Raw genomic sequence first — 72,089 nt, forward strand, 5'->3', positions numbered from 1 at the left:
GCTGGCAGGTATTGTGTAGGCCGTCATCGTAAATAGGAATTTGTTCTTAACGGACTTGCCTAGTTAAATAAAGGTTAAATAAGTTGTATTTTACCAGCCCTACTCATCCTTTGACAGAGCATTCTGGCTGGTGACAGAACACATGCTTTGCACTTGGCTGAGTTCTCACACTCAGAGAGTTGTCTTGGGGGTGGCTTGTCGTTTCACACTCCCAACTCCTTCAGCCTCCCACCCATAGTCCTGTATGGCTCAGTTGGTAGAGCAGTGGAATTTGCAATGCCAGGATTATGGGTTTGATTCCCCTGGCCACCCATATGTAAAATGTATGCACGCATGACTAAGTTGCTCTGGATAAAAGCTTCTGCTAAATGGCATGTAGTTATATATTATCAAATTGTTTCAGCTACCAACTATTACATTCAGGTGAAGAACTAAACTCATTCTGATGACTTACTAATTGTATTTACCTTACAGCATTGAAGCATAATTCATGTTTTTGTCTGGTCTAGAATATACAAAACCAAGACTAAGGAGATGATTGTGGACTACAGGAAAAGGAGCACCGAGCACGTCCCCATTCTCATCGACGGGGCTGTAGTGGAGCAGGTTGAGAGCTTCAAATTCCTTGGTGTCCACATCAACAAAACTAGAATGGTCCAAACACACCAAGACAGCCATGAAGAGGGCACAACAAAGCCTATTCCCCCTCATAAAACTACAAATATTTGGCATGGGTCCTACGATGCAGATGTGCCAGTCTTCTGTTTTATCTGGTGCAATATTATGTCTAGCTGGCAGGTATTGTATTTTACCAGCCCTTCACTCACCCTTTGACAGAGCATTCTGGCTGGTGACAGAACATAGGCTTTCCGCTTGGCTGAGATCTCACACTCAGAGAGTTGTCTTGGGGATGCTTGTCGTTTCACACCCCTACCCACCTCAACCCCCCCACCCAGCTCTGGCTTGCCAGGGCACCGCAGCCTGCTCATGGACTAATGTGTCACTGTCAGTCCGCTGTCTTCAGATACTTATTTCAAATAAATACTCCCACAGTGAGAAACAAGAACGGAAAAAGAGAGACACTGATATGAATCATTTTTAGGTAACAGAAAACAAAGTATACATTTTTATTCTATATCAAATCAAAGTTTATTTGTCACCTTACAGTGAAATGCTTACTTACAGGCTCTAACCAATAGTGCGGAGAAAAAAAAAGTGTGTGTGTGTAGGTAAGTAAAAAAATAAAACAGTAGCCTTGCTACTCTTGAAAAAAAGACACCGGTTAGTCAGGCTTATTGAGGTAGTATGTACATGTGGGTATGGTTAAAGTGACTATACATATATATGATGAACAGAGAGTAGCAGTAGCGTAAAAAGAGGGGTTGGTGGGTGATGGGACACAATGCAGATAGCCCGGTTAGCCAATGTGCGGGAGCACTGGTTGGTTGGGCCAATTGAGGTAGTATGTAAACAAATGTATAGTTAAAGTGACTATACATAAGATAAACAGAGAGTAGCAGCAGCGTAAAAGAGGGGTTGGGGGGGTGGCACACAATGCAAATTGTTTGGGTAACCATCTGGTTACCTGTTTAGGAGTCTTATGGCTTGGGGGTAAAAACTGTTGAGGTGCCTTTTTGTCCTAGACTTGGCACTCCGGTACCCCTTGCCATGCGGTAGTAGAGAGAACAGTCTATGACTGGGGTGGCAGGTACCGAGTCAATGTGCGGGGGGTAAAGGTTAGTCGAGGTAATTTGTACATGTAGGTAGGAGTAAAGTGACTATGCATAGATAGTAAACTGCGAGTAGCAGCAGTGTAAAAACGAAGGGGGGGGGGGTCAAATCAATCAAGTCCTGGAGGCCATTTGATTAATTGTTCAGCAATTTTATGGCTTGGGGGTAGAAGCTGTTAAGGAGCCTTTTGACCAAGACTTGGAGCTCCGGTACTGCTTTGCTGTGCGGTAGCAGAGGGAACGGTCTATGACTTGAGTGACTGGAGTCTTTACAATATTTTGGGCCTTCCTCTGACACCACCTAGTATAAAGGTCCTGGATGGCAGGAAGCTTGGCATCAGTGATGTACTGGGCTGTAAGCACTACCCTCTGTAACGCATTATGGTCGGATGCCGAGCAGTTTCCATACCAGGCAGTGATGCAACCAGTGATGCAACCAGGATGCTCTCGATGGAGCAGCTGTAGAACTTATTGAGGATCTGGGGCACCCATGCCAAGTCTCCTGACTTGGACCATGATAGTTTGTTGGTGATCGATGTGAATGGGGGCATGTTCGGCCCTCCCTTTCCCTGTAGTCCATGATCATCTCCTTAGTCTTGCTCATGTTGAGGGAGAGGTTGTTGTCCTGGCACCACACTGCCAGGTTTCTGACCTCCTACCTATAGGCTGTGTCATCGTTGTCGGTGATCAGGCGTACTACTGAGGTGTCGTCAGCAAACGTAATGATGGTGTTGGAATCATGCTTGGCCACTTCTTGGCTACCGACGTGAGTGCTACGGGGCGGTAGTCATTTAGGCAGGTTACCTTCGCTTTCTTAGGCACAGGGACTGTGGTGGTCTGCTTGAAACATGTAGGTATTACAGACTATGTCAGGGAGAGGTTGAAAATGTCAATGAAGACACTTTCCAGTTGGTCTGCGCATGCTCTGAGTACACGTCCTGGTAATCTGTCTGGCCCCTCGGCTTTGTGAATGCTGACCTGTTTAAAGGTCTTGCTCACATCGGCTATGGAGCGCGTGATCACACAATCGTCCAGAATAGCTGGTGTTCTCATGCATGCTTCAGTGTTGCTTGCCTCGAAGCGAGCACAAAATACATTTATAGCCCATCTGGTAGGCTTGCATCACTGGGCAGCTCGCGGCTGCTTTTCCTTTTGTAGTCCGTAATAGTTTGCAAGCCCTGCCACATCTGATGAGTGTCAGAGCCAGTGTAGTAGGATTCAGTCTTAATTCTGTATGGACGCTTTGCCTGTTTGACTGTTCGTCGGAGGGCATAGCAGGATTTCTTATAAGTGTCTGGATTAGTGTCACTTCTTGAAAGTGTCAGATCTAGGCTTTTAACTCGGTGTGGATGTTGCCTGGAATCCATGGCTTCTGGTTGGGATATGTACGTACGATCACTGGGGGATGACGTTGTCGATGCACATATTGATGAAGCCTGAGGTGATATACTCCTCAATGCCATTGGATGAATCCCGAAACATTCCAGTCTGTGCTAGCAAAACAGTCCTGTAGCATTGTCTGACCATTTCAGTATTGAGTGAGTCACTGGTACTTCCTCCTTTAGTGATCATCGATTAAAGATTTTGTAATAGTAAAATGTTTTTTTTTTAAATTGAGTAGATAATCATATAAAAAGTAATGTGTATATTGTATTGTGAAAGGCAATTACTTTATATGAACATATGTTGCAATGTGAAACATGTATTTCTAGATGAAACACTGATTAGTGACTATGATTTTTTGTGTTGTACTTTTAGTCGATTGAAAATGAGCTTACAGTTTTGAAACAACTGCCTTTTTGATTATCTGTTTGGAAATTTGTACTAAGAGTTGTAAAAATGTACCACATACTTGTGAAAATTGCACCAATGTGATTTAATAAAAACTAAAGAATATAGTTTGATAACAGCTGATTGCTGAACACTGTAAATGCATATGTTCACCTCATAAATGTATAAATTTGACAAACATTTTAAAAAACAAATCACATATCGATGTGGCTATAAATATTAAATCATCATTCTCCATCAGTCAGGTGGCTTCAATAGGACAAAGTGAAATTAGTCACAATGTGCTAACATTTGGAATTATATTGTTCTGTTCAATGCACTGCAGAAGTACCTAGGTTGTATATACAGTAACAATATATTCCGCTCATCTGAATTTCATTGATACACTCTAAACTGATGAATTTCAAGCAGAGAGACAGGCGATACTGTATCAGATTACAAGTCACGGAGAAAATGTGATCTTGTATAATGTTGCATGGGGCAGAAGTGGCATACAACACGTAGCCAACTGCTTTACAATACCTTTATTTCTTATTTCTGATGATTTGGCTAACATACAGTTGAAGTCGGAATTTTACATACATTTAGGTTGAAAACTCATTTTTCAAGCACTCCACAAAATTCTTTTTAACAAACTAGTTTTGGGAAGTCGTTTAGGGAATCTACTTTGTGCATGACACACGCCATTTTTCCAACAATTGTTTACAGACAATTCCAGTGGGTCAGAAATGTACATACACTAAGTTGACTGTGCCTTTAAACAGCTTGGAAAATGCAGAAAATTATGCCATGGCTTTAGAAGCTTCTGATAGGCTAATTGACATCATTTGAGTCAATTGAAAGTGGACCTTTGAAGGTAGGCCTTGAAATACATCCAATCTCAGTGCCTCTTTGCGTGACATCATGGGAAAATTATAATAAATCAGCCAAGACCTCAGAAAAAAAATTGTAGACCTCCACAAGTCTGGTTCATCCTTGGGAGCAATTTACAAATGCCTGAAGGTACCACATTCATCTGAACAAACAGTAGTACGCAAGTATAAACATCATGGGACCACGCAGCCGTCATACTGGTCAGGAAGGAGACGCGTTCTGTCTCTTAGAGATGAACGTATTTTGGTGCGAAAAGTGCAAATCAATCCCAGAACAACAGCAAAGGACCTTGTGAAGATGCTAGAGGAAAGAGGTACAAAAGTATCTATATCCACAGTAAAACGAGTCCTATATCGACATAACCTGAAATGCCACTCAGCAAGGAAGAAGCCACTGCTCAAAAAACTCCATAAAAAAGCCAGACTACGGTTTGTAACTGCACATGGGGACAAAGATCTTACTTTTTGGAGAAATGTCCTCTGGTCTGAGGAAACAAAAATAGAACTGTTTGGCCATAATGACCATTGTTTGGAGGAAAAAGGGGGAGGCTTGCAAGCCGAAGAACACCATCCCAACCGTGAAGCACGGGGGTGGCAGCATCATGTTGTGGGGGTACTTTGCTGCAGGAGGGACTGGTGCACTTCACAAAATAGATGGCATCGTGAGGGAGAAAAATTATGTGGATATATTGAAGCAACATCTCAAGACATTAGTCACGAAGTTAAAGCTTGGTCACAAATGGGTCTTTCAAATGGACAATGACCCCAAGCATACTTCCAAAGTTGGCTTAAGGACAACAAAGTCAAGGTATTGGAGTGGCCATCACAAAGCACTGACCTCAATCCTATAGAACATTTGTGGGCAGAACTGAAAAAGTGTGTGCTAGCAAGGAGGCCTACAAACCTGACTGTTACTCCAGCACTGTCAGGAGGAATGGGCCAAAATTCACCCAATTTATTGTGGGAATCTTGTGGAAGGCTACCCTAAATGTTTGACCCAAGTTAAACAATTTAAAAGCAATGCTACCAAATACCAATTGAGTGTATGTAAACTTCTGACCCACTGGGAATGTGATGAAATAAATAAAAGCTTAAATAAATAATTATCTACTATTATTCTGACATTTCACATTCTTAAAAGAAGGTAGTGACCCTGACTGATCTAAGACAGGATTAAATGTCAGGAATTGAGTTTAAATGTATTTGGCTAAGGTGTATGTAAACTTCCGACTTCAACTGTATGTACTATATAAAGATACAACATGCTCACAACCTGCCATTGGATACATATTATAAAGAAATTGTGCATGTCAAGTAAATACTGTATAGAAAATAATATTTACCATCTATTTCTATTCATGACTTTAAAAATTACAGTTTTGAAATGTCTACCTTGAATTTTTAGCTATTAGATTGAGCCTATCATTCCTTATCTGATGAATTGGTGACAAATATTTCTCAGCAAAACTGATTTTGCATGAAAATACTTGGGTGAAAGATGTTTGAAACCCCAATAAATGCTCAAAGGTTCTGAACATAAGAGAAGAGGCATTACAAGTGTTATACATTTATAGAGTGTTGTACTTAGAGCTTTGAAAATATACCACTTACATCTGAAAAATGTACCAAAATGATTGAACAAAAAAAATGTTAAAAACATATTTGATAATGGCGCTATCTGGTGGTTGTCAAAAGAACATCTCAGAAAACATAGTCCTCTCTTCAGCACCAAGCCCATTCCAAGGAAATGGTACAGTTCCCTCATTTAGAAGTTGTGTACATTTGTTTAAGATTATTATCATAGTGTTGAAAACCATACAAAATAAAGTGTTTGTTTGTTCTCAGCTATTGGGTCAGGTTCTGAGTGCTTGTTTGTTTTTTTCTCTCAATTCCTTCAGGGAAACAGCACATTTGAGCAGGGGCCACAGAATATCCTAAAGCAGACAGAACTTTGTGTCATGATGGTAGTTAGTAATAATAGCGTAGGACTACTGGACCTATGTTCATTATTATTTTTTACTTATTTAACCAGGCGAGTCAGTTGAGAGCACATTCTTATTTACAATGACTATGTAGGCCTATACAGTAAATCTCCCACATCCAGCATGCTGCAAAATCTTTAGTAAAACAGTAGCCTAAATACAGTTTATTTGTCAGCTTGCAAACCTGCAAACTGAATTTGCACTGAACTATGCCCCAGAGAGCTATCATTAATGGAATGTGAGGTCAATAGTGAGAACACAATAAAGACTATAGTTCAAGTACTGTGCCAGATTTCATGTTCTTCCTGTACTTTATACTATTATCAATGGGATACATTTCAGTGTAGGCTATGATATGGTGATAACAATTGCTAAAACAAAAAGTCCATAATTTCCAAACAACCAGGTCAGGTCATGTCTGAAGACCCAAAATAAATATGAAGTTCTGTAGTAGGCTAATATTGTCTTAATGGCTTTGTTATTTCTGTGGATTGTGTGGGTGTACAGCTGAGCTGAACAATAGTCCTGGTCCATTTCGATTATACAGTATGTCTTTCCTTGTTCCACCCTTAATTGTTCAGAATCTAACAAACGGATAGTCCAAAAATATTGAAAGCTCGTGCCCAACTTTTAAAGGGACGTTCTGTTTGACGTAAATCCTGTTGTGAAAACGCACAACCCAGTGATACGACACACCAGCTGCCAAGCATCTATTTTCCCGCGCACAGTAAAGGTTGGTTGACTCGTGAGTTTGACCTAATTGGCACTCTGCCAACTCAGTGAGCGCTCATGGAGGCCAAAGATTTGGAACGTTTGTATAACAGGAATTCAGAGAGCGCGTGCGTAGCCACAAACCATTCTTAAAAAGATTCACATGAAACGAACATAGTAGCCAACATGTTGTTTACACCATCTAATATCAAAATAAGGATTGTGTTTGCTGTCATTGTTTTATGATAAGAATATATACAACTAAAAGCACATTTCTATAATGAACAAAAATATAAATGGAAAATGCAACAATTTCAAAGATTTTACTCAGATGATCCAGCAGGTGAAGAAGCTGGATGTGGAGTTCCTGGGCCTGGCGTGGGTACATGTGGTCTGCGGTTGTGAGGCTGGTTGGATATACAGCCAAATTATCGAAAATTACGTTGGAGGCGGTTTATAGTAGATAAATTGACATTAAATTCTCTGGCAACAGCTATATTGGACATTCCTGCCATCATCATGCCAATTGTATGCTCCATCAAAACTTGAGACTGTGGCATTGTGTTGTGTGACAAAACAGCACGTTTTAGAGTTGCCTTTTATTGTCCCCAGCACAAGGTGCACCGGTGTAATGATCATGCTGCTTAATCAGCTTCTTGATATACCACACCTGTCAGGTGGATGGATTATATTGGAAAATGAGAAATGCTCACTAACAGGCATGTAAACAAACAAACAAACAAACATTTTAGAGAAATAAGCTTTTTGTGTGTGTGTGTGGAACATTTCTGTAATCTTTTATTTCAGCTCATGAAACATGGGACCAACACTTTGCATGTTGTGTTTATATTTTTGTTCAGTATACATAGGCCTACATGAAGAAAACGTTTGTAGGGTAGGCTATTATGAGAAAAAGTGTTAAGTAGCAACAAATGATAGGCTATGCGCTGCGTTCATATGCTTGTCGTAGCTTCCTATTTCCTACCTGTGATGTCGGAAATACGACTTCGTTTTATTCATGTACTTTTTGGTCGGAACAATTCTTCAACCTATAATAAGACTTTAGCTATCTTGATAAGGTTGATAAGTTAATTATAAGCAACGTTAGCTAGCCTATCTAGCTTTCTTAACAATGACAATATCTGTAGTTGTTTAAAACGGATTTGTTATAATCTTTTATTCCCCACTTTAAACTTATTCAGACTTGAAGGGTCTTCCAAGTGAACTTACGAATAGGAACTAGGAACTTCCAATATCTCGGATAATACATAAACACAGCAATAAACCCGTTCTAGATACACAACAACTTTAATAAAATTAAAGGAAATATGAGGAAGATAAAAAAAAAATAGTACTTTACATTATTGCATGGAAGAAACAAAAATGTGTTTGGCTGTGTGATGGTAACCCTTTTAGTTTACAGATAATGAACCACTAATATAAACTATGAAACATAATAAATCATTGAATATATATGATTTATATAAAACATCTGGTTTTGTATTTAATATTCCTATAAAATACTAAATGAGCCATTTATCCATGTTGACTTTAAAGTTTATAATTCCGTATATATGCCTATACGCAGAACACTTTTTTAAGTGCCTCGAAAATGTATAGGCTACTTCTTTCCAAAAATATAATAATTCAACAACAAAACTATTATGGTTATGGTTGTTGTGCTAGGATAGATGCTTTGTGTTATTATCTAACCGAAACATAATTCACTCAAACGTTTTACAATATTTGCAAGATATGGATGAGTTTATTGTGCCAAATTGAATACTCAGTAAAATGCGCATGCGCGTCAGGAGACCGCGGTAGGCCCTGCTGTTTATCCAACTCCAGTTCAACCCAGCGCAGAAAAACAAGGAGCAGGAAAATCCCGATGAACAGAGAAGGTAAGAATTACATTTTTACCGACAAAATCTACAATAATTTGGAAACGCGCCTGTTTATAGTGCGGACGCAATCATATTGAAGAGGAGTCAACGGAGATGTTTTCTTGTTGTTGCTATGTTTGCTTGATTCAGAAGGCCTGGTGACCCACATTCATAATCCAGGCTACAAATACCGGGGAGTGAGCAGCAGAACGCCGCAGATGTTTTTGAGGTTTAAATATTCCCCGGGTTTCGTATGTTTACAATCTTCTGTAATATTGTTGCTATATCTATCGCATAATGTGTTAACTTTGTTTCTATATTTAACCTGGTTGCTCGCAGTGACCCCTGTTTTGGAGTGATGAAACGCGCAGTTGGTTTCGGGTGCGCGTTTGGAATGACAGAACAGTTGCGTCTGTTTCACAGTAATTTCTAGCGATGTTCATTTTGGGGTTGAACGCTGCGGTTGTGCAGCGAAGGTGCCATTAGCTGTGGATGCGATTGTTAGGTTTTTACTGTGCAATCGGATGCTTTCTCATGGATTTGGGCTCTCCCGTGTGAAACAAGTCCAAGTTATCCAGAACATTTTCACCTAGGTTCCGCGGACGCAACCTGTAAACGTAGCGAGCGGGTTGATTCAGTGAGAAATTCAAATCAATATTATGCAGAGGAAATCCGTTGGCTATAACGGGATGAACATTTAGCATGAGCTTGAATGGGTTTGTCAGTGATCAGATATACTGCCAATGGGCATAATGGACACTGTAATCAAGAATGAGCTACAGTTACAATTCGAACCTCGGATTTTGGCTCATAGAATGAGGGAGAGCATTGTGCGCCAGTAAACTAAATAGCTGCAGTTTGCAACATTTTGAGAAAAATACACAATGTAGGCTATGGGTAAAAAAATGCAGACCACTTATAGTTGTACGCAGATAGTGGCTCTTGTAAGCAACATTTTTAGCATATATACTGAACACAAATATAAATCCAACATGCAACAATTTCAAATATTTTACTGAGTTACACATCATATAATGAAATCAGTCATTTGAAATAAATTAACCAGGCCCTAATCTATGGATTTCACATGACTGGGCAGGGGTGCAGCCCACCCACTGGGGAGCCAGGCCCAGCAAATCAGAATGAGTTTCCCCCACAAAATGGCTTTATTACAGACAGAAATACTCCTCAGTGTATGGTAGAGAAATTAACTCTGAATTCTCTGGCAACAGCTCTGGTGGACATTCCTGTAGTCAAGCATGCCAATTGCACGCTGACCTCAACTTGTGTGACAAAACTGCACATTTTAGAGTTGCCTTTTATGGTCCCCAGCACAAGGTGCACTTGTGTAATGATCATGCTGGTTAATCAGCTTCTTGATATGCCACACCTGTCAGGTGGATGGATTATCTTGGCAAAGTAGCAATGCTCAAATTGGTGGAGATTTTGAGAGAAATTTGGAACATTTCTGGTATTAAAAAAAAAAAATTTCAGCTCATGAAACCAACACTATGTGTTGAGTTTATATTTTTGTTCAGTGTATATGGCTTTTGACTAGGCTACAATGTATTCCACTGGTAAAAGTCTAAATGGCTTTAGTTCTAGTAACCAAATCAGTTGAGTAACCTATCTGACCATCTTCATTCTGTTATTGTACTGCCTTGATGTAGGCTACAAATGTTGTTTATTTATGCACGGAATGCCTGACAAATGCAATTTGGGTTCACTGGCTCCTGTGATGCTCAGTAGTGTTGGACAGCCTTGAAAAAATATCGCTATGTTTCTTAATCAGCTGTAAAACAAGTAATTCCATGGTAGGTAACAGTAATACAAGATTTTTCACTTTAAAATGTATGTTAAACAAAAACCAATGATTGCAAAGTTAAACAAACCATACAACTCTCTACACAATTTTAGTAACAGAGTGATGCACTGTTTGTGCAGTCATTGTTACTAAACTTTGCACCTGCACTCTGTTACCGTGGAATTGCCCAGTATCACCTAACAATGGCCAATGTTTGCCTAGTCCAGGATGGATACGTCATCTGTTATTGATATGTTGCCCTCTGACTTATGCCGATCCAATATCTGCACTGACGGATGCAGCGTGTAACCAATGCTGAAACATCCATTTAACCATGCAAATGGAATAACAAGTTGTTCAGTGGCTCAATGGTTGAACAAGTTGAGGGCAGGCCATGGTTAGTAATTCCTATTCTGTAATGGAATAAAGATTCTGCACACTCAGGATCAATGCACAAATTTCATTTAAGTATGCTAAGCTTTCAGTCGCAAGACCTTCATCAGAGCATACACATTCTTATCATTCTTAATAGTTATCCACTCTGAGCTATCTGTTTTGTTGACAGTACTAGAGATACCTAGTTTGCCCTGCATATAGTGATATCTTTAGTGCTGCGTCTGTGTGACTTGTCTGAGTGACCTTAGTGTTGTTGTTTGTGTTTAGGAGTTTGTGGCGAAGTTGTCTTTGAGTACTGCACAGAGCATGGCCTTTATGGCCCTTGGCAGCTCTCTTCCCTCAAACCATCATTGGGTGCCACGTCACAGCTCTCACACAATATTGGGCAGGAAGCCATAACCTGCTGCACAGTAGCCTGTTGTCTGAATTCTAGAAACTGCACAGTGACTTTTGGTTTGACTGTGGCCAGGTTAGGTGTGTCGGTTTATTTCTTAGCCTAAACCTTGTATTCTTAGAAACTGCACAGTAAGGAAATATGTTTGAGGCGATGTGTATTTGACACCTAGACTCCGGCATACAATATTAGCTGCCCTCAGTTGGAGTGACGTATGGTGTTGTTCATTTGATGCTAAGATAAAATCAAATCAAAGTCTATTTGTCACGTGTGCCAAATATAGCAGGTGTAGTAGACCTTACAGTGAATGCTTGCTTACAGGCTCTAACCAACAGTGCAATAAAACATTTTTTTAAAGGTATTAGGTGAACAATAGGTAAGTAAAACATAAAAACAGTAAAAAGACAGTGAAAAATAACAGTAGCGAGGCAATATACAGTAGTGAGGCTACATACAGGCACTGGTTAGTTGGGCTGATTGAGGTAGTATGTACATGTAGATATGGTTAAAGTGACTGCATATATGATAAACGGATAGTAGCAGTAGCATGAAAGAGGGGGTGGGTGGCGGGACACAATGCAGAAAGCCTGGTTAGCTAATGTGCGGGGGCACTTGTTGGTCGGGGCTAATTGAGGTAGTATGTACATGAATGTATTGTTAAAGTGACTAGGCATATATGATAAACGGAGTAGCAGCAGCGTAAAATAGGGGTTTGGGGGGGAACACAATGCAAATAGTCCGGGTAGCCATTTGATTACCTGTTCAGGAGTCTTATGGTTTGGGGGTAAAAGCTGTTGAGAAGTCTTTTGGTCCTAGACTTGGCACTCCGGTACCGCTTGACATGTGGTAGTAGAGAGAACAGTCTATGGTCGTCTTTGATAATTGTTAGGGCCTTCCTCTGACACCGCCTGGTGTAGATGTCCTGGATGGCAGACAGCTTAGCCCCAGTGATGTACTGGGCCGTACGCACTACCCTCTGTAGTGCCTTGCGGTCGGAGGCCGAGCAGTTGCCGTACTAGGCAGTGATGCAACCAGTCCCATTGATTTGAAGGTGGGGTGAATTAGCTGGCTAGTTGATTGCCAGTCGTTTGCTTTTACAGAAGCACAACACAACAGCCTAGGGATCTCTAAGCTGAACCTGACAGCACTGCAGCAGGGAATGGCGGCTCAGATCGTATGCCCACCGACTACAGTTGCATTACAGTCTGATAGTATTATGTCCTTACGGCTTTTGATCTTGGAGCGTGTTATTAGTTCTTCACTTCAAAATACCTTTGACAGTCTTAATCAATTGCAGTGTTAAAGAATCGATCCAAACTTTGTGAAATGTGTACAAAATAAGCTGTGGAGTTCAGGAATCGATCCATGATGTGGGGGTGTGATGAATTCTCTGTTGGAAATAATGAATGAGGAAACACACAAACAGAATGCCCTTTTTTAAGGTGGCAGAGTGAGGAGAGATCGAAACAGGCATGTGGTAGAACGGCTGTAAGACCACATCCCTTGTGTAGCTACTCTGAACTTACCCTCATTTTCATTATGATCTTCCAGTAGAATGGAGGCTAATATGCAAATCCAGCTCGTTCCAATAAGCCTACTTGACACTTCTGTTCCCTTTTTAGGTATAGAGGTGGTCTTTTCCAGTAATGTATCTAGGTCTAACTCAGTGTAGGACACCACCTCTCTTCTTGGGATGTATGTCAACCGTTTGATGCGAACTGACCACTCTGTGACATGATGTTCAGGAAGAAATGGACGCAGATTGCTTTTTCTTCTAGCATAAGCTTGTCTCTGGCATTTGTACGCTATTGTGGTGCTGCCTGAAATTACAGTCTTTGTTATAGCAGAGCACCAAAGCTTTCATCACCGACAACAATATGTCACGTCTTTGACCATCGTCTGAAATAGCAAACCTTTAGCCACATTTTTTATTTAATGAGCATCTTATTGGAAAGGATAAATTGGCCTTTTGTTTTAACGCACAACACATCCATTTAATCCTTTGGTGTCGAAGTTCATTGCTCTTATATAGCATTGACTTCATCTTCAAATTGTCGGGTTTAATGTATTTTTCTCTTATATATTCCTTGTATATTGCTAGAAGTTTCAGGGTAGGTAAACTTTAGTCTAGCACTACCTAGGTCAGACATAAATGTCAGTGGTGACTCAGACCAGACTGTGGATATTCTGTGTAGAATGTGATCTCCACTCAAGTGGTGCCCTCCTCTACAGTGGTAATGGGGGTCAGACTGGCTCTGTCTTTGTGAAAATTGGATGGAAACAGGGATTGGTTTGCTTTCATCAGAATGTAGCCTAATTTCCTTGCTTTATTATAGCACTGGAATTGATTGTGTGTGTTTCTGACTGGTGTGTGACTTCTGTGGGAGCTTCAGGATGACCCAGATGTTTTAGTTGTGATTCATCTCTAATCAAAACCTCTGGGAGTAGCAGAGCAGGCAGGACGGCTCTCTGGGCTGACGGTTCTAGAACAGAACCATCAGCACTGCGTTTCTCTCACATGGCACCACCTTGTCCTCTGAAAATATACACAGTCCACCACAGCCAACCCCAATGAAACCCAAATCTACACCATAACACCATCCTCGGTCCAACAGCTTATTGGATTAATATAAACCAAAACTGCAGACTTAAGAGCAAGAAAGAATGTGATGGGTAGTATCCAATTCCCTCTGGGTCTCTGCCTGCTAAAGACTGCATTCTGGCACGATACATTGTTTGTTTCTTTGGCTGGTCACAAGGACATTTGAGAAGCTTCAGGAGGGTCACGTCACAAGAATGTCAGGTAACAACTGTTTCATATTCCTACCATGTAGACTATCCCAAACCACAGGGCAATCTTGATATAATTTGAGCATGATTATCATTGGCCTTTGTTTTTCTATTTTCCATGTGGACATTTTGAACAAGGCGGATGTGCAGAGATGCCTTACAAGACATCTCTTAAAGTGAAGGAAGTAAGGAGATGAGGAAAAAGACTGCGTGGATTTTGAGGAATGTACAGTCTGTATGCAAGGTTTCCATTTAGACTGGCACCATTGGTGTGACAGTCTGAATAATTTCTGCATAAACGCTGTGACCAATTTAGGTTATGTGTATATGTAATTTAGATTGAATGATCTAGCTATGTGGCAGCCTATTGGGGGATGGGTTTCTCAATGCTGGTCTTTGGGTTTGCCGAAGTAAAGTAGTTGGTAAAATGTGTCCAGGTAATAAGTAAAAAATTGTGTTTTGGAATCATGGGCTGATTTTTAAAACAACAAAAATATATACAAAAATAATGATCGCCTGACAATTTTTTTTTAACCTTTATTTAACCAGGCAAGTCAGTTAAGAACATATTCTTATTTTCAATGACAGCCTGGGAACAGTGGGTTAACTGCGGTTATTAGTCCAACGCTCTAACCACTAGGCTACGCTGCCGCCTGACTATCATGGAATAAATAGGTAAAAGATCTATTGAATACGGCTTCTGATGTTGTGATTGTCTACTGTTGTACTTGTTTTTGTTTGTGTTGTTGGTCTATTGCTATGATGTAGGCTAGTCTTAGAAAGCTTGAACATACTGAGGGCTCCTTGATGACTTTGCCAGAGCAGTCTGTCTGTATCTTGTATCTCCAGAGAGCACACTCTTCCTCATTCAGCAGTCTAACTGTGGGAATTTCCCCTATAGCCAATGATCTCACTGTCTGGGCTACAGCAGACAGACAACCACTGAACTGATGTCTCCTTCCACCCTCCCTCCATTCAGCCCCATGACTGAGTTTGATGATATGAACATTAGGCCTAATGGAGTTGATCTCAGCAGGAATACATTGTTGCTGGGCTGTAGTTGGTCATCTGTAGGGTAAATTCCAACCTTTTGGGATGTATGTGGCAAACGGATTTTGGAAGAAAACTCTGCAACAAGTATTGGGATTAAAGGCTCCAAACTGAAGAAAATTGTTCCTTTTGATAAATTGACATCCCTGATCATCATCACCATTGGCTGTGATGCTAGACTATATGCTGCTGTGCACTCCAGTATTTTTATGATGATTAAATTAGAAGTTTAATTGTCGTATGCAGGAAGTGTTTGACAGAGCGTACCACCCTCTGTAGCGCTTTGCGGTCCCTGGCTGTGGAGTTGCCGTACCAGGCTGTGATGCAGCCTGACAGTATGTTCTCGATGGTGCCCCTGTAGAATATGGAGTGCCCTCGGAGACAGTCTACATTTCTTCAGCATCCTGAGGTTGAAGACTCTGTTGTGACTAGTTCACCATGGTGTTGGTGTGGTTTGACCATCTCAGCTCCTCGGAGATGTGTACCCTGAGGAACTTAACGTTTTTGACCGTCTCCGCTGTGATCCCGTTGATGACCAGGAATACGACTTTCCCGAATTGGATCCTTTGTTTGTACCCCCCATGGCAATTGAACGTATCCCAGAGGCTGCTCCAAGACGCCGCCGGCAGAGAAGGGGTATTCGGGGTGGACTTCTAGTCCGACTCAGGAGGCTGGCACACCATCCACCGCTTCCGATTAAATTACTCGCTAATGTTCAGTCTCTGGACAATAAAGTAGACAAGCTCAGGTCGAGGATCTCCTTCCAGAGAGACATCAGGGACTGTAACATACAGAATTATGGCTCCCTCAGGTTATACTGTCCCCGTCCATACAGCCACCTGAGTTCTCAGTTCATCGCGCAGACAGGAATAAAGAACTCTCTGGGAAGAAAGGAGGGGGTGTATGTTTCATGATTAACTACTCATGGTTTGATTGTGATAACATATAGAAACTCAAGTCCTTTTGTTCACCCAACCTAGAATACCTCGCAATCAAATGCCGACCGTATTACCTTCCAAGAGAATACTCTTCAGTTATAGTCACAGCCGTGTATATTCCCCCTCAAGCCGAAACCACGACGACCCTCAAGGAACTACACTTTACTTTATGCAAACTGGAAACTACATCCTGAGGCTGCATTTACTGGTGCTGGGGATTTTAACAAAGCACATTTTGAGAAAGAACTTCAGTAGTGTTTATCAACACATTGACTGTAGTACTCGCTTAGGAAAAACAGATCACTGCTACTTGCCTTTTCAAGACTCCTACAAGGCCCTCCCCCGCCCTCCCTTTGGCAAATCAGATCATGACACCATTTTGCTCCTGCCTTCCTATAGGCAGAAACTTGAACAGGACGTACCCGTGCTAAGGACTATTCAAGTCTGGTCTGACCAATCGGAATACATGCTTCAAGATTGTTTTCATCATGCGGACTGGGATATGTTCCGGGTAGCTTCAGAGAATAACATTGACGTTTACCTGGACACTGTGACTGAGTTCATCAGGAAGTGTATAGGGATGTTGTTCCCACGGTGTCTATTAAAACCTACCCAAACCGTGGATGGATGGCAGCATTCTCGCAAAACTGAAAGTGCGAACTACCGCATTTAACCATGGCAAGGTGACTGACAATATGGTCGAATACAAACCGTGTAGTTATTCCCTCCGTAAAGCAATCAAACAAGCAAAACGTCAGTACAGAGACGAAGTGTTGCAATTCAACAGCTCAGACACAAGACATATGTGGCAGGGTCTACAGACCATCACAAGATTACAAAGGGGAAAACCAGCCATGTTGCGGACATCAACGTCTTGCTCCTAGACAAGCTAAATGCCTTCGCCCGTTTTGAGGATCACACAGTGCCACCGATGCGGCCCGCTCCCAAGTATTGTGGGCTCTCATTCTCCGTGGCCGACGTGAGTAAGACATTTAAGCGTGTTAACCCTCGCAAGGCATGTTAACCCGGTCCAGACGGCTTCCCAAGCCGAGGCTAGATAAGGATCTGTCGTGTCTTTGGCTATGCCGGATTAAGTGATATGACATGCTATTCTATAAAATCATTTCTTTGTAATTAATATTACCTGACTAAGCTAATCAGGTAAATGTAATTAACTAGAAAGTTGGGGCACCAGAAAATAATGATTATAGAGCTGTTATCATCCAAATAAACTCTTAAAGACCTAGTAATCTTTTACATCAGTAGCAGTCAATATTTAATCCTCACTTTATTCAGTCCCATCTGAAAGTTGTAAATTCTGTAAATTCGAACCCTGGCTAACAAGTTGAATCAGCACTATAAAATTTGGTAGAATTATTTATTTACTAAATAGCTAACTAATCACACAGAATTACATCTACACAGAATGGATCATACATTGATTACAAATTATGTCATAAAGGAAAACGTGCCGAGTGGACGGAACAGATATGACGGCTGGTTACGCAAAGAAAGGGGGTTGGGTTTTGAATGAAAGAGCGGGAAGACTGAGGAACAAAAAGATTTAGTCTCTATCGGGCCGTAGGCAGCGATGCTATTGTAAATACAGTATCTTATGCATTCTAAATAACCGCCCATTTGAAAATGGAAAATGCAATAAATATTTACTCTGAGCTGCGCTTCGGTAGATTGGTCGTAGATAGAAGGCCGGGTTGTCCAGCATGGATCCCTTGTCCTTTGAAGAATGTCTCTGGTGGTTAACTAGATACGTTGTAGTATCGTTGTGTGTGTTAGACTGGATATGTCGTCCGTCCATTCCTAGCCCACGTTTACAGCGGCTGCTGCTAACTCAACGGCTAGGAGGTATCACATCTGGAGTGAATCAGAGTTCAAAGTTAATACCAGGTTGCCATACTTTTAAGCTCGTGTTATATTCTGGCTGGTATAGTCGAAATTCATCCTATTGAATCGTCATCTTCAGGTTGATTGTCATCTTCACGTTGAAATTCGATGCTAATTTTGTTAGGTTCTTGACGTTCAAACAGAGCTCACGCTGAGGTTGGCTTAGTTCTTTAGGTGATCTTTGTCCTGTCAACGTGCGGACCGCAAGTCCTCACGTCCTTGGAACAGAAAGTTACATTTTCGTCAACGGGTTTATATTATGGTGAAAGAAGGGCGTGTTTCATAGTTTACAACCAATGTCTGTTCAATTGGGCGGGGCCTCTAAGTGAGCAGAGTTTCTCTATGACAAACCTTTCTCTCATTTAAGAAGCTAAAATTACATTTAATCTTTTCACAAATAGTTTAATATTTAAACATTTTAAATTGCACAACAATTCCATGTGAATCTGATAACTAGAATGTCTCGACTTTCCAAGATAGTTTGTCATCCTGTCCATTAGTAGTAATGTCTCAGACAACAACTGATCTGAGATCATATTCATTAAGCATATTTTCAACTGGTTGAATTACCGAAATATGGTTCCGTTTCCCACCTTTTGATGTTACCAGACTTTCTTCTTTACAAAGGCTTTACAAGAGTCAACTCTATAAATTAGAGAGAGAGAAAAGGGGAAAGGTATTTATGGGGGTCATAAACCTCCCCCAACAGGCCAACGTCATGACAGATCATATTAACTCCACTTTACCTGACACCCTAGACACACTTAATTTCCCTTACCGACTCAATAGATTCACAGACGATACAATCACCATTGTAATGCACTCTGCCCTATCCCATCTGGACAAGAGGAATAGCTATGTAGGAACGCTGTTCATTCAACACCATAGTGCCCTTCAAGCTCATCATTAAGCTCGGGGGCCCTGGGTCCGAACTCCGCCCTGTGCAACTAGGTCCTGGATTTCCTGACGGGCTGCCCCAGATGGTGATTGTAGGAAACAACACCTCCACTTTGTGATCCTCAACACAGGGGCCCCACAAGGGTGTGTGCTCAGCCCCCTTCTGTACTCGCCTCTTCAACCTCAGGAGGCTGACGAAATTTGTCTTGGCCCTCTGAAACATTTACAGATGTACAATTGAGAGCATCCTGTCAAGCTGTATCACCACCTGGTATGGAAACTGCACAGCCTGCAACCACAGGGCTCACCAAAGTAGAGGTCGACCGATTATGATTTTTCAACGCCAGTACCGATTATTGGAGGACCAAAAAAGCAGATACCGATTAATCGGCTGATTTTAAAATGTATTTTTATTTGTAATAATGACAATTACAACAATATTGAATTAACACTTATTTTAACTTAATATAAAACATCAATAAAATTAATTTAGCCTCAAATAAATTATGAAACAGAATCAGTGTCGGAGATATTGTTGCCATATGTGTGTGCAGTAGGTGAGGTGTTTGTTTACTCTGTTGTCTGATGAGTCATGATAGTGTAGCAGGTGACTGTGAAATCGGAAATGTTTTTGTTAGTCTGTTTGACCCCAGCCAATAAAGACAACCTTTGGACCAGGTGTGTCTGCAGGACTTTTTCACATGCAGAGAAAAACACTCATGTAGGCCAACACTCATGATGCATATGGGGATAGGTAGTGGGCAGTTGGCATGGTATCTTTTAATTTCCTCCTCTCATGTGCTGGCCTGGCAGTGCTCATTCCCCCTCCCTCTTTCTCTCTTTTTTTTATTTTTTTTTAACCCCACTGACCCAGTTGGCTGCAGTGCTGGGCCCTTGGTATGGTTCAGGCCCCTGTGGGACAGTGGCGGGACCCCTGCCAGCCTCTCCCTTCTCCCGCTGCTAGTGGAAACCGCTGCTCTTCTCTAAGACATTCCTGTCTGTGGCCTGTGGGACACATGCAAGCAAAGACTCCTTTTGTGCTGCCCGGGGCTGCGGGTGCATGTTCTTGGGTGGAACACAGCTGGCTGCCCAGCTCTGGGAGGCTTCAGCTGCCCAGCGATGGAGAGACTGGCTGGGGTGGGCAGGGCACTGGGCAGCAGCATGGATATAGGAATAGCTCCAGACCTAGGCTTTAGCCTAAGCCCAGCTACAGTATGGGTCAATGACCATCAGAAGAATCAAGCCTGCTGCTGTTTGTCAGTAACTATACTTACCAAGAAATCCACTATTCTCTGTTTTCTTGGAAATGTCAGCCTACTAATTAGAAGCCATTAACCACAGTGTGCACTGTAGCAGGCACACCCTCTCTTATTGTCTGAACGTGATTTAACAGGGAGAGGTGCAGCCTCTGATCTGATAGCGGGAGAGAAAGAAGGTGTATATGCAAAGTGTGTGTAAATGTGTATTTGGTTGCAGTTCCCAGGAGTGAATGTGTTGATGCTCTTTGGTGGTTTCTGACAGCATTAGATCAATGAGGGATTCTCTGCCACACACTCTGCTGTGTTTGCACAGGCAGCCCAATTCTGATATTTTTTTCCACCAATTGGTCTTTTGACCAATCAGATCATTTCACATCATATCAGAGCTGATCTGATTGGTCAAAAAAACAATTAGTGAAAGAAAAATATCAGAATTGGGCTGCCTGTGTCAACGCAGCCATAGAGCAGAACCTCTAATCCAGTTTATTCTCTGAAGGTTTTAAATGTTGGCGATGCGAGCCGATGGACCTGTTTCAATGGCTATGGCGGACTCATTTTTCCCATCCCTACTGTAAGCTCCCTGCTGCTACTTTTCAAACGTCGACACTCGGGCTATCCTACCCACTCACTAATAAATGGACCACAAATCCTCATTGGTTTCAGGTGTCAGGAATGGTACATACAGGCTTAGGCTCAGTTTAGAGAGGACCCATTCTGTATGCCAAGGTCCATATGATCCAGATCAGATTTTGTTTTGTTTCATCTAGGTATGTTTTTTTTCTTTTCTGTTTTCCTTACCTTAATTGTCTGTATTCCTTCTTTGTTCTGCTCTGTTTACCCTGCTATATTCATTTTAACCCGGTTTTATTTTTACAATGCTTCTAGACCAGAATGGGGGAAGCACTTTCCTTGATGGAAAGAGTTTCTGCTGTATAATGGCAGGGGGGTGGGCATGCTTGGTGATTGAGTCTCTCTCTCTCATATATTAAAAACAGGGGGTTTCTACTGTATAACATAGAAAGCACACGTATGAGGACAGTCTCTTCTCAATAGCATTACAGAACACTCAAACGGTAATGGATGGTTTAGACTGCTTGCGAGCAGCATCCAGTGATTGAGGTAGGTCCTCTCTGTGGTAGTTAGACCATCATAGGGCAGCCTCAGCCAGATATAAAGGGATTCTCTCTCTGCTCTATTATAGAATAGGGGAGGCTCACTCCGTGATGGAGTCTCAACTGTAGAGGAATTCAGCTATGCTATTTTTACCCTGCATGGCGCGGGTGGTTGCTATGGCGTTGCCGATGGGCACCGTCGCTATGAGTGCGTGATGACAAGCGGCACCGAGGATCCACTTCACGCACAGCACATCAGCACAATTTGTGTGTGTAGAAATGGTGAGAAAGTGTTGGTGAGTGAGATTTTGCGAGAAGCGATGTATTTGAGGCTACTGAGAAATGATGAAGGGGCCTCTGTGTGGGAGGTGTAATTGTCTGTTCGGGTGTATATGAGGGAGAAAGATCATTTGCGGCATCAGTGATTTGAGTGGCTGCTTTAAACATTTCTCTTTCCCTTCCACCACTTCATTTTCCATTTCCCTCTTTCTCTTCTCTTCGTAGTTCCTTTGTCTCACTACTGCCCCGGGGAAGCCAGGATGCATTTGGTTACTGTGTGATTAGCTTCCAAATGTTGTAAAATGCCGGTTAGGGACTTGATTGGCTGTTCAGGGCTCATGGTGACATACTCTGCTCACTGGTTGGCTGCTCAGGGTTTTACGGTGACTGAAAGTGCTCTGTTATTGGCTGCATGTGGAGCTGTGAGGAAGTTTAAAGGGGAAGGAGGAAGAAAGTAGGTCATTGTGTCAGCAGGTCAGTGAAGCACTGAGTGCAGTTATACAAGCACAGCTTTTTGCTGCAGCTACCGCTTGTGTTCCTGCTGCTACTGCAACTATTGCTGCTTTAAAGGAAACAGAAATGTTGCTATTAAACCTACTTCCTATCATTCCTTTGCTCTCACATCATGCTTTGTCTGCATGTCTTTTCCCACTGTCAACACTGACTCTTTTCAGTGTTGACAAAGTTTTAGTGATTGGCAGCTTTTAAAACAAGTGTATGAATGAAACAGTGCTCTATGCTTTGGTCTGATTACCCCTCCAAAAGCTGTAGGTGAGATGAGACACCACTCACTTGCTGTGACCCATATTCACCTTATGTAGCCCTGCCCACTTGACCTGAGCTATTTTGAACGTGTTTGTCTTTCAACTTCCTGCGCATTGACACAAGTAAAACCATTGTAAAATATGAATTACATTTGTCAAAACTATTAAATAACGTGCACAGAATTTGAAATATGTTATCTGTTGATAAACATTTTAATGTTAGCCACATTTTTTTCAATCAATGCTTGAATGGACAATGTCGTTAACGCAGAATATCAATGACAAAAGACAAACTGTGCCCGAAATGTTTTATGTAAATAACATTAGGATATTTTATCTGTTGTGCCTCAAAGCTAACTAGCTAACCTGCCATGTTAACTCTATTGGAATGCTAACTATGCTAATGTCGGCTTCCGAGTGCTTATACTACGAAAACACATTTTTCTATGTTTTTCCCCACCATGAAATGACCATATCTTTAAATTCTGTGCACTTTATTTATAGCCTGATGACTCACACTAATTTAATCCGCTGCTCTGTTTGCCACATGCTTGAGTGTGAGACGGACATCATTGAAGTCGTTTGTGGTGACGAGAGGCGTCAACAGCTATTTTTGAGCATCTCTAACCAATGAGCATCAAAGCCAATGACCAATTTTCAAATCGTTGCTTGTCCATGTGTTCTGGCTCTGGCCCAACCCATCGGTTTCTGGACCAATCAGATGGCGCCCTTGTTGCCAGGTTACATAAGGTGGATAGAAACTCTGCTGCTACTGTTACATACATGGTCATGTTGAGAATTTATTAAACCTATAACCTTATGTTTTCGACAGAGACCCTCACATTTTCTGTGTGATGTGTTTGTGGTGTGAGACCCTGTGTGTCGTACTGCTTGTGCAGGTCAAATATATCTGTAAAAAAAAAAAATGTAGGACCAAAAAAGCCGATACCGATTAATCGGCCTATTTTATTTTTATTTATTTTTATTATTATTTATTTATTTATTTTTTAAATAATTATTTAAAAATGTGTAATAATGACAATTACAACAATACTGAATTTAACTTAATATAATACATCAATAAAATTAATTTAGCCTCAAATAAATCATGAAACATGTTCAATTTGGTTTAAATAATGCAAAATCATAGCGTTGGAGAAGAAAGTAACGTGCCAATATGCAATATGTGCCATGTATGTGCCATGTAAAAATGTGTGCCATGTAAAAAAGCTAACGTTTAAGTTCCTTGCTCAGAACATGAGAATATATGAAAGTTGGTGGTTCCTTTTAACATGAGACTATGTTAAACAGTTGCGACGAGCAAACCCGTATCTGGGAGCGTAATCATAGCCTCAAATGCATTAGCATAACGCAACGGACATAAATACCCCTAGAAACCTTTCCTATTCATGAGAATCGCAAATGAAATGAAATAAATATATTCAAACACAAGCTTAGCCTTTTGTTAACAACACTGTAATCTCAGATTTTCAAAATATGCGTTACAGCCAACGCTAGACAAGCATTTGTGTAAGTTTATCATGGCATAATGCTATGCTAGGCTCTGCTGGCAGCAGGCAACATTTTCACGAAAATAAGAAAAGCAACCAAATTAAATCATTTAAATTTGAAGAACTTCGGAAGCTTTCACTCAGGAGACTCCCAGTTGGGATAGCAAATATTCATTTTTTCCAAAAATATTATTTTTGTAGGTGAAAAAGCTCCCATTTCTTCACCATGCTTGGCTGAGAAATCGACCGAAAAATGCTACAACTATAACGCCAAACTTTTTTCAAAATTAGCTACATAATATCGACAGAAACACGGCAAACGTTGTTTAGGATCCAATCTCAAGGTGTTTTAAAAAAATATATTCGATAATATATCCGAGGCAGTTGGTTTCTCATAAGAAGCAATTGGAAAAATGGCTACCTCAGTATTTTACGCAAGGTTTTCTGCGGGAGACACCATGTGACCACATGCCATATATGGTCCCTTACAGCCATTCTTCAAGGGAAATGCCTAAAAAGACGTCACAATGCTGGAGACACCTTGGGGAAAACGTGGAAAACGTAAGCTCATTCGTAGCTCATTCACAGCCATATAAGGAGTCATTGGCATGAGGCGGTTTCAAAAAATGCGGCACTTCCTGGTTGGATTTTTATCTGGGTTTCGCCTGTAACATCAGTTCTGTGGCACTCACAGACTATCTTTGCAGTTTTGGAAACGTCAGTGTCTTCATTCCAAAGCTGTCAATTATATGCATAGTCGAGCATCTTTTCGTGACAAAATATCTTGATTAAAACGGGAACGTTTTTCATCCAAAAATTTAAATAGCGCCCCCTAAATCCAACTGGTTAAAAGGAGAATATTCCAAGGTAAGAGGTTTTAGGTTGTAGTTAATATAGTATTTATAGGACTATTTCTCTCTCTACCATTTGTATTTCATATACCTTTGACTATTGAATGTCTTTATAGGCACTATAGTATTGCCAGTGTAACAGTATAGCTTCCGTCCCTCTCCTCGCCCCTACCTGGGTTCGAACCAGGAACACATCGACAACAGCCACACTCGAAGCAGCGTTACCCATCGCGCCACAAAAGCCGCGGCCCTTGCAGTGCAAGGGGAATATGTCACGCCTTGATCTTAGTATTTTGTGTTTTCTTTAATTATTTGGTCAGGCCAGGGTGTGACATGGGTTATTGTGGTGTGTTTTTGTCTTAGGGGTTTTGTGGGGTGTCTACGTAGTCTAGGGCTGCCTGAGGCGGTTCTCAATCAGAGTCTGGTGATTATCGTTGTCTCTGATTGGGAACCATATTTAGGCAGCCATATTCTGTGAGTGTTTTGGTGGGTGATTGTTCCTGTCTTTGTGTTTGCACCAGATAGGGCTGTTCCGGTTTTCACATTACGTTTTTTTTTTTTTTTTTGTAAAGTTCGTGTTTCGTTATTTAATAAACATGGATTGCAATAGCCACGCTGCATTTTGGTCCGATCCTTGCTACACCTCCTCGTCCGAGGAGGAGATAGAAGAAAGCCGTTACAGAATAACTACTCCAAATCTAAAAGCGAGTGACGTTTGAAACGGTATTAGCGCACAACCAGCTAACTAGCTAGCTATTTCACATTGGTTACACCAGCCGTTAGGCTGATAGGCTTGAAGTCATAAACAGCGCTGTGCTTGCGAAGAGCTGCTGGCAAACGCACAAAAGTGCTGTTTGAATAAATGATTACGGGCCTGCTGCTGCTCAGTCAGACTGCTCTATCAAATCAGACTTAATAATAACATAATAACACACAAATACGAGCCTTTGGTCATTAATATGATAGAATCCGGAAACTATCATTTCGAAAACCAAACGTTTATTATTTCCGTGAAATACGGAACCGTTCGGTATTTTATCTAACGGGTGGCATCCCTAAGTCTAAATATTCTTGTTACATTGCACAACCTTCAATGTTATGTCATAATTATGTAAAATTCTGGCAAATTAGTTCGCAATGAGCCAGGCAGCCAAAACTGTTGCATATACCCTGACTCTGCGTGCAATGAACGCAAGAGAAATGACACAATTTCACCTGTTTTAATATTGCCTGCTAAACTGGATTAGTAGTTATAACTAGTGATTATGATTGATTGTTTTTTATAAGATAAGTTTAATGCTAGCTAGCAATTTACCTTGGCTTCTACTGCATTCGCGTAATAGGCAGGCTACTCGTGGAGTGCAATGGTTAGAGCGTTGGACTAGTTAACTGTACGGTTGCAAATTGGATCCCCTGAGCTGACAAGGTGAACATCTGTCGTTCTGCCCCTGAAAAAGGCCCACCGTTCCTAGGCAGTCATTGAAAATAAGAATGTTTTCTTAACTGACTTGCCTAGTTAATTAAATAATGTTATAAAATGTAAAAAAATTGGAAATTGGCACCCAAAAATACCGATTTCCGAAAGTTATGAAAACTTGAAATCGGCCCTAATTAATCGGTCATTCTGATTAATTGGTCGACCTCTAGTGACCAGTGAGATATACCTGCTGGAGCGCGTGCTACGAGTGGGTGCTGCTATGGTGACCAGTAAGCTAAGGCGGGGCTTTAGGGTAGCCTAGTGGTTAGAGCGTTGGACTAGTAACCGGAAGGTTGCAAGTTCAAATCACCGAGCTGACAATGTACAAATCTGTCGTTCTGTCCCTGAACAGGCAGTTAACCCACTGTTCCTAGGCCCGTCATTGAAAATAAGAATTTGTTCTTAACTGACTGCCTGGTTAAATAAAGGTAAAAATTTAATTAAAAAACAACCTAGCAGAGACTTGTAGATAACCTGTAGCCAGCGGGTTTGGCGACGAGTATGAAGCGAGGGCCAGCTAACGAGAGCATACAGCTTGGAGTGGTGGGTAGTGTATGGGGCTTTGGTGACCAAACGGATGGCAATGTGATAGACTGCATCCAGTTTGTTGAGTAGAGTGTTTGAGGATATTTTATAGATGACATCGTCGAAGTCAAGGATGGTCAGTTTTACGAGGGTATGTTTGGCAGCATGAGTGAAGGATGCTTTGTTGCGATATAGGAAGCCGATTCTAGATTTAATTTTGGATTGGAGATGCTTAATGTTAGTCTGAGAGAGTTTACAGTCTAGCCAGACACCTAGGTATTTGTAGTTGTCCACGTATTCTAAGTCAGAGCCGTCCAGAGTGGTGATGCTGGACGGGCGGGCAGTGATCGATTGAATAGCATGCATTTAGTTTTACTTGCATTTAAGTCACGTCCAGAGAGCAGAGAAATGGGCATAGCTGAAAGTCAATGGGCTGTGACAATGCCCCTCCCCCTTCCTTTCAGGCACTTGGGGTCACACTTTATTTGGGTAGTCCATCTGTAGATGCTCTATAGATTTCCCAGCACTCCCCTCATTCACCTAGACACTCCGCCACAGCCACCACACCCCTATGTCTGTCTCTGTGTCTCTCTCTCTCAGTCACTCTCTTTCTCTCCCAAAAATATGTTCATAGTTTAACATGTTGGAAAACATTCACTTTAATGGTCTGTTCTATCCAGGCATTAGTCCAGTTTGTGTGAAAGCATTGCAGTCTGTTGGGTCAGAATGGGATTAATCATGATGCTGGTCATTTTAGGAAAGCTCACTATTAGACATATTGGTCAGTCGAGCTCCACTGTTGACGGCCTCGCATTGCCACAATTAGGCATTATTAGGATCCCTTACTAGTTTAGAGACTAGGGCATGTGTCTAAACCAGGATTTCATCATGTCAGTTTGTGTTTTTGGTTGCGTATTTGAGGCTGTGGCTGTCATGACCTTTCTGGCTCTTTCTTTTTTATTTCACCTTTATTTAACTAGGTAAGCTAGTTGAGAACAAGTTCTCATTTACAACTGCGACCTGGCCAAGATAAAGCAAAGAAGTGCGACACAAACAACAACAGAGTTACACATTGAATAAAAAAGCATACAGTCAAAAACACAATATATAAAAAATAAAGTCTATATACAGTGTGTGCAAATGATGTGAGGAGGTAAGGCAATAAATAGGCCATAGTAGCGAAGTAATTACAGTTTAGCAAATTAACACTGGAGTGATCATCTGCTCAAGTAGGTATACTGGTGTGCAAAAGAGCAGAAAATTAAATAAAAACAATATGGGGATGAGATAGGTAGATTGGGTGGGCTATTTACAGATGGGCTATGTACAGCTGCAGCGATCGGTTGAATCAGCTTTTCCATCATCATGTCATCACTAAGGATATAAGGTTCTGTGTACGTCTATATGTAAGGTTATTTGTGTGTCTGTTGCAGGGTTTAAGGATGTGTGTGTTTTCAGGGTATATGTCGTGTGTTTTTTTTCTTATTTTAGATCCCCGAAGGAAATCATCTCTTTTCTAGTCCAGTACCATAGCGGCTCCAGACGAACCATGTGATTGGTAAGTGCTCACCTCTGCTCTGTACTAAACATATAGCTCTGCTTAGCCCACTGATATGCTAAGTGGAATTTCTGCCATATAACATTTATCGAATAAATTAATTCTAGATAGACAAGAACCTACGGTACAGAGGCTATGGTTGAATTGGGATTGAGTAAATAGACCACTTTGCAGGTTAATTCATGTAACGTCTTCTGTTTTGTAACCAGTTAGAGCATCCGATGTAGCTGTCATGTGGTACATCCACAGTCCAGCACGGCGGAATGCTCAGCTCAGCAAGGAGCCGTTGACAACGGCTGGCCTTTGACAAAGGATCCTCCCAGTGACTCTTGTAACTACCCCCCTCCCCTAGGGGGGTCACAGACCTCTGCCATCCCCACAGTGCCTCCACATTGGGTGGACCTTCATCCTACACCACACTCCTCATCCTCCCGTGGAGTCTGCTAGACAGGAGGTAAGGTTGGGCCGGGTGCTGCTGCCCTTCAGGAATAGAGGCTGTGGGTTATTCTGTGTGAGATAGATAGATATACGTATATCTCTCTCACACACACAGGTGAAGTCGAAAGTTTACATACACCTCAGCCAAATACATTTAAACTCAGTTTTTCACATTTCCTGACATTTAATCCTAGTAAAAATTCCCATGTCTTAGGTCAGTTAGGATCACCACTTAATTTTAAGAATGTGAAATATCAGAATCATAGTAGATAGCGATTTATTTCAGCTTTTATTTCTTTCATCACATTCCCAGTGGATCAGAAGTTTACATACACTCAATTAGTATTTGGTAGCATTGCCTTTAAATTGTTTAACTTGGGTCAAACGTTTCAGGTAGCCTTCCACAAGCTTCCCACAATAAGTTGGGTGAATTTTGGCCCACTCCTCCTGACAGTGCTGGAGTAACTGAGACAGCTTTGTAGGCCTCATTGCTCTTACACACTTTTTCAGTTCTGCCCACAAATTTTCAATAGGATTGAGGTCAGGGATTTGTGATGGCCACTCTAATACCTTGACTTTGTTGTCCTTAACCCATTTTGCCACAACTTTGGAAGTATGCTTGGGGTCATGGTCCTTTTGGAAGACCCATTTGCGACCAAGCTTTAACTTCCTGACTGTCTTGAGATGTTGCTTCAATATATCCACACAATTTTCCTCCCTCATGATGCAATCTATTTTGCGAAGTGCACCACTCCCTCCTGCAGCAAAGAACCCCCACAACATGCTGCTGCCACCCCCGTGCATCATGGTTGGGATGGTGTTCTTCGGCTTGCAAGTCTCCCCCTTTTCCTCCAAACATAACGATGTTCATTATGGCCAAACAGTTCTATTTTTGTTTCATCAGACCAGAGGGCATTTCTCCAAAAAGTATGATCTTTGTCTCCATGTGCAGTTTTAAACCGTAGTCTGGATTTTTTTATGGTGGTTTTGGAGCAGTGGCTTCTTCCTTGCTGAGTGGCCTTTCAGGTTATGTCGATGTAGAACTTGTTTTACTGTGGCTATAGATCATTTTGCACCTGTTTCGTCCAGCATCTTCACAAGGTCCTTTGCTATTGTTCTGGGATTGATTTTCACTTTTTGCACCAAAGTACATTCATCTCTAGGAGACAGAATGCATCTCCTTCCAGAGCGGTATGACAGCTGCGTGGTCCCATGGTGGTTATACTTGTGTACTATTGTTTGTACAGATGAAAGTGGTACCTTCGGGTGTTTGGAAATTGCTCCCAAGGATGGACCAGACTTCTGGAGGTATACAATGTTTTTTCTGAGGTCTTGGTTGATTTCTTTAGATTTTCCCATGATGTCACGCAAAGAGGAACTGAGTTTGAAGGTAGGCCTTGAAATAAATCCACAGGTACACAGATAACGTCAATTAGCATATCAGAAGCTTCTAAAGCCGTGATGTCCTTTTCTGGAATTTTCCAAGCTGTTTAAAGGCACAGTCAACTTAGTGTATGTAATCTTCTGACCCACTGGAATTGTGATGTGGTGAATTATAAGTTAAATAATATGTCTGTAAACAATTGTTGGAAAAATTACTTGTCATGCACGCAGTAGATGTCTTAACCGACTTGGTTAACAAGAAATTTGTGGAGTCATATATACACACACACACACACACGCACACACACAGTGGGGAGAACAAGTATTTGATACACTGCCGATTTTTCAGGTTTTCCTACTTACAAAGCATGTAGAGGTCTGTTATTTTTATCATAGGTACACTTCAACTGTGAGAGATGCAAAAATCCAGAAAATCACATTGTATGATTTTTAAGTAATTAATTTCCATTTTATTGCATGACATAAGTATTTGATCACCTACCAACCAGTAAGAATTCCGGTTCTCACAGATCTGTTAGTTTTTCGTTAAGAAGCCCCGCTGTTCTCCACTCATTACCTGTATTAACTGGACCTATTTGAACTCGTTACCTGTATAAAAGACACCTGTCCACACACTCAATCAAACAGACTCCAACCTCTCCACAATGGCCAAGACTAGAGAGCTGTGTAAGGACATCAGGGATAAAATTGTAGACCTGGACAAGGCTGGGATGGGCTACAGGACAATAGGCAAACAGCTTGGTGAGAAGGCAACAACTGCTGGCGCAATTATTAGAAAATGGAAGAAGTTCAAGATGACGGTCAATCACCCTCCGTCTGGGGCTCCATGCAAGATCTCACCTAGTGGGCATCAATGATCATGAGGGATCAGCCCAGAACTACACGGCAGGACCTGGTCAATGACCTGAAGAGAGCTGGGGCCACAATCTCAAAGAAAACCATTAGTAACACACTACGCCGTCATGGATTAAAATCCTGCAGCGCACGCAAGGTCGCCCTGCTCAAGCCAGCGCATGTCCAGGCCCGTCTGAAGTTTGCCAATGACCATCTGGATGATCCAGAGGAGGAATGGGAGAAGGTCATGTGGCCTGATGAGACAAAAATAGAGCTTTTTGGTCTAAACTCCACTCGCCGTATTTGGAGGAAGAACAAGGATGACTACAACCCCAAAAACACCATCCCAACCATGAAGCATGGAGGTGGAAACATCATTCTTTGGGGATGTTTTTCTGCAAAGGGGACAAGACGACTGCACCGTATTGAGGGGAGGATGTATGGGGCCATGTATCGCCAGATCTTGGCCAACAACCTCCTTCCCTCAGTAAGAGCATTGAAGATGGGTCGTGGCTGGGTCTTCCAGCATGACAATGACCTGAAACACACAGCCAGGGCAACTAAGGAGTGGCTCCGTAAGAAGCATCTCAAGATCCTGGAGTGGCCTAGCCAGTCTCCAGACCTGAAACCAATAGAAAATCTTTGGAGGGGAGCTGAAAATCCGTATTGCCCAGCGACAGCCCCGAAACCTGAAGGATCTGGAGAATGTCTGTATGGAGGAGTGGGCCACAATCCCTGCTGCAGTGTGTGCAAACCTACATGAAACGTATGATCTCTGTAATTGCAAACAAAGGTTTCTGTACCAAATATTAAGTTCTGCTTTTCTGATGTATCAAATACTTATGTCATGCAATAAAATGCAAATGAATTACTTAAAAATCATACAATGTGATTTTCTGGATTTTTGTTTTAGATTCCATCTCTCACAGTTGAAGTGTACCTATGATAAAAATTACAGACCTCTACATGCTTGGTAAGTAGGAAAACCTGCAAACTCGGCAGTGTATCAAGTACTTGTTCTCCCCACTGTATATATCACACGCACACACAGTCAAAGGTTTGGACATACCTACTCATTCCATGGTTATTCTTTATTTTTACTATTTTCTACATTGTAGAATAATAATGAAGACATCAACACGATGAAGTAACAAATATGGAATCATTTCGAAACCAAATGTGTTAAACAATCCAAAATAGGTTTTATATTTGAGATTCTTCAAAGTAGCCACCCTCAGCCTTGACAGCTTTGCACACTCTTGGCATTCTCTCAACCAGATTCATGAGGTAATCACCTGGAATGCATTTCAATTAACAGGTGTGCCTTGTTAAAAGTTAATGTGTTGAATTACTATCCTTAATGCGTTTGAGCCAATCAGTTGTGTTGTGACATGGTAGAGGTGGTATACAGAGTGAGCTCTATTTGGTAAAAGACCCTATAATGGCAAGAAGAAATGACAGTCCATCATTACTTGAAGACACGAAGGTCAGTCAATACGAAACATTTCAACAACTTTGAAAGTTTCTTCAAGTGCAGTCGCAATAACCATCAAGTGCTATGATGAATCTGGCTCTCATGTGGACCGCCACAGGAAAGGCAGACCCAGGTCTGATGAGTCCAACATTTTATTTAATGAGGAATGCTTTTCCAACAGTCTTGAAGGAGTCACAACACAATTGATTGGCTCAAACGCATTAAGAAGGAAAGAAATTCCACAAATGAACTTTTAATTGGTTTCTTCATGATCCCATATGTTATTTCATAGTTTTGATGTCTTTATTATTCTATAATGTAGAAAATAGTAAAAATAAAGGAAAACCCTTGAATGAGTAGGTGTCCAAACTTTTGACTGGTACTGTACATTATTTTTAGTTTCAGGCTGTAATTGTAATTTCACTGTTAATCTCGCTTTTTCTGACAGGTTCATTCACAAATGTCTACCTCACGATTAAAAGGCCCCTCTCCATAACTGCGACCCTGAACAGGCTACAAAATGACTTCCAGTATAGGCGGGTGAGTTAGTCTACCAATCTCCTCCTACACTTGAGAGAAATGGATATCCTACCCTACCTGCTCATCTAACTGGTAGATGTCTGTCAAATCATCTGTGACTAACAATCTATAAAATAAAACGTTTTTTAAATGTTCTCAATCTGTGCTTTACTTTGCCTGGTTTTAGTTGTTATGGTGATTTCAAGCAACATTTGGTGGATCTTTAGGTGTGTGTGTGACTGACCTGTGTGTATGGGTGGCTCTGGACCTGTTTTAACTGGCTGGGGTAGCTGAGTGACAGCAGGAATGTCCCACCAGCACGGGATCTCCCGCCTTCATCCCAGGATTAGCATGCCGCTCAGCCCTGCTCCGTTTTGAGTGGTTGGTGTTTATTATTAAATATCTATTTAAATATCTATATTTATGATTAAAAAAATTATAATTTACCCCTTTTTCGTGGTATCCAATTGTCTCATCGCTGCAACTTCCGTGCGGACTCGGGAGAGGCGAAGGTTGAGACAAGGTTGACACAACCCAACCAAGCTGTATTGCTTCTTGACACAATGGCCACTTAACCCGGAAGCCAGCCACACCAATGTGTCGTAGGAAACACTGTACATCTGGTGACCGTGTCAGCATGCACTGCACCCAGCCCGCCACAGGAGACGCTAGTGTGGGATGGGACAAGGTCATCCCTGCCGGCCAAATTCTCCCCCAACTCGGACAACGCTGGGACAATTGTGCACCGCCCCATGGGTCTCCCGGTCACGGCCGGCTGCGACAGAGCATGGACTTGAACCCCGAATCTCTAGTGGCACAGCTAGCACTGCGATGCAGTTCTTTAGACCACTGCTCCACTCGGGAGGCCATGGTTGGTGTTTTTACTCTTCCCCTGATGTGTGTGTGTGCCGTCTCATGTAACAGAGGTGGGCCAGCCAGGGCCTGGGGCTTCTGTCGGCACCACTGAACTCCCCCTTTACTGTCATTAGAGCAGGGGAGGCGGGTGCGGTGGGTGGTCAGTAAAGAGTATGGAACATGACCTCATGCTGAAGGAGGGGCTTAATTTGGCCAATCAAAGGCAAATAGTTTCCTAGAAGGAGAAGTTGGGTTCCTATGGACTATGGAGAGTACACTCATTCCCCCCTGGCAGGGATATACTATACCTTGCCAGGTCGACATTGTAAATAATACGTTTTTCTTAATGGACTTGCCTGGTTAACTCTTTACACTCAAACCCACTCATAAAATTAGAGGTCGACCGATTAATTAATCGGAATGGGCGATTTTAATTAGGGCCGATTTCAAGTTTTCATAACAATTGCCATTTTTGGACACCGATCATGGCCGATTATATTGCACTCCACGAGGAGACTGCGTGGCAGGCTGACTGCCTGTTATGTGAGTGCAGCAAGGAGGTAAGGTGCTAGCTAGCATTAAACACATCTTATGAAAAACAATCAATCTTAACATAATCACTAGTTAACTACACATGGTTGATGATATTACTAGTTTATCTAGCTTGTCCTGCGTTGCATATAATCAATGCAGTGCCTGTTAATTTATCATTGGATCATAGCCTACTTCGCCAAACGTTTTTTTTAACAAGTGCATTTGTGAAAAAAGCACTGTCGTTGCACCAATGTGTAAATATCAACTCCTTTCTTAAAATCAATACACAAGTATATATTTTTTAAACATGCATATTTAGTTAATATTGCCTGCTAACATGAATTTCTTTTAGCTAGGGAAATTGTCACTTCTCTTGCGTTCTGTGCAACAGTCAGGCTATATGCAGCAGTTTGGGCCGCCTGGCTCGTTGCGAACTGTGTGAAGACCAACTTCGCCAAACGGGGGATGATTTAACAAAAGCACAATCGTTGCCCGAATGTTCCAAACCATAAACATCAATGCCTTTCTTAAAATCAATACACAGAGGTATATTTTTTAAAACCTGCATATTTAGTAAATCCAGGTTAGCAGGCAATATTAAACTAGGGAAATTGTATCACTTGTTGCGAACTAATTTGCCAGAATTTTACGTAATTATGACATAACATTGAAGGTTGTGCAATGTACCAGGAATATTTGGACTTATGGAAGCCACCCGTTAGATAAAATATGGAACAGTTGCGTATTTCACTGAAATAATAAACTTTTTGTTTTCGAAATGATCGTTTCCGGATTTGACCATATTAATGACATAAGGCTCATATTTCTGTGTGCTATTATGTTTATAATTAAGTCTGATTTGATAGAGCAGTCTGACTGAGCGGTGGTAGGCAGCATCGGGCTCGTAAGCATTAATTCAAACAGCACTTTTGTGCATTTGCCAGTAGCTCTTCCCTGTGCTTCAAGCATTGAGCTGTTTATGATTTCAAGCCTATCAACTCTGAGATTAGGCTGGTGTAACAGATGTGAAATGGCTAGCTAGTTAGCAGGGTGCTCGCTAATAGCGTTTCAATCGGTGATGTAACTCGCTCTGAGACCTTGAAGTAGTTGTTCCCCTTGCTCTGCAAGAGCGATGGGTAACGATGCTTCGAGGGTGGCTGTTGTCGATGTGTTCCTGGTTCGAGCCCAGGTAGGGGCGAGGAGAGGGACGGAAGCTATACTGTTACACTGGCATTACTAAAGTGCCTATAAGAACATCCAATAGTCAAAGGTATATGAAATACAAATGGTATAGAGAGAAATAGTCCTATAATAACTACAACCTAAAACTTCTTACCTGGGAATATTGAAGACTCTTGTTAAAAGAAACCACCAGCTTTCATATGTTCTCATGTTCTGAGCAAGGAACTTGAACGTTAGCTTTTTTACATGTTGCACATATTGCACTTTTACTTTCTTCTCCAACATTATTTACATTATTTAAACCAAATTGAACATGTTTCATGATTTGAGGCTGAATTGATTTTGACGTATTATATTAAGTTAAAATAAGTGTTCATTCAGTATTGTTGTATTTGTCATTATTACAAATAAATAAAAAAATTGGTCGATTTAATCGGGGGGGGGGGGGGGTCCTCCAATAATCGGTATCGGCGTTGAAAAATCATAATCGGTCGACCTCTAGTTAAAATAGCAGATTTGGATGCTGATAAATGCCTAAATTGAAATGCAGTGGGTGTACAAAAACATGCTATATGATGTCAGCTCAAGGTCTCCGCTTTATAGCTCAGTATTGGTTTTGACTGACAGCCGTTCTGAACGTGAACACTGCGTGTGACAAGAAGTTGCCCCACCTCCCGCAATTTTTTTTGTCTGAGTAAGGGAAATGCTCTAAATAGAGGTCTCGTAAATATATTGAGTCGTTAAGGATTATAATAAATACCACTTTGATGTCATATAAGCGAGCCAAACACCCGTTATACAAGCGAGCCAAACACACCTAAATCTGCACTTCACATTTCCATGTCATAAAACAAATTTCATAGTGTCAACGTTTATGATCACTCTGCTTGATGTACAGTTACAAGTTGACGTGGTGTCATACCCTGGATTGTCCTGAACAGAATGAGCCTATGTTTGTCATATTGTGAAGATGTTTGGTGGGGAACACGCATTTGAATGCACTCGTCACTCTTTTCTACAGTGCATTCAGAAAATATTCAGACCCCTTGACTTTTTCCACATTTTGTTACGTTACAGCCTTATTCTGAAATGTATTGAATAAATTTTTTCCTCCTCTACCTACACACAATACCACATAATGACAAAGTGAAAAGGTATTTTTTGTGCAAATGTATTAAAAATAAAAAACAGAATCTTATTCACAAGTATTCAGACCGTTTTCGATGAGACTCTAAATTTTGCTCAAGTTCATCTTGTTTCCATTGATCATCCTTGATGTTTCTACAACTTGATTGGAACCACCTGGGGTGAATTTTTAATTGTTTGGACATGATTTGGAAAGGCACACACCTGTCTATACAAGGTCCCACAGTTGACAGTGCATGTCAGCGCAAAAACCAAGCCATGTGGTGGTAGGAATTGCCTGTAGAGCTCCGAGACAGGATTGTGTCAAGGCACAGATCTGGGGAAGGGTACCAAAACATTTCTGCAGCATTGAAGGTCCCCAAGAACACAGTGGCCTCCATTCTTAAATGGAAGAAGTTTGGAACCACCAAGACTCTTCCTAAAACTAGCCACAGGGCCAAACTGAGCAATCGGGGGAGAAGTGACTTGGTCAGGGAGGTGACCAAGAACCTGATGGTCACTCTGACAGAGCTACAGAGATCGTCTGTGGAGATGGTTGTCCTTCAGGAAGGTTCTCCCATCTCTGCAACACTCCAGCAATCAGGCCTTTATGGTAGGGGCCAGACGGAAGCTGCTCCTCAGTAAAAGGCACCTAAATGATTCTCAGACCATGAGAAACAAGATTATCTGGTCTGATGAAACCAAGATTGGTTTCCTTGATTGGTTTCCTCAAGTCCGGGCTCTGGAAATAGCTGTCCAGCGATGCTCCCCACCCAACATGACAGAGCTTAAGAGGATCTGCAGAGAAGAATGGGAGCATCTCCCCAAATACAGGTGTGCCAAGCTTGTAGCATCATACCCAAGAAGACTCGATGCTGTAATCACTGCCAAAGGTGCTTCAACAAATTACTGAGTAAAGGGTCTGAATACTTAAGTAAATGTATATTTCAGTTTTTTTAATGTTTAATGAACTTGCAAATAATTTCTACACCTGTTTTTTGCTTTGTCATTATGGGTTATTGTGTGGAGTTTGAGGGGGAAATTTAAAAAGAATAAGAATAAGGCTGTAATGTAACAAAGTGGAAAAAGTCAAGGAGTCTGAATATCTTCCGAATGCACTGTATGTGCACTTGCCATGTGAAAGCCTAACACTGTAAGATCATATTTTACTACTTATCCATGTTGGCCATAGAACATGCTTTCAAATAATGCCCACCAGACCGGATTGTGAATAATAATGGAACATTTTTGGAATGCATAAACAACAACAGTAATTGTGTGACAGTGGGGGTGCTGGGCTGTGTTCCAAAAGAAAACAAACAAGTCTGCTTACTCTAGTTCCTCGACAGCACAGCTGAGAGCTAAAAATAGCACCTTTATAGTTGAAGACTCTTCTTTGAGTCATAAAAGTGCATTGGAATTATGTAGGAACCGTGCACACTTTGGAGAGGTACAGTGCCTTCAGAAAGTATTCACACCCCTCAACTTTTTCCACATGTTAAAGTGGGATTAAAATTAATTTAATTGTGATTTTTGCTAACGGTCTACACAAAATACTCTGTCAAAGTGGAAGAATAATTCTAACAAAAAAATTGACAAATAAAACACTATCTTGAGACAATACATGTTAGAAATACCTTTTGGCAGTGACTACAGCTGTGTATCTTTTAGGATACGTTTCTAAGAGCTTTGCACACCTGGATTGTACAATATAAAATTCTTCAAGCTCTGTCAAGTTGGTTATTGCTATTATGCTATTTCCAAGTCTTGCCATAGATTTTCAGTCAAAACTAACTAGCCCACTCAGGAACATTCAATGTCATCTTGGTGAGCAACTCCAGTGTAGATTTGGCCATGTGTTTTATGTTATTGTCCTGCTGAAAGGTGAATTTGCCTCCCAGTGTCTGATGGAAAGAAGACTGGACCAGGTTTTCCTCTAGGATTTTGACTGTGCATAGCTGTGTTACTTTCTTTCCTAAAAAACCTCCCTTTCCGAAGACGAGCATACCAATAACAAGATGCAGCCACCACCAATGCATGAAAATATGAATAGTGATACTCAGTTATGTTGTTGGATTTGCCCCAAACATAACACTTTGTATTCAGGACAAAAAGTTACTGTCATTTAGGTTAGTATTGTGGAGTAACTACAATGTTGTTGATCCATCCTCCTTTTTTTCCCATATCACAATCATTAAACTACGTTTTAAAATCGCCATTGGCCTCATGGTGAAATCCCTGAGCAGTTTCCTTCCTCTCTGGCAACTGAGGTAGGAAGGACGTCTGCATCTTTGTATTTATACATCATCCAAAGCCTAATTAATAACTTTACCATGCTCAAAGGGATTTTCAGTGTCTGCTTTTTATTTAATTTTTTGACATCTACCAATCGGTGCCCTTCTTTGTTAGGCATTGAAAAGCCTCCCTGGTCTTTGGTTGAATCTGTGCTTGAAATTCACTACTCGATTTGAGGGACCTTACAATTTATTTGTATGTGTGGGGTACAGAGATGGGCTAGTCATTCAAAAATCTTGTTAACCACTATTATTGAACACAGAATGAGTCCATGCATCTTATGTGAATTTAAGCACATTTTTACTCCTGAACATTTACGCTTGTAATTTATCATATTTTTGATTAGGGTTCTATGAAGACAATTCCACTTGACATTATGGGCTTATTGTGTGTATATCAGAGACACAAAATCAAAATGTAATAAATTTCAAATTCAGGCTGTAACACAACAACATTTAGAAAAAAAAGTAAAGAGTTATGAATCATTTCTGGAGACACTGTATGTGGCCACTTGGAGACACCAGTTAGACCTCTCACTCAAAACCTTGTCATTTTTTCGTCCTATTTTGCACCTACCCCAAATTTGCCATGAATATTATGTTATGTTACTGAATGTATCCAGAGTATTGTCAGATTTCGTTATCAACAAATGCAATGAAAGTACAGCAAATGTAAAATGCATATATAATCAACAGTGTAATGTTTGGATTCAGTCTTGTCAGATGAACTGTTTTGTCCTCACCTTTTAGTCTAATAATTTTCCCATAATCTCCAAAATGTTCCCCTTTTTTAAATTGCTGCCATGGTTATGCATATATTTTCCATATTTCTTCTGTAAGAAACATTTCAATTTAGCCCTATTCATATAGGACAACTTCAGCAAGTGTACGGGGTTGAATAGAGGTTAAAACATTTTTAAATCCATTTATTTATTCACATTAGCTGCTACTTAAAGGAACAAATGGTAATGATTTGTGATGATTGAAAACAAACTGCACAACCGCTATAGAAATTCCCTTTGTCAAAAGTCCTTTATTAGTTTTGTGTAAGGTATGTTGATAGTTTAGCAGGGGTGTCAAACTCATTTGTCCTGTGGGCTGCATTTGGTCTTCACTGAGGTTGAGTGCCGCACATAATATTGATATTTCCTCGCCGTCAAAACGTGCAAAAAATTGTCCTCTATCAATCGCTTCTGGAATTTTCTACGTTCCCTGACTGTCTAGCTTTCATTTCAATGACTAATAGCAAGCTGGACAGAGTGAAGAGACTAAGTGTAGGTCCATTATTTCCACACAATTTCGATATGGTTTTTGTCATTTAATTGTCGATTTGAGATGGTTTTTCAGGGGAAAATGTACAAAAACAAGATTAAAATGGGCCTTGAGTTTGACACGTGGTCTAAGGTATGTTGATGGCAGTTGTGTAAGTATGTTTTATGTGAGCAGGGCCTGTTGCTCATTGTCCCTTGGAGAATAGGGTTTTGTTGCCACACCTATAGAGCCCTCCGGTCTTCTGTTGCTCTGCCTCCTGTAAGGCAGAGGTTAGAGCTGACGAACACTATTACCACCGTCTTAAATACACAATCCTCAGGCTTTACATGGCATCATATTAAAACACTGGCAGCTTTACGTGGCCTAATTTAATTGTGTGCTATGGGTGGAATTTCATTTGGTCATGTGGCATCTTCAAGGGCATGTTGTTAAAGCTCTACCTCCAGGAAGGGGAATGTAATAAGAAAGTTCTCCTTTCCGTCCATATCAGTTCACATATCTCCCGAGTCCCATTCTCATATGAGAGCAAACACCATTCGGGGAGATAATAAGCCAGACTGTACTTATATATCTTTGGCTTGGTGTGGGATGTACAATAGAGCTGGGATGATAAACCCAAAATTACCCACACCGACATTGCCCTCTTACCGGAGCAGTTTGCTTAGGTCGGTAACTTTAAATTTTTCTACACAACGTTCCTGCACATTTTTTTTGGTTCTAAGACGATTATTTGGCCAACATTGATCGCTCCCTCTCCCCACTGTGCGCACAGAGGAGGGAGGGATGCTTTCTGATAAGCACAAGCATATGACCATTGCTCCAAATGCAATTGCGAGACAGACTGTTTTCAAAGTTACTACTGTTTTTTTCTCACCTCTTAATATTGAGTTTATGCCACCACTTTACAACCGGAGTATGGTTTTGATGTGCCCACGGAGCGGAGTGCACCATTTGCGCTGAATATGCTTACATCACGTAGCCTAGGCCTAGTACTGGAAGGTTTTGTTGGACATTACATTTACTGATAGCTAGATTGCTAACGCTACATGGCTAAGTGTTTTGAGTTCTCACTTCCACACGTGGTGAACAATATAACCTAGAACAGGGGTGTCAAACTCATTCCATGGAGGGCCTAGTGTCTGCAGGGTTTGGGTTTTTCCCTTTCAATTAAGCTCTAGACAACCAGGTGTGGGGAGTTCCTTACTAATTAGTGACCATAATTCATCAGTCAAGTACAAAGGAGGAGTGTGAACCTGCAAACATCTCAGCCCTCCGTGGAATAAATTTGACACCTGTGGCCGAGGCCAATAGGCGTGGGCAAATTCATCTCTTGAAGACCTCAAAACAAATCTGATCATTCTGGATCCTATTTTGACAGGTTGCACATCAAAATATCAATAATGCATTCCCTGGAAATAATTAACGTTTTCTATCATAGGCTATACCATCTCAGTTACTTGTCTTGGCACAACAACAAAAAACTGGCACTAATGGAAAGTAGGCATAATTGTCAATAAAAATTTAAAATCTATAAATAAATACTTAATATTTATTTATCTCAATCGTTTTATTAATCACTATCAAGCAAAATTGTTACATTTTATATTACTTTTGGTCCATATCGCCCAGCACATTGTTGTAAAATGCTTGTTTACTCTTCATTACTGTATTTGTTGTTTGCTATTAAATTATTGTGTTTCTACATTGTTGACTTTTTAATGGGCTTGTCTAAAAATAGCATTGGTGAGTGTAATTGGAGCTTATTTGTTTGAAGTAGCCCTGGGGTAAAAAACACAGGCACCACATTATTCTCATGCTCACACAGCATGCACAGAAATGCATGAAGGCAAATTAGGCACAGATGCGCACACATACAGAAAAGCATGCCAGTATATGTCATTCCACAGAATGTCATACGCTCAGATCAGCACCCCCCCCCACACCACTCCAAGGACTCTTGGTTAGTGGTCCATTAATTATTGTTCAATGAGAAGTGTGCAGTGGAAATAGACCTTGGAGGGAGAAACCTTGAGGGGAATCTTTTTAAAGTCAGAAATGTATGTTCATATGACAGGGAAGATATAGGAAACCTTGCAGAGAGCATATCCAACTGACAATCTCTTAGGAAAAAAGACAAAGTAACTGATGTTGGCACAAGATGGAGGGAAAGTTGGAGCATAACTAACAAAATGGCAGTTTATGAAAATATAGGCTTAATCCAGTATAAACTAATGTATGGAATTTATTATACATGAGAGAATTCACAAATTCTACAGTACAACTGCAGAGTCATGTCTTTAAGTGTAAAACTAATAATGACTCCATAATCTATGCTTTCTGGGAATGCTATGAAGTCTGGAAGTTGTGGGCAGCGCTAGAAAGTTGACTGTCAGAAGTATTACAATGTAAATGTACTTTTAATCTATCTGCCTGCATATTTTAAGACGTGCCTATGGGTGTGTATTCAGTGCTTGACTTGCGCCGAAGCTGTCCGGAACACCATACTGGCACTTTAAATTTTTGGGGAATTGCATACCGGCAACTCTATAAAAATAAAGTAGCCTTTTGCTGGCCCAGATTCACACACACTGGCAAAAAAGGTTGATCAAAGTGGAATGAAGGTGGGATCTTCATTGAATAGCAATGGAGAGTGGGCATTCATTTCCTGATTTACGGTTTGTTCAATTTATTTGCCGTTAGTCTGTGAATCCTTGAGTGACAGTAGGCTGTTCGAGATTGCACTGATTAAAAATGTGCCAGATGAGGGTCAAATAAGGGTTTGTGTAGTCAGGAAAAGTCATGGAAATTAATTTCATAATTGTTGTTAATATAATTCATGAAAGCACATATCAGCCATTATCGGAATGGCCCTTCAGTGCATGTCTGGTGCTGCGTGTGTGCCAGTGTGAGTGGGCCGTTGCCCGAGGGGGGAGAGTGCGTAATTTCAGTAGCAGGTATAAAATAATTGCAGACTAACTATACTGAACAAAAATATCAACACAACATGCAGCAATTTTAAAGATTTTACTGAGTTAGAGTTCATATAAGGAAATTACTTGAACTCTGTGAAGCATTTGTTTGGGCTGCAATTTCTGAGGCTGGTAACTCTAATGAACTTATCCTCTGCAGCAGAGGTAACTCTGGGTCTTCCTTTCCTGTGGCGGTACTCATGAGAGCCAGTTTCATCATAGCGCTTGATGGTTTTTAAAACTGCACTTGAAGAAACTTTAAAAGTGATTGAAATTTTCCATATTGACTGCCCTGCATGTCTTAAAGTAATGATGGACTGTCGTTTCTCTTTGCTTATTTGAGCTGTTCTTGCCATAATATGGACGTAGCCCTATTTGGTAAAAGACCATCTTCTGTATACTACCCCTACCTTTTCACAACACAACTGATTGGCTCAAACGCATTAAGAAGGAAAGAAATGTTGCACATGAACTTTTAACAAGGTACACCTGTTAATTGAAATGCATTCCAGATGACTACCTCATGAAGCTGGTTGAGAGAATGCAAAGCTGTCATCAAGGCTAAGGGTGGCTACTTTGAAGAATCTCAAATACACTTTTTTTGGTTACTACATGATTCCATGTGTTATTTCATAGTTTTGATGTCTTTACTATTATTTTACAAATAAATAAAAAACTTGAATGAGTAGGTGTCCAAACTTTTGCTTTTGATCTGTCCGTTCCGTCTGTCCGTAGCCTACTTAGACATCTTGCTTTGAAGTAGCCTACCTTATCCATTTGATCCCTGATTTATTGAATGAAGAAATAATTTTATAAAGACAAAAGTATTTGGTTGTGATGTTGAAAAAGTCAAGCCTGCACACCCAGGAGCTCTCCTGATGGAGGATGTTGATAACATGTGACTAACAGTTCAGTTCTATGTGGGGGCTAAGTGCCTTGATCAACGGCAGGAGTTGGTATATCTACATGGGATTAGACAAAAGTTTTCCAGTGTCAATAATGTTTACTTTTTCATGTAGGCTATAATAAGTCATGAAAATATGGTTCAAAGTATAGAGGTCTATATAGCCTAATGCAATTTGTGAATTTTGGTGAACATAGTATAATGCACCGACTTGGAAAAAGACAGCTCCTGCAATTCTTCCATCCCAAGTCAAGCACTGGGTGTAGTGAGATACGCAATGGGCTGGACAATTCTCTTCTCATCTTGAAAAAACTTGGAAGTCAATCAATCTGCCATCATTGACACAATGGAAAAATCGAATAATTTATTATTGGGATAGCATGGGTGGTTTGAATCTGAAGTGTATGAAAAAACGGACAAATATATATACACACACACACACACACACACACATGAAAGTATGTGGGCACCCCTTCAAATTAGTGGATTCAGCTATTTCAGTCACACCCGTTGCTGACGGTGTATAAAATGAAGCACACAGCCATGCAATCTCCATAGACAAACATAGGAAATAAAATGTCCTTACTGAAGTGCCCCAGTGACTTTCAATGTGGCACCTTCATAGGATGCCACCTTTCCAACAAGTCAGTTCGTCAAATTTCTGCCCTGCTAGAGCTAGGAGCAACAACGGCTCAGCCGCGAAGTGGTAGGCCACATAAGCTCACAGAACGAGACCAACAAGTGCTGAAACGTATAGCGTGTAAAAATCATCTGTCCTCTGTTGCTTCACTCACTACCGGGTTCCGAACTGCCTCTGGAAGCAATGTCCACACAAGAACTGTTAGTCGGGAGCTTCATGAAATGGATTTCCATGGCCGAGCAGCCGCACACAAGCCTAAGATCACCATGCGCAATGCCAAGCGTCAGCTGGAGTGGTGTAAAGCTTGCCGCCATTGGACTCTGGAGCAGTGGAATCGCGTTCTATGGAAAGATGAATCACGCTTCACCATCTGGCAGTCCAACAGACAAATCTGGGTTTGGCAGATGCCAGGAGAACGCTACCTGCCCCAAAGCATAGGGCCAACTGTAAAGTTTGGAGGAGGAATAGTTCCAATGAAGGGAAATCCTAACCCTACAGCACACAATGACATTCTAGACAATTATGACCTTTCAATTTTGTGTCAACAGTTTGGGGAAGACCCTTTCCTGTTTCAGCATGACAATGCCCCCATGCACAAACAGAGGTCCATACAGAAATGGTTTGTCGAGATTGGTTTGTAAGAACTTGACTGGCCTGCAAAGAGCCCTGACCTCAACCCCATCGAACACGTTTGGGATGTATTTCGAATGCCAACTGCGAGCCAGGCCTAATCATCCAACATCAGTGCCCGACCTCAGTAAAGCTACTGTCGCTGAATGGAAGCAAATCCCTGCCGCAATGTTTCAACATCTAGTGGAAAGCCTTACCATAAGAGTGGAGGCTGTTATAGCAGCAAAGGGGGGACCAACTTTATATTAATTCCCATGATTTTGGAATGAGATGGTCAACAAGCAGGTCTCCATATGCTTTTGGTCATGTAGTGTATATAACAACTATGTAGAACTGGTTGGAAGGACTGAGGAGCACCGTGAACGCTCACCTGGACCTGAGGAAAGTGCACCTGAATATCCACGCATGCAAACAGACACATGAGCACTTTAATTTTGTTCTTGAAGGTGTGTATCGACATTTACTGGGTGTACACACTTATATACACACAGCTACATGCATACTGGCACGTACACAACACCATAGGCTACAATAGGTCACATCCATGCTGACACTACTTCAGGATTATTATTTTCTAACTGCAGGCAGAACATTAGCTATGCCACTTGTCACGGTTCTAATAATGACCATCTGACCTACATGTTAGTGATGTCAGTCCTAGTCTGCTGAGTAAGCAAAAGGTTCTGCCTTCCAAGGCAAATGAGTTGCATTCCTGGTCATTCTGCCTCAATACCAGCTGAGTCATTGAGCATGGGCTCTGTCTAAATTTAGACTATGCTTCGCACTGCCCTCTACGGACCGGGCTGGGGTAGCAGTCTGACCAATGCTATCTGCACCAGCGTTTTGGTCTAAAATAAAAATGGTTGGTTGTTTGTTTTTCAGGGATGACGCCAGCAGTATCTTTGATGGGTTAATGGAAGAAGATGAAAAGGACAAAGCAAAACGGTGAGGTCTTTATGAGCTCAAGCGCTACATTAAAGACAACTCTGTGCGTAGGCTTAGTTTGATCAAATCAAATCACATTTTATTTGTCACATGCGCCGAATACAACAGGTGCAGACCTTACAGTGAAATGCTTACTTACAAAGCCTTGAACCATCAATGCAGTTTTAAGAAAATACCTAAAGAAAGAAGTAATAGATAAGAATAACAAAACATTAAAGAGCAGCGGGATATAACAGTAGCGGGGCTATATACATGGGGTACCGGTACAATGTCAATCTGCGGTGGCCCTGCTGTTGAGGTAATATGTACATGTAGGTAGAGTTATTAAAGTGACTATGCATAGATAATAACAGAGTAGCAGCAGCTTTATGGGTAGCCATTAGATTAGCTGTTCAGAAGTCTTACGGCTTGGGGGTAGATGCTATTTAGGAGCATCTTGGACCTAGATGTGTGGTAGCAGAGAGAACAGTCTATGACACGGGTGGGTGGAGTCTTTGACAATTTTTAGGGCCTTCTTCTGACACCACCTGGTATAAAGGTCCAGGATGGCAGGAAGCTTGGCCTCTGTGACGTACTGGGCCGTACGCACTACCCCCTGTAGTGCCTTGCGGCCGGAGGCCGAGCAGTTGCCATACCAGGCAGTGATGAAACCCGTCAGGATGCTCTCGATGGTGCAGCTATAAAACTTTTTGAGGATCTGAGGACCCATGCCAACTATTTTCAGCCTCCTGAGGGGGAATAGGCTTCGTCGTGCCCTCTTCATGACTATTTTAGTGTGTTTGGACCATGATAGTTTGTTGGTGATGTGGACACCAAGGAACTTGACACACTCAACCTGCTCCACTGCAGCCCCGTCGATGAGAATGGGGGTGTGCTCGATCCTTCTTTTCCCGTTAGTCCACAATCATCTCCTTTGTCTTGATCACGTTGAGGGAGAGGTTGTGGTCCTTGCACCACACGGTCAGGTCTCTGACCTCCTCCATATAGGCTGTCTGATTGTTTCATCAGCAAACTTAATGATGGTGTTGGAGTCTTGCCTGACCATGCAGTCATGAGTGAACAGGGAGTACAGGAGGGGGCTTAGCACACCCCCTGAGGGGCCCAAGTGTTGATGATCAGCGTGGCGGCTGTGTTGTTACCTGCCCATACCACGTGGGGGCGGCCCGTCAAGAAGTCCAGGATCCAGTTGCAGAGGGAGGTGTTTAGTCCAAGGGTCCTTAGCTTAGTGATGAGCTTTGAGGGCACTATGGTGTTGAACGCTGAGCTGTAGTCAATGAATAGCATTCTCACATAGGTGTTCCTTTTGTCCAGGTGGGAAAGGGCAGTGTGGAGTGCAATAGAGATGGCATCATCTGTGGATCTGTTGGTGCGGTATGCAAATTGGAGTGGGTCTAGGGTTTCTGGGATAATGGTGTTGATGTGAGCCATGACCAGCCTTTCAAAGCATTTCATGGCTACAGACATGAGCACTACGGGTCGGTAGTCATTTAGGCAGGTTACCTTAGTGTTCTTGGGCAAAGGGACTATGGTGGTCTGCTTGAAATATGTTGGTATTATAGACTCAGACAGGGAGAGGTTGAAAATATCAGTAAAGACACTTGCCAGTTGGCCTGCGCATCCTCGGAGTACACGTCCTGGTAATCCGCCTGGCCCTGCGGCCTTGTGAATGTTGACCTTTTTTAAGGTCTTACTCACATCGGCTGCGGGGAGCATGATCACACAGTCGTCCGGAACAGCTGATGCTCTCATGCATGTTTCAGTGTTACTTGCCTCGACGCGAGCAAAGAAGTTATTTAGCTCGTCTGGTAGGCTCGTGTCACTGGGCAGCTCTCGACTGTGCTTCCCTTTGTAGTCTGTAATAGTTTGCAAGCCCTGCCACATCCGACGAGCGTCTGAGCCAGTGTAGTACGATTCAATCTTAGTCCTGTATTGATGCTTTGCATGTTTGATGGTTCGTCGGAGGGCATAGCGGGATTTCTTATAAGCTTCCGGGTTAGTGTCCCGCTCCTTGAAAGTGGCAGCTCTACCCTTTAGCTCAGTGCGAATGTTGCATGTAATCATTGTGTTGTTTTTGTTTAAATCTTAGTATGTGTATTCTTGTTTCTCATGTCCAACTCCAGAGTGTCCCGTAACAAGTCTGAGAAGAAGCGCAGAGACCAGTTCAATGTCCTCATCAAGGAGCTGGGTACCATGCTGCCAGGCAACACCCGAAAGATGGACAAGTCCACCATCTTACAGAAGAGCATCGACTTCCTACGCAAGCATAAAGGTAAAGACCTCTCCTCCTAGCCCTCGGAAATCAACATGTCTGGAAGAATAGGAACATTTCTGTGTTTTTACCAAGTTGTATGAGTATTTAACATCAGTTACTCCCCCATCTGTGTTTCTGTCAGAAATAGCTGCGCAGTCAGAGTCGAGTGAGATCCGACAGGACTGGAAACCTCCTTTTCTTAGTAATGAAGAGTTCACACAGCTGATGCTGGAGGTCAGTGGCACTTGACACACTAAAGTACAGTAGTTTGCACATCCTTTCACTAAGAAGTATCCTGAAAGAAAGGATGTCAGTCCAAGGATATCAGTAGCAACATTCTGTACTGTTTTTGTAGTTAACTGAAGAAGGTTGACAACGAAACGTCTGTGAATTTTTTTCCCTGCCTGCTGTGTAAGCAAGAAAACCCCCCCACCCTTTTTGGTTTAACGCACCAAGGACTATTCAAGTTCAAGGTTGAGTGCAATGGTACCTGTTTTCTACATAGTTCACTTTCTCACATTCTATTTTGCAAGTAGATGGTGTTTTAACACACTGTTTTGTATCTGCTAGGCATTAGATGGCTTCTTCCTAGCAATTATGACAGATGGGAACATAATCTATGTCTCAGAGAGTGTTACATCTCTACTGGAACATCTTCCTGTAAGTATTCACTCCATACATATACATGAGTTAATGCCTACAGTATGTAAGGTTGACATCCATGACCAAGGATTACATACATGTGTGTGTTGGTTTCAGTCTGACCTGGTGGATCAGAACCTGTTGAACTTCCTGCCCCTGGGGGAACATTCAGACGTGTATAAAGCCCTGTCATCTCACATACTGGAGGGAGAGACGCTAACGCCAGAGTATCTCAAGAGTAAGTACTGGAGCTGTTTCAGTATTGTCTAGTAGTTTCTATCATGTTCATGGTCTAAATGGCCTATGTCAAGTTTTGGCCACAGCATGCCATGAGTAGATGATTTGTTTCAGAACTAGATGAGTTTATTTAAACCAAGTCTATCAAATTGTACTCTGATTTATTGTATGATTTAATTTGTTTTCAGCGAAAAACCAGTTAGAATTCTGTTGCCACATGCTCCGAGGGACGATCGACCCTAAAGAGCCTCCTGTGTATGAGTATGTTAAGTTCATCGGAAACTTCAAGTCCCTGAATAATGGTACGTTTTCATTATATTGATTTAGGAAAGATTTGACTTTGAATGTAGAACACAAATAGCTGGTCTGTATTTGGTTTGTGCCCATAAATGCACTTAGACCAACCAAAAGGCAACAATGACTCATTTTCCCTTTCTCCTATAGTGCCTAACTCAACTCGAAATGGCTTGGAAGGGGTGATCCAGCGGTCACTCCGGCCCGCTTTTGGGGACCGAGTCTGTTTCATAGCAACTGTGAGATTAGCCAAACCACAGTTTATCAAGGTAAGACAATTGGAATTCTAGAGACGTATATATCACAGACTGCATATTTCGGTAGCTAGGTAACCAAATATGTCTAATGTTGTACTGTAAAGTGTTCTTAGTAGGAGCACTGTAAATTATTTTCTTTGTATGAGATGTAAACATCTAGTTTTTCTTAATTCACCCCACAGGAGATGTGCACTGTTGAAGAACCCAATGAAGAATTCACCTCTAGACACAGCTTAGAATGGAAGTTCCTCTTCTTGGACCACAGGTAATGTGTGCTGTCTATATCCATGTCTGTGTGTGTGCTTACTTGCCTATGTCATGCAAGAGAGAGTTAGCCTCTAGCTGTGTGAGACTCAGCACATCAGTCAGAACACAGTCCCAGTGAGAGTGTGTATGGGTTAACTCTGTTAGCTGGCTGCTATGTTCTATATCTGGGCCAGTCAGTCGGCTTGCTCTCTAGAGGAGACAGCTCTGAGTCTCAACCGTTTAGGAGCAACAGCACTAGATGGAGTACTTAGTGTTTCACTGCTACTAAAAACCTCTATTATATGGACCTTTGTAGACACTATGTCCAGAGGTTAATACAATGCTTTGTATGGGGTTTTAATGTGTTATTACTGCTTAAAAGGCTGAGAAACGGTATATCATTGTATTTAAATGGGTTATGCTGTCACATTAATAACATTGCTTGTTTATCTCCCCAGGGCTCCGCCCATAATAGGTTACCTGCCGTTTGAGGTTCTGGGTACATCTGGATATGACTACTACCACATAGATGACCTGGAGACACTGGCCAAATGCCACGAACACTGTGAGTCATTTTTTTTGTCGCATTTGTGTATTTTGTAAGTGCACATTTTATGAGTGTGTTTGTGTTTTACTGTCCCATGTACAGATCTGTGACGTCATCTCTCTCCTCTCTCTCTCTCTCTGGCTGCATTCTGCAGTAATGCAGTATGGGAAGGGGAAATCGTGCTACTACAGGTTTCTCACCAAAGGTCAACAGTGGATCTGGCTCCAGACCCATTATTACATCACCTACCACCAGTGGAACTCCAGGCCCGAGTTCATCGTCTGCACGCACACTGTCGTCAGGTGAAGATCGACTAATCACTAAAAAGGATATTCATATGCATATCTCGCAACAAGTATCAATGTGTCAGTCATACTACATATAACCAGCAGTATTGCATTGACATCCTAAACACTATCACATACACCACCATTGGGCATGATGTTCAACACTGTCTCTCTCTTGTGGAGCAGCTATGCTGAGGTGAGGGCTGAACAGCGCAGAGAGCTGGGGATTGTTGAGGAGTCACCGCCAGAGATCTCTGCAGTAGATAAGGTGAGACTCTTATAAGACCAATGTGAGAACTTGCTGACCACTGAACATAAGAAATCACTGAGCAGGAATAAAGAGATGGCTGAGTTTGGTTAATGAGGTCTTGTTCAGTTTAAGGGATACGATGTCTCACTGTCTGTGACTCTCACTGGAGTAAGACATGGTTAAGTGCTCAGACAACAAGGAGGATGTTAAAACATATTTTTTGAGCAAACAGTGGGGTTATGGGTTTTGAATGCGTCCTTCAATCCCAGTAGTACGATCCTTCTTTTCACCAATCCAACTGTGTTAGATCAGTGATTACCTCATGCAAGGGAGGAAGGAAGGATGTATTTCCCAAGTGTTCTAACAAGGCTTGGGAGTTCTAGTAGTGAGTCTCTACTGACTGTTCTCTCTGCTCTCTCATCTCACAGCAGTCTCAGGACTCTGGTTCTGAGTCTCAACACCAGCTCAACACCTCCAGTCTGAAGGAGGCCCTAGAGGGCTTTGACCGCAGCCGGACGCCCTCGGCCTCCTCACACAGCTCCCGCAAGTCCTCATCCCACACTGCCATCTCCAACCCAGCCTGTAAGCGCTGACCACATGACGTTACTACATCCATCTTGTCTAATATGATGTCATCTGTCCTGTGAGCTTCTTTGATCCTAAGAGTAAGGTGTTTGTTTTTTCCTTCTCAGCACCTAAGCTTAAGACAGACAGGGGTACACCGGGATGCCAGTCCGTCTCTGCTATTGAGATGACATCACAGCGAAGATCATCCATCAGCAGTCAGGTCAGAGTGGGTTTCTTTCAGCTTGCGGTCAAGCCTTTCTCTATATTTGATAGTGATTTGGTTCCTAATGTAGTTCCTGTGCTTGTATCCAACAGCAATCGATGAGCTCCCAGCACACCCAGAACACAGGGCAGAACATGACCCCATCCATGGTTCCACAACAACAACCGCAGCAGCAGCAACAACAACAACTGCAACAGCAGCAACCACCACCTCAACAGCAGCAGCTTCAGATCCGGCCCAGTGTTCAGGTGAGAAATCTTCCTCATGATTGTAATTTGGCAGTTTCTTTTGCTAGAGTCAGTGACACAGAAACTCAACAACAATAAAAAACGTCCTTTCACTGTCAACTGCGTTTATTTTCAGCAAACTTAACATGTGTAAATGTTTGTATGAACATAACAAGATTCAACAGCTGAGACATAAACTGTCACTAACAAAAATGGAATAATGTGTCCATGAACAAAGGGGGGGTCAAAAGTAACAGTCAGTATCTGGTGTGGCCACCAGCTGCATTAAGTACTGCAGTGCATCTCCTCCTCATGGACAGCACCAGATTTGCCAGGTCTTGCTGTGAGATGTTACCCCACTCTTCCACCAAGGCAACTGCAAGTTCCCGGATATTTCTGGGGGGAATGGCCCTAGCCCTCGCCCTCCGATCCAACAGGTCCCAGACGTGGTCCCAGACGATTGAGATCCAGGCACTTCACTTCCATGGCAGAACACTGACATTCCTGTCTTGCAGGAAATCACGCACAGAATGAGCCGTGTGGTTGGTGGCATTGTCATGCCGGAGGGTCATATCAGTATGAGCCTGCAGGAAACGTACCACATGAGGGAGGAGGATGTCTTCCCTGTAACGCACAGCGTTGAGAATGTCTGCAATGACAACAAGCTCAGTCTGAAGATGCTGTGACACAGCGCCCCAGACCACAACGGACCCTCCACCTCCAAATCCATCCCGCTCCAGAGTACAGGCCTCGGTGTTACACTCATTCCTTCAACGATAAACACGAATTCGACCATCACCCCTGGTGAGACCAAACCGCAACTCAACAGTGAAGAGCACTTTTTGCCAGTCCTATCTGGGCCAGTGACTGTGGGTTTGTGCCCATAGGCGACATTGTTGTCGGTGATTTCTGGTGAGGACCTGCCTTACAACAGGCCTACAAGCCCTCAGTCCAGCCTCTCTCAGCCTATTGCGAACAGTCTGAGCACTGATGGAGGGATTGTGCGTTCCTGGTGTAACTCGGGCAGTTGTTGTTGCCATCCTGTACCTGTCCCGCAGGTGTGATGTTCGGATGTACCGATCCTGTGCAGGTGTTGTTACACGTGGTTCTGCCACTGCGAGGATGATCAGCTGTCCGTCCTGTCTCCCTGTAGCGCTGTCTTAGGTGTCTCACAGTACGGACATTGCAATTTATTGCTCTGGCTACATCTGCAGTCCTCATGCCTCCTTGCAGCATGCCTAAGGCATGATGAGCAGGGACCCTGGGCATCTTTCTTTTGGTGTTTTTCAGAGTCAGTAGAAAGGCCTCTTTTAGTGTCCTAGGTTTTCATAATTGTGACCTTAATTGCCTACCGTCTGTAAGCTGTTAGTGTCTTAACGACCGTTCCACAGGTGCATGTTCGTTAATTGTTTATGGTTCATTGAACAAGCATGGGAAACAGTGTTTAAACCCTTTACAATGAAGATCTATGAAGTTATTTGGATTTTTACGAATTATCTTTGAAAGACAGGTAACTTTGTTAGCCCATGGTACAGTTTTCCACCCAGCTGGACGCAATGCAGCACCTGAAGGATCAGCTGGAGCAGAGGACCAGGATGATCGAGGCCAACATCCAGAGGCAGCAGCAGGAGCTCAGGCAGATCCAGGAAGAGCTCAACAAGGTGCAGGGCCATGGCCTACAGGTGAGCACTGCCCCCTACTGTCTGTCTGGGGAATAGCGCTATTGGGCCTCATATACTAACCACCTGCCCTCTTATGTAGAACTGTGTGAGTACTTGAACCAAAAGGTCTGCACATTTGCGTGGATGCATGTATCTGTCATTACGCCTGTGTTTGTCTATGAAAGGAGATTTGTCTTACTCTGTGGTATTTGCTCTGGTGCAGATGTTTCTCCAGCCGGGTACAAGTGGGCTGAGCCTGGGCTCTGTGCAGCTGGCACACGGGACCACCATGCAGCCAGGGGGTGCTCTCACCATGCATGGCCAAGTGGTGTCTGCAGGCAGTCTGCAGGGCAGCACTCCACAGCAGCATACGGTCCAACAACAACCCCAGCAGCAGTCCCAGCCCCAACAACAGAACCTGTTACGAGAAACTAGCTCTGTCCTCTCACAGTCTTCAGTGCGGTCGACTCACTCTCTGCCGCCCCAGCAGAGTGCCCTGCCGGCTTCCCTCTACAACACCATGATGATCTCTCAGCCCAACCAGGCCAATGTGGTCCAGATCGCTACAAGCCTGGCCCAGAACAGCAGCAACAACACAGCTGCCATGGCAAACTTTGCCCAGGACCGCTCGGGACAGATCAGGTACACGATGCCACCAACAGGGTATGTTCTCCTCTCACTCTGTATGCGCCACACTCAGTGGCTGATGTTACTGAGAAATATGCTGATTATCCACAGGATTTGCATACATTTTCATGTGTCTGTTTAAAAAAAATATGTTGCTCATTCATTACCACCCTCACTCCCTCATCTCTCTCAGGTTCCCTGCTGGCTCTCAGTTGCTGACTAAGCTGGTGACTGGGCCGATGGCGTGTGGAGCGGTCATGGTCCCTACAACCATGTTCATGGGCCAGGTGGTGACAGCATTCACTCCTCAGCAGGGCCAGACTCAGACCATCAGCATTGCCCAGCAGCAACCTCAGCAGCAGGAGCAGCAGGCTCAGTCTCAGGCCGAAGCCACACAGCAAGGGCTGGCCCAGCAACAAACACAGTTCCTCCAGGTGAGGTGACCACCAGAGAGTAACGTTTCTAAAGGTAGATCCGGTACTTGTCCCTATTCTGACCAGCCACTCACCTCTCTGTTCTTCCTATCTAGGGCCCTCGGCTGCTCCATGGAAACCAGTCCACCCAGTTGATCCTGCAAACGGCGTTCCCACTGCAGCAGCAAGGAGCCTTCGCCAGCACACAACACCAGCAGCAGCAGCAGCTACAACAGCAACATCAGCAGCAGCAGCAACAACTCCAGCAGCAGCAACAACAACAGCAACAACAGCTCCAACAACAGCAGCAACAGGAGCAGCAGCTGGCCTCTCACAGGGCAGATAGCATGTCAGGCCGCTCCAGCACACAGCCCCAGTAACCTGGCAACGTCCGATCAGACATGTGGACTGAACCAAGTCTATTTGTCTGTGTGATGGGGTGAAAAGATCGGTTGAGAAAGCAGTATTGAGACTATGCCTCTAAGACTACCCTGCTTCAACTTGGTCTGTAGAGTTTGTGATGGATGGATCAATAGATGGATCTCTGGCTGCCTGCACTGAACTCATGAGCCACTGGCGCGTCAGATAGAAAACAATGCTGTGCTCACAGTGAGCACGGAGTCGCTCCGCTTCATGGCCATGCTTAGAACTCTTTCCCACAGAGACCTCCACTCTATCGAGGTCCCCTCACCACTGTGACAGGGCCAGTGCTTGTCCCCTACCCTGCCCTCTTGTTGTGTGTTCAGTGTGTGCTCCCGTCGCCCTCACAGATTTTATTTATGCAGGATGATCCAGTCTGGAGCTTCAATCAAGGCTTCAAAGAAGTCCTACAGAGAGTAGACAGACGCCTCGTTTGTTTTCTGGTTTTCTCATATTGTTTTTCATGTCAAAGTAATTATGGGTCAGAAAATATTTTTAAGAATGTCATGTGGATTGAACTTTTATTGTACAGAACAAAAAATAATATGTAAATATATGGAAAAAAAGAAAAATAACTAATATTTTATATGATGCATGAAATTAAAAGCATAGTCTGTTATTTGTAGCTTTGAATATACCTTTTTTTTCTAGTACTCTATGAAAAAAAGAACTTAAACACGCTTAATGGCTGATCTTTTCACAGATTTTCTTCTTCCCAGGGGCCGTGTGTCTTTTTGGGACCGTGGGTGTCTGTGTAGCTGATGCTGCTGGTCATGTCACAGTTTGTTTCATCCTCTTCCTCACTTTCGTAGTTTTAATAAAACTCCTCTATTGAGATTAAAAACAGAAATGTTTTAAAGTTACAATATTTTTTTAGAATATATATTGTGGTCCAACGCGACATGTTGAGGACTAAATAGATACATGATTTTACTCAGAACAATATTTTAAATTGTAAATAAAGCAAAGACCCAAAGTTGACCAAAAATACTTTAAATGTATCCTATGGAAAGCTTATGAGCTCATTATTTTCTCTGCCATCATGCCTCATAACAGTTGCCATAGCTATTCATAAACATGTTTTTACTTTTAAAAAGTCCTTAGTGTTTATCTTTAGTTGATTTAAATATGAGTGAGGCATTATGACTGTTTTAGTGTGGTCTCGTAACGCTCATAGCGATGCATGCAAAGTACCTCTAGGTACAGACTATACTAGTGCTTTACAATACTGTACTTTTTTAGCCCTAAAGGCTTGTGTAGAAAAATGAGTATTCTCATGTAAATATATATTCAATTACGTTTTAAATGGTCACAAAAATGACCTTAAACTCAGAAATGCAATTCAAGCAGTGATATTTCTGCACATTATCCTATTTCTGCCGTTAGAAATCTAGTGTCTGTTCTATGAATGAAATGCATCCCCTTATGTTCCTACTCTCTCCTGTCACTTGCAACTACAGCATGTTTATCTCCTATTAAGCTTTTTATGGGTTGGCAATGTCAGAACAAACAAATGAGTGATATCTCTCCTCTTTAGAACATTAAATGATGGTGGATCTCATCAAATAAGTGCTTGGACAGAATGCCGCTAGCAATTGTTGTGATCTGAGTTCATCTTCATGTGTTAATAAAGTGAGCTTGTCTGTTTTATCTAAAGCCAGTCAGACAGTGCTGGAGGCATTATAGTGTGTGGTGGGATGGGGAGGGTTACTGTTTTAACCAAGAGATGCAAATCTGAGCTGCTGGGGTCATTAAAGTAAACATATAGCACTTATTTATACCTCTCTAACACTAAGTACCCCTTACAGACAGTATTCTCCACTTCTCCGTTGTTTGAATGGGAGAAGAGAAACTACAAAAATGTTTCCTAATGTGTACTATGGCTAAGCCCAGTCCAGACAAGAATAGAGCGAATGCTAAGGCTATTTGATCCATGGCCTAGAACACAAATTACCTCTGAAATAAGTGAAACTGGTGTTAGTTGGACCTGCCAAGAGAATGAATTGAAACAATTCATCATACGGATAACAGATGTGGTATGTTTGAAGTTTTTCTGCTCCTGCTCCTCTGCCGCTTCTGTCAGACAGTACTTATCCCCATGTAACTGTGTTATAAGGTGATGGTTTGATTGTCGTGCTGATGGGGTGTCGCTTGCCATGGCAAATTTAAAACAATGTTTGTTGAGTGGGGTCCTATGAACTGGTTGTAATGTACGTTGCCATATTAACTTCTATAGGTGATTTCCAGGTTTCTATTGTAAATGTTGTGGAGTGGGGCTCTTGGGGGTCGAGCCTCTGGTTTTCCAAGCTGCTCATTTCCTGTCAGGGGCCTCTGTAGAATGGCACTTTAGTAGTAGTCGTATTGAATGTTAACTAATCCTGTCCCTTACCGTGACAAGTTATGTTCTTCTCAAGAAAAAAACTATTGCCAAACTATTTAGTTATGCTTGCTTGGGCATTTCCCTCATTACTCGATTTTCAGTGTGACAATTCTGAATCATGTGGTCAGAAAGAAGTTATTGTGTAATTGGTAGCATTTATCTTTGTGGTCTGTTTGATTTCAATGGACTTTTCTTAATAGATGGCAATTTTTTTTATTGAGGACCGTGTGAAACCTACATTATTTCACTTTTTATTGGTGGAAGAAAATCACATATCAAACCTCTGGTATCATAGCACAACACTATGTAGAATGTCTGGGCCCTCTAGGGGTCATTTCCTGCTCCGGTCTCTAACATGGCTGGCTGCTCTAATCTACAGTGCATTGGGAAAGTATTCAGACCCCCAGACTTTTTTTCTAATTCTGATACGTTACAGCCGTATTCTAAAATGGATTAAATAGTTTTTTTCTTCCTCAATCTACACACAATACCCCATAATGACAAAGAAAAAACGTTTTATTTTTTATTTTAGCAAATGTATAAAATAAAAAATAGTACATTTACATAAGTATTCAAACCCTTTACTCAGTACTTTGTGTGTACCTTTGGCAGTGATTACAGCCTCGAGTCTTCTTGGGTATGATGCTACAAGCTTGGCACACCTGTATTTGGGGAGTTTCTCCCATTCTTCTCTGCAGATCCTCTTAAGCTCTGTCAGGTTGGATGGAAAGTGTTGCTGCAAAGCTATTTTCAGGTCTCTCCAGAGAGTTCTATTGGGTCCGGGCTCTGGCTGGGCCACTCAGAGACTTATCCCGAAGCCACTCCTGCATCGTCTTGGCTGTCTGCATAAGGTCGTTGTCCTGTTGGAAGGTGAACCTTCACCCCAGTCGGAGGTCCTGAGCGCCCTGGAGCAGGTTTTCATCAAGGTTCTCTGTACTTTTCTCCGTTCATCTTTACCTCGATCCTGACTAGTCTCCCAGTCCCTGCCGCTGAAAAAACTCCCCACATCATGATGCTGCCACCACCATGCTTCACTGAAGGGATGGTGCCAGGTTTCCTCCAGATGTGACGCTTGGCATTCAGGCCAAAGACTTCAATCTTGGTTTCATCAGAACAGAGAAGCTTGTTTCTCATGGTCTGAGAGTCTATAGGTGCCTTTTGGCAAACTCCAAGCGGGCTGTCATGTGTCTTTTACTGAGGAGTGACTTCTGTCTGGCCACTCTACCATAAAAGCCTGATTGGTGGAGTGCTGCAGAGATGGTTGTTCTTCTGGAAGGTTCACCCATCTCCACAAAGGAACTCTGGAGCTCTGTCAGTGATCTCGGGTTCTTGGTCACCTCACTGACCAAAGCCCTTCTCCCACGATTGCTCAGTTTGGCCGGGCGGCCAGCTCTAAGAGTCTTGGTGGTTCCAAACTTCTTCCATTTAAGAATGATGGAGGCCACTGTGTTCTTGGGGACCTTCAATGATGCAGAAATGTTTTGGTACCCTTCCCCAGATCTATGCCTTGACACAATCCTGTCTCGGAGCTCTATGGACAATTCCTTTGACCTCATGGCATGGTTTTTGCTCTGACATGCACTGTCAACTGTGGGACAGGTATGTGCCTTTCTAAATCATGTCCAGTCAATTGAATTTACTACAGGTGCACTTCAATCAAGTTGTAGAAACATCAAGGGTGATCAATGGAAACAGGATGCACCTGATCTCAATTTCGAGTCTCATAGCAAAGGGTCTGAATAATTGTATTTTTAATACATTTGCAAAAATGTCAAAAAACCTATTTCCGCTTTGTCATTTTGGGGTATTGTGTGTAGATTGATAAGGGAAAAAATATGTAATACATTTTAGAAAAAGCCTGTAATGTAATAAAATGTGGATTAAGTCAAGGGGTCTGAATACTTTCCAAATGCACAGTATGTTCATGTACCTCATGGCAAAACAGTCCCAGGCCCTTGTGTTTACAGTGCAGTAAGTCAGTCTGCTCGTCTCTGCTTTTTGAAATTCACGCTTAGTGCAAATGGTGGTCCCTGCTGCTAGGTTATTGGTGGTGCATTGCCATGTACAGCAGAACTTAGCTGGTACTTCTTATAACCACAAAGTTATTGTCTTGCCAGTAATGCATATCGACACAGATTTATTCAACACGTTGTACAGAAACTGTCCGTGACTCTTACGTAAGTTGTTTGGTCACTGTGATTTTATATTTTTTGGTACACAAAGTAAACCTGTGCCACCAATGGCGTGATAAACCTTACAGTACCGGGTCAGGCAGTGCAATACTTGAATGAATGTTATTCAATATCAAACGCTAACATAGCTGTCTGAAGACGGTCATGCATAAATAAATGAATAGTCGGAGGGCTTAGTTAAAAGTATTTTAACAGAAAACAAACCTCAGATTTTAAGATTATTTTTCTATGGCCAAGCTAGACCTCAAACGATGAATTGAGCGAGTAGATAGATATATAATGTCATACACTGTAATATACTGCTCATTGTGTAGAAAAGAAAGCAAAACAACTACCCAATGAGTTACCTCAAATGAGAAAGGAATTAAACAAACTGTGACATGCGTGAGGACTGTTGATCTAATGTACCCAAAAGAGAACTCCTCATGGTTATGCAAAGGTGTACAGAAATATTTAAAGAAATACCTATTTAACATCATATATCCCACCATGTAATTGGTTTCTTTTTCCCAATAAATGTTATAAATTCTCTGAAAATGTGATGAGGAATACTAGATACATTTTTTGTTTTTATTCAGTTTTAACAATTAGGAATGCTAGATTTGAATATTTTGGATCATCTCTAGGATGACCACATTCATGGTACCTTTTAACAAATGACCCTTATAAGACTTATCCACATGTTTATTGGACATATCAAAGTAGGGATCCCCTATGTTGTTTCTCAAAAGGCTACAATGAGGTAATTCAACCCAGACTATGTGAGGTGGGGAAAATGGAGGGAGTGGTATTGATGTTTTGTATCCAAAGTGAAAGATGGGAATAAATTGTTATACCTGGTTTTAATACCCAGATGGGAAGCCCAATGTAAAAGGTGGTGAATCATGTTCTAATGTACAGTACCAGTCAAAAGTTTGGACACACCTACTCACTCAAGGGTGATTCTTTATTTTTTACTATTTTCTACATTGTAGAATAAATGAAGACATCAAAACTATGAAATAACACATTGAATCATGTAGTAACCAAAAAAATGTGTTAAATCAAAATATATTTTCAAAGTAGCCACACTTTGCTTTGATGACAGCTTTGCACATTCTTGGCATTCTCTCAAACTGATTCACCTGGAATGCTTTTCCAACAGTCTTGAAAGAGTTGCCACATATTCTGAGCACTTGTTAGCGGCTTTTCCTTCACTCTGCAATCCAACCCATCCCAATTCGGTTGGGGTCGGGTGATTGTGGAGGCGGGTCGTCTGATTCCCTTACACAGCATGGAGGTGTGTTGTGTAATAGTCCTGAAAAACAGATCGTCCCACTAAGCACAAACCAGATGGGATGGCGTGTCGCTGCAGAATATTGTGGTAGCCATGCTGGTTAAGTGTGCCTTGAATTCTAAATAAATCACTGACAGTGTCACCTCTGCAGTAGAGGTAACTCTGGGTCTTCCTTTCCTGTGGCGGTCCTCATGAGAGGCAGTTTCATCATAGCGCTTCATGGTTTTTGCGACTGCACTTGAAGTTCTTGCACTTTTCCAGATTGACTGACCTGCATGTCTTAAAGTAATGATGGACTGTTTCTCTTTGCTTATTTGAGCTGTTCTTGCCATAATATGGACTTGGTTTGTACCAAATAGGGCTATCTTCTGTATACCACCCTACCTTGTCACAACACAACTGATTGGCTCAAACACATTAAAAAGAAATAAAACAAATTAACTTTTAACAAGGCACACCTGTTAATTGAAATGCATTCTAGGTGACTACCTCATGAAGCTGGTTGAGAATGCCAAGAGTGTACAAAGCTGTCAAGGCTGAGGGTGGCTACTTTGAAGAATCTTTAAACAAATGAAAATATTTTTATATTTATTTATTTATTTATATAACACTTTTTTTGGTTACTACATGATTCCATGTGTGTTATTTCATAGTTTTGATGTCTTAATTTATTCTACAATGTAGAAAATAGTAAAAATGAAGAAACCCTGGAAAGAGTAGGTGTGTCCAAACTTTTGACTGGTACTGTACGCACTAGATGTTCTGAATGTCTATCAGTGAGTGTTCTTCTTTCTATCATTTCATCTTTGTATGTGTGATGTTCTTTGCAGAACACTTGTTTGGCTCATGAAATTAATATGTGCAGTACACTTTGCAGAAAGCACCTGGAACTGGAAAATGCTGTTTTAATACTCAATATCTCTTAGCCATTGGCTATGACTCAATTGAGCCATGTGTCACTTTTTACATCAGCTGTTCTTGACTTGGGCTAACCCATAATACTTTTAATTATAGAGTTAGAACAAGTAGAATGGACAGTTTGTAGTTCAATGCATTTCTCAGCATTTTAGTCAAGTAAAAAATTCCACAACTTCTGGGTAGTTCTGTGACACCATATTAGTTGAACCACAAAATTCAAACACATTAATCCTTGATGGTGCCCAGAAATCAGTAGAACGGACCAACATACAGTTGAAGTCGGAAGTTTACATACACTTAGGTTGGAGTCATTAAAACTCGTTTTTCAACCACTCCACACATTTCTTGTTAACAAACTATAGTTTTGGCAAGTCGGTTAGGACATCTACTTTGTGCAAGACAAGTCATTTTTCCAACAATTGTTTATAGACAGATTATTTCACTTATAAGTCATTGTATCACAATTCTAGTGGGTCAGATGTTTACATGCACTAAGTTGACTGTGCCTTTAAACAGCTTGGAAAATTCCAGAAAATGACATCATGGCTTTAGAAGCTTCTGATAGGCTAGTTAACATATTTTGAGTCAATTGGAGGTGTACCTGTGGATGTATTTCAAGGCCTAACTTCAAACTCAGTGCCTCTTTACTTGACATCATGGGAAAATCTAACAAAATCCTCAGAAACAAAATTGTAGACCACAAGTCTGGTCCATCATTGAGAGCAATTTCAAAACGCCTGAAGGTACCACATTCATCTGTACAAACAATAGTTCGCAAGTATAAATACCATGGGACCACACAGCCGTCATACCCCTCAGGAAGGAGACGCGTTCTGTCTCCTAGAGATGAACGAACATTGGTGCGAAAAGTGCAAATCAATCCCAGAACAACAAAGGAACTTGTGAAGATGCTGGAGGAAACAGGTACAAAAGTATCTGTATCCACAGTAAAAATGAGTCCTATATCGACGAAACCTGAAAGGCCGCTCAGCAAGGAAGAAGCCACTGCTCCAAAACCACCATAAAAAAGCCAGACTACGGTTTGCAACTGCACATGGGGACAAAGATTGTACTTTTTGGAGAAATGTCCTCTGGTCTGATGAAACAAAAATAGAACTGTTTGGCCATAATGACCATTATATTTGGAGGAAAAAGGGGGAGGCTTGCAAGCCAAAGAACACCATGCCAACCGTGAAGCACGGGGGTGGCAGCATCATGTTGTGGGGGTGCTTTGCTGCAGGAGGGACTGGTGCACTTTACCAAATAGATGGCATCACAAGGGAGGAAAATTATGTGGATATATTGAAGCAAAATCTCAAGACATTAGTCAGGAAGTTAAAGCTTGGTCGCAAATGGGTCTTCCAAATCGACAATGACCCCAAGCATACTTCCAAAGTTGTAGCAAAATGGCTTAAGGACAACAAAGTGTGGCCATCACAAACACTGACCTCAATCCTATAGAACATTTGTGGGCAGAACTGAAAAAGCGTGTGAGAGCAAGGAGGCCTACAAACCTGACTCAGTTACACCAGCTGTCAGGAGGAATGGGCCAAAATTAACCCAACTTATTGTGGGAAGCTTGTGGAAGGCTACCTGAAATGTTTGACCCAAGTTAAACAATTTAAAGGCAATGCTACCAAATACTAATTGAGTGTATGTAAACTTCTGACCCATTGGGAATGTGATAAAATAAATAAAAGCTGAAATCATTCTTAACTATTATTCTGACATTTCACATTCTGGAGTTTCATTCCTAGAACCCTGTGTGGACTTTAACTTAGAGTGCAGTCTGTTCTACCCATTTTATTTCTATCTATGGTGCTAACCCTGCTCTGCAGCATAGCTAAATGAAGTTGTGTGAAAACCTTAAGACACATATACTGAAGGCATTTTAATATCACTGCAAGGAGTGTACTGCTATAAATGAGTTTCTAGAGCCAGACTAATCTTACATACACTAAACATAATGGAACATTTTAAAGCAAACAGTGCTGTTTTCTCCCCTTATTCAATAAAAACAACTTGATGTTTTCAGTTGAAGAATCATTTGATGGACAAACCAAACCAGAAATCGAGTGTCAATGGTCAGGTAAGAAACCTGCTTGCAATTCGCTGCAATCACTCATATCTGGCAAGTAACTGAAAGGTTGCTAGTTCAAATCCATGAACTGACAAGGTGAAAAATCCATATGTGCCCTTGAGCAAGGCACTTAACCCTAATTGCACCTGTAAGTCTCTCTGGATAAGACTGAGCGTCTGCTAAATAACAAATGTAAATATCCAGAATAACTCGGTACATAAAATGTAGGGGCTGAAAAAGTAGTTACGGTAAGAGAGTCTAGACAAGACAGGTTTTATTGAGCATTTAAGCATTGATCAGGATTTACAACAATCAAAAGTTCATCTGTCTCAAACCACGTACATGTACACACCTGTTTGGTCGTCACAGGGTACAACTGGTCAAATATTGACAATGGAGTCACATTACCCTGTGCACTTAAAAAAAAGATTCTTCTCTACAGTACCTTCAAAAAAATACAAACCTTAACAAGAACAAAATCCTCATCTGTACCTCAAAGTTGTAAATAACTACCATAACCAACCACTCAGGACAGGTGCAGTAGACTTAGTGGCTTAGGTCCTTTTTATCGGCAGTGAAATTTAGGAGGAAGCAAAGAAATATTTTGTTCCATGATTTCGTCACCAGTAGACATCAGACACAACCTCTTAATAAACCCTAGTAGCAATATGAGTGGCAGACAGACCAGAGGAGGCTGATGGGGGAGCTATAGGAGGAAGCGCTCATTGTAATGGCTGGAATGGAATTAATGGAACGGAGTCAAACTGGGTTTGATACGGTTCTATTCCAGACATTGAGCCCGTCCTCCTATAGCTCCCCCCACAGCCTCCATTGGGACACACTGGCCGTGGGGTGTCCTCCCCCCCTTTGCTGCCTTGAAGCTGGAATGTAGAATACTGACACTGAATGGGTTACTGCTGCTTCAAGATCCCCATGATGCTTAGAACTGGCATGTCCTGTCTAGCAGATGGAAATCGCTGAACAGTAATACTCACAACCGTGAAAAGATTCACATCCCTGATACAGCTGGAGAAATGGTAGATCAACTAATTATGGGGTTTATGAAGCAAAGGCAGCCCAATGTTACTGTTCTCAGATGATATTCTGAGGGGCACAAAACGTATGGGAGTTGGCCTGAGGCCTGGCCATCGATCAAAGGGACTGAATCGCTTCACAGTGGCCATAAAACTGGACTCCATGGGACAGACCTGGAGTCAGTGTTCAGCCGGCATATTTTTTGTTGTTGTACTTTTCCTATTGAAAAGCAATATCCCAAGTATAAATACATTAAAGTACACACAAGGGTAAAAAAAAGAAGATTTTGATGAGTTGGGTCTGATGGTGCCCTATGATGTCATTGACTTCCCGGCTTGCTTGAGGAACAATGCTGGTGCAATAGAGAACAAAAGAGGAAAGCGCCCCCCGTTACGTAAATCAGGTGTTAAATGAGGTGAAAATTAGATTGGAGTAGGACTTTAAAGCATAATATAATAATAAGGATGGGGAATTAATGAATAAACAGACCCAAGCTCAGTACTGACGGGCCTGAGTGTGAGGGAGAGGTAAGTCTTGTTCTTAGTGTAGGACTCAGACCGGTGAGGGATCACAGACTTAGTAAGACAAGAGAACAGAAATCACACACACACTCGCTCAGTCCCATTAGAGAATATTCTCCATATTTCTCCCTCTCAACCACACACACACTAAATAAACATAGTTGAGCTTTACAGATATGTACAAAATTTGCCTGAAAGTCTTCCCTCCAATTAGAATCCAGCATCCGGTTTGATGAAGAGGGCAGAGAAGGCAAAGGCCAGGAACATGATCCCACCAATGATTGTAACTGAGGAGAGAAAAACAGTCCATAACACAATTCTGATGACTACTACATGTATTACAGTATAGGCTATGATGACCACTTGACCAGGAACACTGAAAGGAAGAAAATAAAACATTACCAGTTCTGACAGAAATCTTCTGTGCAATCATCCTTCCTCCAACCACAGCCAGTCCTGTGCACAGACAGTGCCCCAGAGTACCACCCACCGCCACTCCAAAAGGATCCTGAGACAGAGCATTGGTTTATGACATCTTTAACATTCTCACAGAACCAAAAAGCATGACAGTACAGTAGAAAAAACACACAACAATAATTCCCTAACAATAATCATTCCTTTTGAGTATACACAGCAACTCTTCATCCTGACCATAATCATTAACTGACTTTGTATCCACTGCCACACCTAAGCATTATAGCCTTGGTTTGAAGTCAGTCTAACATTTGCCAGAATGTACCATTTTGACTAGGCAAGCAGACAGACTCGACAGTGGCTCTGTCAGGACTCACCTCCTGGGCACCCAGGATGATGGTGGTGAGCTGAGAGCGGTCTCCCCACTCTGCCAGGAAGGTGAGGGTAAAGGCCTGGATGAACACAGGCGAGATGAAGCTGTGCCACTTCCTCTGAGGATGGCTTGATCCTGAGCCTGACTCCACATCTGCAGCCCCATTTAGCAGCTTAGACATCTGCAGCTATAGGAAATAGGAATACAAGGCAAACATTGAATCCCTAGAACAAGATACTGCAGGGTAATATGAAAATGCATAACAATATGCAAATGTAGGTATGGGCCGTGTGTGTGTGTGTGTGTACAGACCTCCTCATCCTTCTTTTTAATATCAGCCTGCACCTCCTCCAGCTCCTCCTGTCCCTCGTCTGGACTCATCTTCAGCCCCTCTCTCAGCATGCGCACACCAAAGATGGCGAACAGAGCCGTAGACACGTAGTATGTGTAGATCCTGGGGATGATGGTGGTGGCATAACCAAACATCACTGATAAAAACACAAAGACAAAGAACAGGCAAGGTGATGGCCCTGTAGTCTGTACAGATCCAAATATTCAGACAAACATTCGGACAAATCCAGGATTCGTCAGTGGTACCTCTACTAATTGTGATACATTAATGAACTTAGAAGCCATGTCAAATCCATTCTAATCACAGGGGGCTTTCTGCATAGAAAAGTGTTTTTTCAGGCCGCCTATGTCCAAACATTAAAACAAATATTTTTTAAATGAAAAGAATTGTTGGGATTGTAAAGCTTTCCGTGTAAACTTAAACAACTCAAACAAAGTTTACGAAATAAAGTATGTAGAAAAGATAAAGGACCTAGATATTTTTTAATAAAAGATCATATTTGATAACTAACAATCACCAAAATAAACGCTAGGCATTCAAGAGTATTTTGGTCATGGCATGAGGCCCCCCATTGATGTTAAGTTTGAGTCATTCAGATAGAGTAAGACATGGCAAATTGTGTAGAATTTCAGGAAATTTGCTATAAAACTGAATTTCTTTCTCTCAGCCCCAAAAGCAAAATATGTATAATTACAGGAAATTAGCAAATTTCAACATTGTATCTCCGCCACATGGCAAAATGTGTAGAATTGCATAAAATGAGCTTTAAAACAGCAACATTGGATCACTGCAGAAAACAGGAAGGCCTCTAAAATGTTTGGTCACCTACTGCACCATCGACCATGGCCATGCCCACCACTTACAGTTGAAGTCGGAAGTTTACATACAGCCTAACACATTTATACTTAGTTTTTCACAATTCCTGACATTTAATCCTAGTAAAAATGCCCTGTCTTAGGTCAGTTAGGATCACCACTTTATTTTAAGAATGTGAAATGTCAGAATCATAGGAGAAAGGGAATTATTTATTTCAGCATTTATTTATTTGATCACATACCCAGTGGGTCAGAAGTTCACATACACTCAAATAGTATTGGGTAGCATTGCCTTTAAATTGTTTAACTTGGGTCAAACGTTTCAGGTAGCCTTCCACAAGCTTCCCACAATAAGTTGGGTGAATGTTGCCCCATTCCTCCTGACAGAGCTGGTGTAACTGAGTCAGGTTTGTAGGTCTCCTTGCTCTTACACACTTTTCCAGTTCTGCCCACAAATGTTCTATATGATTGCAGTCAGGGTTTGTGATGGCCACTCCAATACCTTGACTTTGTTGTCCTTAAGCCATTTTGCCACAACTTTTGAAGAATGCTTGGGGTCAATGTCCATTTGGAAGACCCATTTGCGACCATGCTTTAACTTCCTGACTGATGTCTTGAGAAGTTGCTTCAATATGTCCACATAATTTTCCTCCCTCATGTCGCCATCTATTTTGTGCACCAGTCCCTCCTGCAGCAAACATGATGCTTCATGTGCACCAGTCCCTCCCACAACATGATGCTGCCACCTCCGTGCGTCACGGTTGGGATGGTGTTCTTCGGCAAACATAACAATGGTCATTATGGCCAAACAGTTCTATTTTTGTTTCATCAGACCAGAGGACATTTCTCCAAAAGGTACGATCTTTGTCCCCATGTGCAGTTGCAAACTGTAGTCTGGCTTTTTTAAAGGCGGTTTTGGAGCAGTGGCTTCTTCCTTGCTGAGCGGCCTTTCAGGTTATGTCGATGTAGCACTCGTTTTACTGTGGATGTAGATACTTTTGTACCCGTGTCCTCCAGCAACTTCACACGGTCCTTTGCTGTTGTTCTGTGATTGATTTGCACTTTTCCCACCAAGTCCGTTCATCTCTAGGAGACAGAACATGTCTCCTTCCTGAGCGGTATGACGGCTGCGTGGTCCCATGGTGTTTCTACTTGCGTACTATTGTTTGTACAGATGAACGTGGTACCTTCAGGCATTTGGAAATTGCTCCCAAGGGTGAACCAGACTTGTCGAGGTCTACAATTTTTTTCTGAGGTCTTGGCTGATTTCTTTAGATTTTCCCGTGATGTCAAGCAAAGAGGCACTGAGTTTGAAGGTAGGCCTTGAAATACATCCACAGGTACACCTCCAATTGACTCAAATGATGTCAATTAGCCTATCAGAAGCTTCTAAAGCCATGACGTCATTTTCTGGAATTTCCCAAGCTGTTTAAAGGCACAGTCAACTTAGTGTATGTAAACGTCTGACCCACTGGAATTGTGATACAGTGAATTATAAGTGAAATAATCTGTCTGTAAACAATTGTTGGAAAAATGACTTGTGTCATGCACAAAGTTGATGTCCTAACCGACTTGCCAAAACTATAGTTTGTTAACAAGAAATGTGTGGAGTGGTTGGAAAACGAGTTTTAATGACTCCAACCTAAGTGTATGTAAACTCCCGACTTCAACTGTATACCCCATTTTGAACCAACCCCCCCCCCCCCCATCTCATCCACTAACCCGAGATGCAGGTCATAAAGCCAAGGGCTAGCATTGCCCCCAACAGCACGGTGAGGCGGTTGTAGCGCATTGCCATGATGGCAGCGATGAAGAACGTCTTGTCTCCCAGCTCAGAGACAATGATGACAGAGATGGCAGCTACAAAGGCATGGATGAAGCCCAGGTTCTCGGATTTGCTGGAGTCATTTCCACTGACCTCGGGGCCAATGGCATGAGCAGTAGGTGCTTTCTGTTGAAGGGGGAAACAAATGTCACTTGAGGTCCAGAACAGGTTGGCCATGAAAACCATGTTATGATTTGTATGTCCACATACTGTATCTTGGAATGTGTAAAGGCTGTCTAATTGAAGCGGATAGTCAAGTCACGTAGAGGGAGGGGCACAATAATACTTGTTAGCTATGAGAATCAATTACTTCACTCATTGCCAGTTCAACTTCCTGACTTGGGCTCGTGACATGGACATAACAACGCGGAACTGAACACCACACGAGCTAGAAAGGAACAGCCAGCTAACGTTAGCTATGTCGACCCTAAAACGTGAACCTCGAAAGGAGGTCAGTGACTAGGGGAATATATACTGGTGGCGGTGACGTTGCTTTGGCTAGCTAGTTAGCATTAGCTATCTATGTGGAATGCTTTCGAGTTGCTAACCATAGTTAGCTAGTATGCTACCGTTAGCATACATGCGAAACATCGGTGTATTGCATTTGATTAATGATTGCTAGCTAACTACCTCTTGTGGCGTTTGTTCTTGGACATGTTTGTTTTCCTCCTGGATCCCATCAACTCCGACCGACAGCAACACCGCGACAGCCATGGGCAGCAGGACGCATATCACACTTCTGTTAGCCCTTCCATCCCTTACGCCGGCCAGGAGAAGCATTTCAGCGAAGCGTGCAGATTGTGTTAAAATGCTGATAATACGGGCAATTTGTAGTAGCGTAGCTATGTGTTAAATTATAAAAATTACTGCCCCCTGACTGCATGAATTACTCGGTATAATTAGCTGTAAACGGCCTAACTACATAGCTAGCTAGTAAAGGCAATCTGTCCCTCACTGACTGATCAAACTCATACGGTATGTGAAGTTTTTTACCTGAAAGACAAGTACACAAACCACTTATGTGATTGGACCGCTGAAAGGAGGGCGTGTATGTAATGTCCCTACGTACCTACTCTGCAGTACTGTCATTGGCTATTTCAACGTTCAATTTTTAGATGTCATGGAAAATGTCACTAGAGATGCTTGCAAACCCATGTTAGTCAGACAACATTCGAATTTCTCCTAAAATTAAGAAAACATATATCAAATCAAATCAAATTTATTTATATAGCCCTTCGTACATCAGCTGATATCTCAAAGTGCTGTACAGAAACCCAGCCTAAAACCCCAAACAGCAAGCAATGCATGTGTAGAAGCACGGTGGCTAGGAAAAACTCCCTAGAAAGGCCAATACCTAGGAAGAAACCTAGAGAGGAACCAGGCTATGTGGGGTGGCCAGTCCTCTTCTGGCTGTGCCGGGTGGAGATTATAACAGAACATGGCCAAGATGTTCAAATGTTCATAAATGACCAGCATGGTTGAATAATAATAAGGCAGAACAGTTGAAACTGGAGCAGCAGCACAGTCAGGTGAAAGTTGAAACTGGAGCAGCAGCATGGCCAGGTGGACTGGGGACAGCAAGGAGTCATCATGTCAGGTAGTCCTGGGGCATGGTCCTAGGGCTCAGGTCAGTTGAAACTGGAACAGCAGCATGGCCAGGTGGACTGGGGACAGCAAGGAGTCATCATGTCAGGTAGTCCTGGGGCATGGTCCTAGGGCTCAGGTCCTCCGAGAGAGAGAAAGAAAGAGAGAAGGAGAGAATTAGAGAACGCACACTTAGATTCACACAGGACACCGAATAGGACAGGAGAAGTACTCCAGATATAACAAACTGACCCCAGCCCCCCGACACAAACTACTGCAGCATAAATACTGGAGGCTGAGACATATATTTAATCATTGGGATCTCATTGGGATCTGTTTATGCATGGGATAGTGCTTCTGTCCAAGGCAGAGGGACTGTCACGCGTTGTGTACTTCTCATTATCTGTATTTGTAAATCCCTCTACCTGTATAGAGATCATCAAGAACTTTCTTGACTTCATCTGGAAAAATAAATCTTACAAATGGAAAAAAGTCAGTCCTCTCAAATATATCAGCTGAAGGAGGTCTGGAAGTGTTGGATTTTGTTTACATAAATAACACTTTCAAGATCAATTGGTTGAAAAGATGTTTGGTCATACAGAATCAATTTGGCCTTTCATTCCAAACAATATGTTTAATAAATTGGGAGGTCTTACATTTTTACTGAAATGTAATTATAT

General features: G+C 42.0%; 2 protein-coding genes across 7 annotated transcripts; one reads left to right on the plus strand and one right to left on the minus strand.

Moving 5' to 3' along the window:
* The first annotated feature begins 8,877 nt into the window (after window positions 1–8,877).
* On the plus strand, window positions 8,878–57,294 carry LOC109902721 (circadian locomoter output cycles protein kaput). Of its 6 annotated transcripts, none has more exons than XM_031785812.1 (22): window positions 8,878–8,987; window positions 28,410–28,476; window positions 28,686–28,930; window positions 33,075–33,166; window positions 46,433–46,495; window positions 48,616–48,764; window positions 48,889–49,232; window positions 49,317–49,406; window positions 49,506–49,626; window positions 49,814–49,927; window positions 50,070–50,188; window positions 50,359–50,441; window positions 50,881–50,987; window positions 51,124–51,271; window positions 51,443–51,524; window positions 51,935–52,088; window positions 52,199–52,293; window positions 52,389–52,544; window positions 54,059–54,205; window positions 54,408–54,847; window positions 55,005–55,245; window positions 55,341–57,294. In XM_031785812.1, the coding sequence occupies exons 7-22, from the start codon at window positions 49,230–49,232 to the stop codon at window positions 55,602–55,604; spliced, it is 2,364 nt and encodes a 787-aa protein (XP_031641672.1). In that variant the 5' UTR covers window positions 8,878–8,987; window positions 28,410–28,476; window positions 28,686–28,930; window positions 33,075–33,166; window positions 46,433–46,495; window positions 48,616–48,764; window positions 48,889–49,229; the 3' UTR covers window positions 55,605–57,294. The 6 variants fall into 6 exon arrangements, with proteins under 6 accessions (XP_031641672.1, XP_031641673.1, XP_031641669.1 ...); XM_031785813.1 differs by having other exon boundaries at window positions 54,408–54,826; XM_031785809.1 differs by having other exon boundaries at window positions 48,889–48,980.
* Window positions 57,295–64,742: 7,448 nt separating this feature from the next.
* Window positions 64,743–70,843, minus strand: LOC109902720 (transmembrane protein 165-like). Its single transcript, XM_020499317.2, has 6 exons — window positions 70,456–70,843; window positions 69,723–69,951; window positions 67,146–67,321; window positions 66,838–67,020; window positions 66,449–66,554; window positions 64,743–66,333 (listed from the first exon to the last, which is right to left on the minus strand). The coding sequence occupies exons 1-6, from the start codon at window positions 70,603–70,605 to the stop codon at window positions 66,257–66,259; spliced, it is 921 nt and encodes a 306-aa protein (XP_020354906.1). The 5' UTR covers window positions 70,606–70,843; the 3' UTR covers window positions 64,743–66,256.
* Between the last annotated feature and the right edge of the window lie 1,246 nt (window positions 70,844–72,089).

The sequence above is a fragment of the Oncorhynchus kisutch genome, linkage group LG13 (genome assembly GCF_002021735.2).
Source record: "Oncorhynchus kisutch isolate 150728-3 linkage group LG13, Okis_V2, whole genome shotgun sequence".
NCBI classification, from domain to species: domain Eukaryota; kingdom Metazoa; phylum Chordata; class Actinopteri; order Salmoniformes; family Salmonidae; genus Oncorhynchus; species Oncorhynchus kisutch.

Bases quoted from the DNA above. Each gene is read 5' to 3' on its own strand.
- LOC109902721 (XM_031785809.1), top strand. From the start codon at position 33,147: ATGACTTCCAGTATAGGCGG. The intron at 52,089-52,198 runs GTAAGCGCTGAC...TTTCCTTCTCAG, and splicing joins TGCCATCTCCAACCCAGCCT to CACCTAAGCTTAAGACAGAC. The intron at 55,246-55,340 runs GTGAGGTGACCA...CTTCCTATCTAG, and splicing joins AACAAACACAGTTCCTCCAG to GGCCCTCGGCTGCTCCATGG.
- LOC109902720 (XM_020499317.2), bottom strand. From the start codon at position 70,605: ATGCTTCTCCTGGCCGGCGTAAGGGATGGAAGGGCTAACAGAAGTGTG. The intron at 69,952-70,455 runs GTAGTTAGCTAG...CCCCTTCAACAG, and splicing joins AAGAACAAACGCCACAAGAG to AAAGCACCTACTGCTCATGC. The intron at 66,334-66,448 runs GTAATGTTTTAT...TTCTCTCCTCAG, and splicing joins GAAGATTTCTGTCAGAACTG to TTACAATCATTGGTGGGATC.